This window comes from Numida meleagris, chromosome 2 (assembly GCF_002078875.1).
Source record: "Numida meleagris isolate 19003 breed g44 Domestic line chromosome 2, NumMel1.0, whole genome shotgun sequence".
Taxonomy (NCBI): Eukaryota; Metazoa; Chordata; class Aves; order Galliformes; family Numididae; genus Numida; species Numida meleagris.
The window spans coordinates 44,961,386-45,033,474 of record NC_034410.1 but is presented as its reverse complement, the minus strand read 5'-3'; the positions used below and the strand labels follow the sequence as shown (position 1 = coordinate 45,033,474).

The 72,089-nt window shown below is 40.9% G+C and overlaps 1 long non-coding RNA gene across 1 annotated transcript; it reads right to left on the bottom strand.

The window, feature by feature from the left end:
* LOC110395127 lies at positions 15,621-50,856 on the bottom strand. Its single transcript, XR_002436182.1, has 6 exons — positions 50,830-50,856; positions 37,378-37,630; positions 36,933-37,211; positions 35,663-35,787; positions 17,605-17,693; positions 15,621-17,511 (listed from the first exon to the last, which is right to left on the bottom strand). It is a non-coding gene; the product is annotated as an uncharacterized LOC110395127 (long non-coding RNA).

Genomic DNA, 72,089 nt, shown 5'->3' with positions numbered 1-72,089 from the left:
CTCCTGTGCTCCCTCTGCACCAGAGACACATGAGCTACAGGGCAGTTGGAATAAGATACAGTACACTGAACAAAAGCAGATGGTTGAGAATGCTGTGCTAGAATAACTCGTAAACACAAATACATAGGAGAAAAATCATGTTAGGTTTCAAAAGAGGGAATACTAACCAGGTCCCAAAAAAGTCTGGAAAGCAATATCATATTTCTTAGTATAAAAAACAACAACTCACCAAACTTTCTGGACATAATTTTATGATACTCCTGTCTCAGGTGCAAAGAGAAGAAGAATTTGTTTAAAGTGTGCCAAATAATTCACCACAATATTAAGTTATGCCGTCTGGAAATGGGATATAGAACTCTGAGATTTCTCTCAAGATCAGATTTAGAGAAAGCATCTCATTCTTTGATAGGCCATTTAAAAGCAAACATCTTACAGCTGACCCCAGATGCTTTCTCTATTTGTATCAAGTGCTTATTAAAGCTCCCCATCATAAGTAGGTTTTTGTTTTCCAATCTTTTCTTTTTCCAAGGACAAACACAGATGGTGCAGAGCAGCATAATGCAAGAGAGACCCAGACAAACTGAGAATGAGCAGCAGTGTGGCACAGGGCTGTCCCACGTGGGGTGTAGCTCAGGTCTTGCAAGCAGGAAGATTTCTGGTCACGCAGCATTTGCTAATAAGCAAATATCCTGTAGGCACAGTCCTGTGGCTTCAAGGTACTGCAGTTTTTCCTCAGAGTCCAAGAAAGACCCATCAGGAATAAGCCGTATCAAAGAAAATTCTAGTTAGATATTAGTGAAAAATGTCTTCACAGTGGATCAGAACTGAAACCGGAGCCCAGAAAGGGTGTGGAGTACTCATCCCTGGAGGTTTTTAAAACTTGATTAGACAAGAATTCCAGTAACCGGGTTTAGCTTTGAAGCATTCCCTCCTTTGAGCAAGGCATTGGACCAGAGGACCCAAAGGTCCCTTCCAACCTGAATTATTCAGTAATGCTAAATGGCACTATCTGTATTGATGCAGAGCATTGGGAAAAGACAGGCAGGTAAGACTTGCAAAACCTGTCAACCTCAGGATATCAAACTTACACTTGCAGGCCGAACCAACACATAGCAGTAAGTTTCATCATCCTTCCCCTCCAACAGCAGTATCACAGGTATCCCACTGATTCTGCTTTCCATAAGCACTTTGCCCCCCAGCCTCTGACTCATCCATAGCACACTCTTAATGACAGGGCTGAAACAAGGAAATCCCTTTCCCTATTCTTTCCCCCAGTACCTCCAAGAATTTTACAAACCTTCCCCTCAGCTAAATTTTCACATCCCCACTGAGGTCACCTGAGCTCTAAATGCCTAACGAGAAGTGCAAATGCATCTAGCAATCGTGACCGGTGTTAAAATCCTGCACACTGTTTTTATCTGGTGTAACAAGCAACCTTGAGGCATTATGCAACTGACACAATTTGAGGCATTTAACATACCAGGGTTTAGCAAAGAGTGTCTGCTACAATCTATAGAGGACTGATTCTGTTCCCAGTGAAAATCAGCAACCCTGTTACAGGAGGCAGAGCCAGACCCTATACGTCAGCGCCACCCATCTATATTTCTAAATAAATTGTACAGGAAACATATTAGTTTCTAATCTTGGTGCTTCAGTGCCTAAATGAGCCTCATCACCATAGCAACAGATGGTTTCACAATCTTTAACGCCTTTATTTTCACAAGTCCTCTGAGAAATAGAGGAGGACAGCTGTCCCCATTTCACAACTGTGTAACTGCAAAGTGGAGAGGCAAAGTAATTTGCCCCAAATCCTGCAGGAAATGTATGGAGAGCAGGATGTCAGGGCATCAGGTTTTCCAGCCTTCCTACGAGTGCTCCAACCTACCCCATCCTTACTTCTAAAAGTACTTTCTATATCTCTGGCTACATGAGCATGGCCTTTAAAAATATGGCTTTCATATTTAAAGGCACGGGTCTGCTAAAAGGCTGGCCTATCCCTTCAGAGACTGGGCTTCATTTTTTCCAAGATATATCTCTGCAGGGAGATGACCTATAGAGGAGCTCCAAAGGGCAGTGGAAAATGGACGTGGCCAATTCATTAAGCCAGAAAGCAGTGATGCCATGTGTAAATCTCACAAGTTTCATAATGTTTTAAGAGGCTGCAAAGGGGTCTAATTCTGCAATTCCTTTCTGTTGTATTTAGCAAGCATCTGGCTTTTGCTCTGTCCATAGTGTGCACTCTAGGGAACAACACATTAAGGAAGCCAGCAAAACCAATACTTGCCCAGTTGTTCTGGATGTGTCGGATCACAGTGGATTTTCCCAGGCAGGCATGAGCTCTGCAGAAAGCCATATCTCCTCTTTCAATATAACTTAAACTTGTATTTTGTTTTAATTCAGTCTCTTCTCCTTTCCAGGTGTAAAACTTCAATTTCCAAATGTGGGATATTCTGATCAGATCCTTCTGTGTTAAGCTGTTTCAGCACAATTTGTTGCCAGGACAGGACTGGTTTCTAAATCCATTTTACATTGCTCTGTTTCCCCTCAAAGTTCAGACATTCTCTTCATTCTCTTTTATTTATAAGGGCTTATAGGTAAAACAAATTTAACTCATGCAATTTCTATTTTTATTTTATGAGCAAAAAAAAAAGTAAGACAAGGTTCATTTATCGATATAATCTTTTTAGTTTACAATTAGCATCAGAGTTGTATACAAAACATCTCAACCCTAAAATGTCTCTACTTATCACAGCAGTCTACACTGTTTATATTTATGAGGCAATTTGCACAAATGCCTTCAGATTGATGCAGTGTTCATATTTATTTCATTTTTCTACTTCTGGTATTTTGCGTTCCTCTTCCCTTTATATTGCCTTTTTGAGAAACCTGCTTCATTCATCTCTCAGGAAGAACTGCTTGAAGAGAGGCAGATGGGAGCACCTATAAAGTGAAATATCGAAACTGTCTCTACATGACATAAGTGTCCTCCTGGTACTGCTGAATATTATAGCTTTTAAAAGGCATGTTTTACTTCGGAAATAGAAGCAATTACTTTTAATTGTAGTTCTCAGCGTGAAAAACTTAGAAAAAGAATGTTTTTCTCCTCTTCAAAGTCAGATCCCTATATTAAAAACAGAAACACTCCAACACACACTGAAAAACAGACCATAGTTGTCCAAGGAATATATAGCAGCAGCACTGTTAAGCATGACTGCATAAAAAAGATATGTTAAGTATGAAGTTGCCTTAGGTTTATCTTGGCTGTCTTAACTCTGATGAGATTAGAGTTTCAGAAGCAAATGCAAATTGCACTTCCCTGTTTTATTACAATAAACTTGGTGCTTCTTTAAACTACCAAAACATGTCAATGCTTCACCATATTACCCTGTTTTGAATGTTAGGACTTGATTCTTCAGTTATGCAGAAGTTGTTAAAATCCAGGACAGATGCTTTAAACTAAAGATGGATTGCAGAGCTACACTATTCAAGATAACTGATGTTATGAACAGAGGCCAGCTCAGGCTGAGCAATTGACCTCTTTGGTTCAAACAGGACTCAATGAACCTTATCAGGCAGCCACCAAAAAAAAAAAAGTCAAGACAGCACTGAGAGGTCAGATGACTTTCTATTTGGGCTGTCTAGCTGCCTCCCTTCAGAGGCAAAGATGACTTTCTTTAGAGCTTAAGATTACTTCTTCAGGCTACCCAAGGCATCCCCTGGTAGTGGAAGCAGCATTGCTGGAGCTATCACATGCACATGACCCAGTAGAAGAGAGGACACGGAAGCTCCTCAAGGATGTAAAGCAGTGGAAGGACTTGTGCCTAAACCAGATGTTCAAATGAACAACACAAGGATGCCATGGCAAAAATAGACACGGAAACCAAAAAAGTTAAAGGATTCATGTCTATGGTATGGGACAGTTAAACAAATGGACTTCTTAATGGATGTTCCAAGAACAGGGATTAGTGTTGCTTTTGTATCAAAGGTTGAACGTCCACATGCTCATACAGAGAAAATGTAAAAAAGTCCTGACTCCCTTCAACAGGGGGAAATTACCCAGCATTAACTTGTAACTCCTTACTGCGGCATCACACACCTTCCAAGAGAGAAAATAAAAGCACATTCAAACATATGAGGTGCACAGTGATTTGATGAACAGGCATGTACTCAGCAGCCTTTGCCTGAAGTGGAACAAAACAGGTTTCATGTGCCAGTTTGCATTTATTTTTACTAATAATAGCTACTGGCAAGGATTAGCTCACCACAAGTAATTTACAGGGTAGAGCATGGTTAGAACGGAATACTCCCAATCTTTTTTCATTCTGCATATTAAAACAAACTTCCCTTAGACTTCTACTTGCATTCCTTTGAAATCGTCTCACTACAAGATAGCACAATTAAATTAACAACTGCTTATATCAAAATCCATTTTTCTTGCATGTTCTACCTGCCCAGAGGTATGTCTGAAAGTGGACTAGAGTTTAATGGAGATGAATTTGAAGAGAGCCTAGAGACAAGCAACCACTATTCTCCATTATCTTGAATTTAAAGAGATGTTGGAAAATGGTATCGAAATAAAGTGCTTCTTTGAAAGACCTTGGAATCAGTTTCGTATCTGTATTTTGTACTATTTAATTAAGGAACAATACCGTTAGAGAGTGGGTTGTCACCCTCTGACATCGTGTTCAACAGAAAATTGAAAATCAGAATGCCTGCCTACACTGCCGAAACCCAATGTCAAACACATTAGAGTTTTGTTGATGTATAAAGCAACAGAGAGAAAAACAAAAAATAAAACAATACAGTTGGAAGCCCTGGAAACTGTCCTACTTCATGAAAATAGTAGTGTGCATCTCAGTGAAGAGAAACAGTGGTTGTAAAAAGTGATAGCGTCTCAGGAGGTTGCCCTCAATTATATGAGATTGTCATCACAGATATATTTTATGAATTTATATATATTTTATGAAGGAGGAGACAACAGATTCTCACAAACACACAGAGAAAGGATATACATAGCACTGAGTCTGCCCTCTTGCCTGAATGGGACTGGGAGAAAACAGCTGGTGCAGGTTGAGACTATGAACATGGAACAAACAAAACAGATGGGTCTGTCAATTCCTGACAGTCAAAATGCTGTTGATTGAGGATATCTCACACGTTGGAAGGAGCAGTGCAGAGCATCTCAAAGATAACCCAAACGCTGTGAGCAGAGCTGCCTGCTAAGTTGAGTATAGCGGCTTTGGTTAGAAGATGACAATGAGCAGCACATTGCATCCTCAATGTACTTTCTCAACAGAGAGACATCTCAAAAGATTAACATGTATGGTGGTGTGAACAGTGAGATCAGTTAGGAACAACAGAAATTTAGAGTTAGTACTGTGGAAAAGCCTGAGCAGGTAAAGGTTCAGATGTTGTACTTTAATATAAACTCAGAGTCTCTGTTGTATTCTGTGGCCTGAATTCACATTCATATTGATGAAAGCAATAGAAAACTTGGTGAAAGCAATAGAAAACTTGGTGAACTCCTCACAACAAAAGGCAAACTTGGCAGCTTCTGACTAAAGCAAAATGGAAGTTCTGCAGTTAATATTACCTTCACATTAGTGCACATATGCACACAAAATGCCCCTTGCTCTTCCTATCGTTCACGTAGTCACATTTTGCAGTCTGTTCAGCAGGTGATGCAATAACAACTGAACGCTGATAATATCTTGATGCTGGCTTACCGAGAGGGCTTGGCTGCAAAGCTAAGCAGCAGCGTGTACCTTTACTTTCAGCAGACAGACAGAACTACTTCCAGTGAGCTCCCTGGGGAGCCCTCTGCCAAGAAAAGCTGCAGGATAATTCTAAATGGGCTTTACTGGTTACTCTGCTCTTGCTGTCACAAAGGTCCTTCTCCCAGCTGTTTTCCTCTTTAAGCCAGCAGTAGGGCATTTCAGCAAATGTCCAACCACTTGAGATAGCAAGAATTCTGCAAACATCTATGAAGATTACAGGCATGTCAAAGATATACAGGGGAGGTGCTACAGAGGAGAAACTTCATTACTAGTTTAGTGGTAATAAAATACTCCTAACAAGGTAACCTGTTTTCCTGGTATTCTGTAGGCACAGGCATAACTGACTTCAGAGATGGGCTAAAAGACTGACATAAATGAGCACACTTACAGTAAAATTGATACATATATTTCAGCTTTATTACAGCTGCTGCTTAGCAGTCAGGGAAGTAAAAATCCATGCTTCTGTGGCTCCAGTGTGACTCCACATGCTGAACTGCCTTCAGTCCTGGCTAGTAGATCACAGAGTATGCTTTATGTCAATAAAATGGGCAGAGTTTAAAGACAAGTGAGACACAGGAGATGTAGGAACTCATCTACAAGGAAGAATTAAAAGAGCCAAGTCTCCATAACCTGTTCAAGCCATGAGGAAAGGGAGAAATCAATCACCTGGAAATGTGCAAAAAACTTAGAAATAACAAAAAAGAAAGAACATATTTAATATGCTCCAGAGGAAGAACTAGAATGAACATTACGATGATGTGGTTCCCATGTCAAGTTTTTGGAGCAGTCCAATTTTAACAGCATTGATTAGCTATCACAGAATGACAGGGGTTGGAAGGGACCTCTGGATAACACACCTTTGCTTCATCTGCACTTCCATGTCAGGTACCACTTTGTCAGACTGCCCTTCTGCTGCCATGTGTACCACAACAACAAAGCGTAATGGAATATCGGTGGGAAGATTCAACCTCTACTGCTGTACCACCACCATCTGCCTCGGACACTGGGGGCCAACATAACAAAATAGGAGGCATTACTTTCGGAGGAGGCCTCATATTTTACCAATGAGGATGAATTGTCATAAGTTTTGTTTGAGATTAATTTTAAGTGGAATAAATCCAGCAATGAAGAAGAAATCTTTTCCTCTGATGAGAACCTTCCTGTGAACTCCAGCAGCATAAAGCTCAGACTGAGCTGCTCTGTTTTGATGGATCAGCACAAGCTCAGTACAGAGTGCCTTCATACACTGCTGCATCAGACCTCTTAGAAACAGTACACTTGCTATCTCAGGTATTTCTTGATAGTGATTCATATTAGGCAGTGGAACATCCTCCTGAGAAAAGATAAGGTAGCCTTATTGTTGAGAGCGTATCAAACCAGGAGAGCACAATACGAGAAACTGTAGTCCAGAGAATAAAACCTGTAACGGCCTTGTTGACAACTGAATAAGGCCTTTCCATCTTTAATATCTCCAGTGATGCAAAAGCCCTTAGGAAAGATGAAAGGATTCATATCTAACAAGTCACAATATTAAATTCATATTTGGGGGAAAAAAAGGAAATTCTCCTTGCTATCCTGAAGACAAAATGAGGTCTATCTAACTACTAGCACTACTGTTATGGACTAAATTCTAAACAATCTGCCATTCTAATATAAAATATGAACAAAAGTACCAAATGCTAAATTTCCCTGAACTAATACTTGGCATATTTCTCCTTCCTTTATTCACATTTTTCTTTTCCTTCGTTTCCACTGCAAGTGGACTCAGGTAAATACAGTTACATTACCTAAATTCCCAGTCCAAATTACAGCAGTTATTCCTCTCAGGAATTGCCGAGTTCTGAATAATAAGATCTTAGGGAGCTTTCAGCAAGAAACCAGAGAACAAGGTGTTCCTCTAAAGCAATATCAGAAGAGATTTCTTTACACTTGTCAGAAACAACCAGAAAGAAAAAATTTATGAAGTACAGCACTGTCAGCCACAATCAGTCACTCTCCAGCATGAAAGACTGGGGAAAGAAACTGGTAATCCAGGACCCTCAGAGTCTTCTTGACACTTACCTTTCACAAAAGATACAGCTTTTCTAGAATTCAAGCTGACCAAAGCTTTCAGAAAGAAACAGGCAAAGACTATTAAAAACTGCAGCCAACCCAATATTCAGAAATAAAGAAGAAACAGATGCCCAGAACCCCACCTGCCCTTTTCAGAAAATGTGCCAAATATTGTTCTCTACTTTTCTGAATTCCCTCCTGTATAAACTTGCATTTTTTCTTAAGAAGGATAAAGAAAGTGTTTAACACAAGTGCACAGAAATTGCAAGAAAATGGTTTAATTTAAAGAAAAGTAGTTCTCTAAAAGACCAGGAATATTTCACTTACTCCTGTAGAAAAGCATCATTAACAACTCAAGTAACTCCCAGAACATTTAATTTTAAGTAAAAAGCACAAGAAAAAAGTTGTGAATGATTATCATGATTCCTAGCAGAAACAGCTGGTTTTTACACCAGAGCTAAGCTCTCCATCTCCATCCCCTAGACAGAGTGAAGCGAGACCAAGAAATGCAGATCATGCCCAGAAAACAAGCTCGAAATACAAGCATGAAATAACCAGAGTGTGCCATTCCCTCCTCTTACTTTAATCTTTTACCAACTTCTGATAAAATAAATTAATTTTAAAAAACAAGTACAGTTAAAGCATTGGAATGAGCATACTAGGTTGACCTCTCTCTTCCCAAATGTACTGGTTGCTACCGATGCAGGATATTCCCCAGGAACTTACCTATGTTAGCCAAACTGACACCTGAATAGCAACAGGTTTTCCTAAAGTCACAGAAAAATGAGAGTGCATTGTGCATAAAACTGTCATTAAATGTAGACAGAAGCTCTCAGACACTCCCTAGATAAGTGACTTGTGAGGAAAATAAAGATGATTTAGGACAAAAGCTATGCCTTTTTTTTGTTGTTGTTGTTCCAAAACACCTTCCTTGTGGCCGTTAACAGTTCAACATGAGCTCCTCCTGTTTCAATCCTTAGCTGTTTTATTTCTTCCTTTTGAAGTTCAGCCCATTCACTTACAATAATAATGAATAATTTCGTAAAAGAAAATCAAAGAAAACATAAGTCTGTCTTAATATTGGCATGTCAAATGATGTTAAACAGTTGCTTAGCACCACAGATTTCAATAGAGCATTTCCTCATCCCCATTACTGTAAGTTAGAGAAGCAGCAGCAACACAATGAAACGTTTGCAGAATTTTCTAAGTGGCTTACTTCATCTAAGAGAAACAGTACTTCACCGTAATAGGAATGATTATATGTGGATTTAGCTCAATTAAGCATCACCTTGGTAATGCCCTCTCTTTTGTTATCCAAACATCTTTGCATATGTTCATCAGGATGACTAAAGTTTACCCAGGAAGCCAAGTCAACTTTCTAGCTTTATAGTTAAATGAACCAAGTTTAAAGAAACATTTCAAAGCCTGAAAAATGAACTAATCTCTGTTTGAACTTGTTACTTCAAATGGAAATGCCTCAGTTGTTCCCATTTTGACCAAAAACATGCATTGGCTGTATTCCTTGATGAGCCCCTTCCATCTTTTCTGAACCTTACCCACAAAATTGTATGTATTAGGTTGCATGATCAGAGAAAGGGTGGCAGGTCACGCATCAGTATTAGATCACACAATACACATGTTGATTGATAAAATAAAGAAGAAACTATAGTTCAATACTGCATCTGATGAGGATTTTCATACTAGCAAACAACTCTCTGGATATAGAAAATAGATTATTTCCTTCCTCACGTAGCTGCCTTGAATATTTGAAAAATGTTACTACATCCCATCCTGTCACTTTCCCTCTATGCTGAGGAACTGCTTCATTCAGGTGTGTCTTTGCATCTTTGATTCTTCTCTTCTGTGAGCTCTCTATAGTTGGTTCACATCTTTCTTTCGCGTGGTAATTACTTCACATTTTTGCATCCTAGAATTGTCTTCTTTTGTTTGTTTTGTGTGTGTGTGGGGGGGGGGGGGGGGAGGTGACTCTACAAGTTCCCCCTTCACACATTTTCCATGGGACTTCCCTATCCTAAATTTGTGGTTGTTTAGCTCTATGTACTCTTAGTATCTTGCCTTGTTACTTCTGCAAAACCACTTTTTTTTTCCTCAGATAGGAGCTTCAATTGATGAATTTAGAATTCGTATCTCCCCCTTTAAAGATTTTTGCAGTTCATCCTGACTTAGCGTCATCTACACACTTAACAAGAATGCTCTCTACATTGACTTCTACGTGACTTTCAACAAAGATTCTTGCACACAAAAGGTCATGACCATTTCCCATGTTTCCAGAATTAATGCATGACATTATTTTCTTTTCCTTCAGTGAAGGAAGAGAGTCTGGCACAAACAAGGACAACCACATGCTTTTCAGTCTTACAGAAGCCCTCCTGCATCCAAGCTGGCTCAAAGGAGATAGTATTTGGCTCAATGTGACCCTAATTGAAATATGGCCTCTTTTATTCAGTTAGAAAAGCAGTATACTATTTTTTAATGCATGGGACAGCTTTTTCTCTTTACCCTAAAGCAGTTTCTTGAAAACACAGCATTGTTACTGGTCTTTATTTTCCAAAATGCTCTTCAGTCTGTTTGCACTAGACAGCAACTGCACAGTGTGCAGTTGTAATGAGTATTTTTCCTATGTTCTCTTAAAACTTTGAGACATTAACTATAAAGCTATCTGATCTTTTGATGTATTCACATGCACATTCACTATTTCATAACTCTTTTGTTTTCAATGTGCAATATGGAGATTATTTTACTATTTCACAGATTTCAGCTGACCAATCTCACTTGTAATAAAATAATCTTCTTACATATATGTACATAGATATTTATATCTATGCACACATATATGAATACACACACAAATACAAGTTTTCATGTACACGCATACAGACACACTTACATACTGTGAACGCATCCCTATTCCATGCCTTATCTCCAGAGCTATGTATTTGGTTATTGTATAGATACTGCATTGCTGACAGCTTGAATTGAATATTTTTTCCAAAAATTCGCTCGCAAAGGCAATTACACAAGAAATTATTATTAGGAGTCCAGAAGGAGGAAAGGAGAAGAGTTAAATATGCATGAGAAAACAAGATATACATCCATGAAAATAATCAAGCCTGGATTTTTCAATGACAGCCAAAGCACAGAAGGCACACATAACACAAGGAAGAGTACAGAGGTTAATTGTTGATATAAAGCACCACATAAATTTGTTCCTAAAGGCCACTTTAAACTCCTTGCTCACTTTCAGACTAGGACTCCTGTGGAGGGCAGGTTTCCTCTGGCCCTCTGCACAGAGGGAAGTTTTGCCAGCTAGGATGACCACTGTACCACTGCAATCACATGACGCTGTAGGAGCAGCCCAAAGGAGAAAGTCCAATATATGCATTAGTAGGATTGGCTGGAAAACAGACCTAATTTAATGTCCCTTTGTACACTAATGAAAATAAAAGGCCTTTCCTGTACTTGACGGCAAAAAGAGAATACAGAAGAGCCTTGTACATTTCAGACACTCATCTACAGTATTGGCATGGGGTTTGGGGCTGCTCTTCCTGGTCCAGAGCTGCAGCTCCCTCTCCAGGCATATTTACAGCCAGAGAGAAGAGCTGTAAAGAAACCACCAAGTCATTTCAGTTTTGACAAAAATAAACTACCAAAAACTTTCAAATAGCTCCGTTGTATCTGTTCCTTCAAGTGCTGCATGCGTCAACAGGAAGACTTATCTCCTCAACTGGGTATTGGATTAAGCTCATATAAGCAGAAATAAAAGAGGAAATCATAATCATGTGAGACCTAAAATACTTGGCCTTCTAGTCTCTGGAAGGACAGGTCCCATTTATCAACAGAAGGCACTTTTATTACCCAGAACAAACTTAGGTCAGTGGTAATATTTGTAGGCACGTACCCACACAGCAATAAAGAGGTTAAAATACTTCAGTGGTGTGGCTATAAGAACTCCAACAATTTTTATTTCCCTGGCCTTTTCTTAGAAAGATTCTGGGAGATGTACTCTCTGGAGTATAAATTAAGGAATGAAATCTCTAGGTTTGTACAAGCACTCTCTGGATATTATCAGTACAAGATAGAAAAGGAAACAAGTAATTTTTAAGAGTAAAAACAATATTGTGGTTAAGCAAACAGGGAAAAAAAAATCCTTCCTGTCTTCAATAGAACCATGGCATTTAATTTTATTTTAATGTGAAATAGGCCTTCCCCACAAGAGACTTAGGACTGACAATTATAAAGGGAAAAAGAATGTTTTAACGTTTTATATTCTTATAAATCAGTAAGTTTGTCTGTGGTGTCAAACCCCTCCTGCCTTATGAATCACCAGGCTTTCAGGCTGAGCAGAGCATTCCAGAAGAGCCCCAGACTTATCTTAAATTGGACCATAAACCCATTCATGCATCAACCGTATGGAAAATTTCCTCACATAAACCAGATGAATGGAATAACCGTCATTCAGCCATCACAGCGAGGAACTTGATGCATTTAAGATGACAAGCTAACAGAGCCATCAGCAGCCAAAACTAAGAAGCATGGTTTCTCAAAAGTTCTGATCCAAAGCACAGCTGTGTGCTCTGTGTGCATTTTCCAAGTATTTTTTGCTTCATGGGAGCATGCATAAGACCCATCTTCTTCAACAAGTCACCTCCACTCAAGGAACTAATGGGAACTCGTTATTTTTTATTATTCTACCTCTTCATCAATTGGGTCATGAGGTAGTTGGGAGGGAGAGAGGAAGAAAAAGGCATAGTACAAATGCAGCACAAGCACACAATTTTCAATTAGTTTTCAGTGGTCGTCTATGGGGGAAAAAAAATCACAGTCACTGTCCTTATTTACCAAACCACAGACAACTGAGGGACTATGGCCTGAGCTAACATCATACACTCAATTCACCAGGTTCACTTAAGAAGACCAGAAAAAGTTTCCTGTACACTGCAAATAGTAAATAGCTGAGCCCACATGATTACTTTCCCTTCTTTCTTGCCTTTCATTCATTCACAGAATATCATTTCCATTCCTGTGCAACCAGCTGAGCTTTGTGCAGCATCAGCAGCAGCTCTAACAGAGGAAAATCAACCTTGTTAACAACACAGGACCAAGGCAAATCTTGGATTTCATTTGCTCATAAAACACCTGAGATCCACTCTGCAAAGAGGGGGGTTGGAAGTCTCAGGGAGCAAGCTTTTGGGGCTTATCACCAAAGGAAAACGGAGCGTTTTACAATTCACAGGATCTGAACAGATGCCCAGAAAATTAATTTACTAATATTGTTGGTCCCATAGCTGGTTCTTTCACCCTTTCGCCTCTCTACAGTCCTACTTTTCCTGTGCCTCTGTGCTTGCCTGGGTATGGAGCTTTTCTTTCCACCTCCAAAGCATCAGTCCCACACAGTCCTTGCCAGGCTGAATCCCTTGCTGTTGTTTCTCACCACGCAAAAAAGAGTGGCTCAATCCTCAAGACAGAACATGGAGTAAAACCACCTGTGTGCGGTGTGTGCTAAACCCAACTGCAATAGTACTTAAAAAGTTTTCAGCCCGAAATGTAATTCATATGTCAAGAAACATTTTTTTTTTCAGGAGTAGGACCATAGTCACAGCACCAGGCACATGGCTCAGTAAAACAACTTTCCCCATTGGATTTTGCTGCTTCCCTTGCTTTTTTTTTTTAACCACATTTATGTTTAATGTGTCTATTCTAAAGGGCAGTGATTTGAAACAGTTGGTGCTATGTCCTACTTATTAGTGTCCTTTATGTTACGCAGTATGCTCAGTGAGCTTAATTATGAGACAATGACAGGAAATTAAATTTTTCCAAAAAGCAGTAAATGTTAAAAATGAAAATGTGATGTTTAACTTGCAAATTGAATAAAAATGTGAATTGTTAACTGAAGAAGTAACTTAGCTTATAATAGTCTCAAAGATAATGGCTCTATTATTTTTTAAAATCCATATAACTATTAGTCTTGCATCAGCTAATAAATAAACATAAACAGCAAGGCTATCATAACTATTAACAACCTTCCTTTACAGGAAGGAATGCTGCAAAAATAAAACATATAGTCAAAGGAGACTAGCACAAGTGTAAGGGAATGTGCATTTTGAGCAGACCAGCATGCTTGGAAGAAACTCTGAACTGTACAGACCTCTCTGATATTCTCACCTCAGAGAATCAGTCAGACCAAAGTACCTCAAGAGAAAAAATGACCAGATGTGAAGGGGACTGGAACACCAGCCAAGGCTGAGAGATTCTACATACCCAGCAGCAGTGTTGGTACTTAGTGGGTCACAATCTTGCTAAAAGCTGGAGTGCAAAAGACCCTCTGATACTAACAAAGTAAGTTTGTTTTATAGTAGAAATGAATGGGTAGTCTTTGTTTCCAGAGTTGAACATCCTGGCCTCCTTCTCTGAGCTCCACAAGAAAATAGATCACTTACTATCAGGATGCCTTTACAAGGAGAGTCAGAAATTCATTACAAGAATGCAAGAAGTATCTCTATCACGTTGCTGTCCGTAAGCTAATTGCACAAGGTCCCATTCACGTTAAACAGAAAGAAGACAAACCAAGAAAACACTAAAATAGCTTCAAAAAAGAAAGAGAAATCCAGTCATGCCTCTATGCAGTAGAAATTCTTTCAAGTCTGATAAGGCACTACAAATCTCTTTAGTAAAAACAGTAATGGCCAGAAGCGTGAGAATATTTCTGATGCATCTCATCCATTGTCACAGAGCACTGAGAGATGGACAAATTACAGTCCTGCTCAAGTCGAGACACTTGGTGAGCAGATCACGGATAGAAATTCAAGTACATAATCTGTATTTGGTTACCGTTGTCAGACTGCATCTTTAACAAAAAGTACATGCAGCTGGTCACAGCACAATAATATCCTATTTTATTAAAATAAAGAGAATAGAAAATGCTCCTCAGAATAACATTATCTATAAGCTCTTCAAATAGTAATAACATAATTCAAGAAAATACAACTCTTACTATCTTCCCCTCAGAGAAAACCAATGTAGATCTTACCACTTACTTTGTCCTTAATAAAGAAAATCATAGAATGGCTTGGGCATGAAGGGACATTAAGGATCACCAAGTTCCAACCCCCTGCTGCATGCAGGGTTGCCAACTGCTAGAAGTTGGTAAACATCTCTGCATCATCAAATAGGTTTCATACACGCAATTCTTTCCAAAAATTTCCTAGAATTTCCCAGAGGAAAGCACTGAAAGTGTCTGCACCAATACTGGCAGAGTTTGATTTTAGTAAATTAAATGTTTCTCCTCCGTGTGTGCTCACACTTTAATAAAACACATATGGAAAACAGTGAAAATATTCAGAGAAACAACATTTTCTTTGATGATGATGATTCATTGAAAGCAAAATCAAATCTGTTATTAGCCATTAGAGTCTAAATGCTATGATGAGTGCCTGGGATTTACATGGCACTTTACATCTTCAGAGTACTGTAATTAATTACTCTTATGTGGCATTGTTCTCACACAAGGCTCTCTCCACGTCCGACTAGATGTTAATTCTAAGAGCTCCTCTCCTCAGCTGGCATAATACAGTACAACTCTGCTCATGTATCTAACGCAGATACAGAACAATGTTGTACTGAACCCTGCAATGACATAAACAGTACTTTTATTTCTTTTGTTTGATACATTTTATTAAAACCTCTCTAAAAGTATTTTAAGAGGTTTTTGTATGTTTCCTCTTTTTTTTTTTTTTAAATAAGAGAATGCTCCAGAGGGAGCCCATGCACAAAGAATATGTATAAAAATAGCTTCCAGACTAATAGTAAAACTGTGTGCAAAAATTTCTTCAAATCTATTGTTGAGGTTTCAAAGCAATCTATATAGGGAACTATAAATTTCAATATATGGAATAATACTCCAAAGAATTTTTACATAACAGGGCTTAACATTGTTTTCTTTAGTGCACATGTCAATAAATACAAAGAGAAAACATTACAGAGTTGTAATGGAAAGAATCTCCAATATCAAAGATATTAAAACTTTGCCTCAGATACAGAAGAGTTCAGAATAGCCTGCGGTTAGTTACTCATAGGAGGTGAGAGACATCCAAAGGAAATATTAAAATAACAGTAAGACACAGGAGACTGAAGAAGAATGGCATATCGCGGAACGCCAGGACAAGAAAGTCCAGAAAGTCATCCAACAACAGCCTGCTACGGAACACATCACGGTAAATCAGGTGCATGATGGTATTGCTTTTCCACCTATCCTCTGTAGAGAATCGTTTCATGAAATATATCTTACATTCTATTCCTACTTATACATGATTCAAAAGTTTTCTCTGGAGCTCCTCTTTTTCCTCTAGCCCTTTCTGACACTGCAGATCAGGCCCTCTCCTAGAACATCTTCCACTCTGTTTCAGCTCCTATGGAATTAAAGGATCAGACCCTCTACTGGCATCTCACTTTAAGTCTATGGAGAATTTAAGCCAGTTTGGAGACTTAATAAAAAGGTTAACTCAATGGAGAAAGGGCAAGAAAAGTGAAACAGCGGAGATTGGAAGAGATTTCAGATAATGCCAGAATTACATTCCTCTAAGGACTGGTGTTGAGAAGGAGCATCTCACTCCCTTCTTCCCCAGCATTCGCATAATGTTCCTTATCTTAATCACTGTGAACACCTTCATTTTACAAACAGGAAAACCAAAGCTAGAGGTTCAGTAGATTACTTGTCCCAGACTAGAACATACATCAGGGAGCAAATCAGGAGAACTCCACAGTTACTGCCTCCAGACCCCAACCTAAGCATTGCTGATCCTAGTGAAATTTCGGGCACCTTCTCTTCAAAGTTACCCACTATTGCTTTGCTTTGGTTAGAAATTGCAAATCCCCCAGCAACTAGACTTAAATACAATTTACCATACAGGTTTCTTTCCCCTTTTAAGTGTTCTTCCAGCCCTAAACACTCCAGTGGACTTCCGTTTACAGGTATTGTGGAGTATCAGGTAGCTAGAGCAATAGCAACAGGTCCCCAAAAGACATAGATTTGTGTGCTCTGTGCTAAGAGCAGAGATGCACAAACATACAGATGAACTGAAATAATCCTATTGCTCTGTTTCGTTTTGAAGAGCTACAGGGAAAAACTACCTGCGTGAAGAATGGAAATATTTGCTATGTTTGACAGGGGAGGCATGATTAAAAAGCACTGAAGCTGAAATAATGACTAAACTCTATCAAGACTAACACTCACCAGCTCATACCACAAGTACGTACCACAGTTTGTAATGTGGATAAGAGTATATAAAAGCCCTCTTGTCTCAAGGCACACCTTATAACTTGTGGCTATTACCATTAAAAAGATATTCCACAGAATGTCTCACAAGACTCAGAGAGGTAGAGTTGCATATCAGTGCATCTCTGGTAACCATCAGGAATTTAGTCCTGCCTGCAGATGCTCCTATGTAACCATCACTTCTCTGCTTGCTTGCACAGTACTCCCTACACAATTTTTTCCAGCAAAATAGTTTTCCATGGGAAGGTACCAAAAAGTGAGCTGTTAACACAAGTGTGGCAGATAATTCCAGAATTCCTTCTTGACTTCCTCTGAGGGTTTCCTGAGTTCCCTGGACTTCTGGCTGGGCAGCAGAGGATTGCTATGAAGTCAAGCAGCCAGATCTGCGTGCTTGCATGAAAAAAAAAAAAAAAAGAATTCCTCAGGTTCCATGGGATCCAAGGAAGGAAGTTAGTACACCAGTGAGGAAACAATTCTGCGCACCAAAGGAGGGAGCACCATCACATATCCGAATTAGGGGACGCATCAGCCAGAGAAGAGGATGCTTCCCTTGCTGAAAGAGTAGCAGTCACCTAAAAAAAAAAAGTAACAAGCAGAGAAAAAGAATTGAAACAGAAAATGGATTAAAAATAGGCTACATTATTTAAAATAATGTCAAATTTGAAATATTTTAAGAGCTTCTTCTCTTAACTCCTAATTTCACAAGAATTTTTTTTTTCTACTTCAGTGCTTTGCTTCGATCTAGAATAAAATGTTGCCTTTTGCTGGAGTTTCCCACAGGACAAGCATACACCCAGCTGCATTTTTCTGAGTCAGAGGGAATCCTACAACACCAGCTTAGTGCAGAACTCACTACATTGTTCTACAAATGAACATGGCAATGGTAATTAGCACTGGTAATTGCAAAATGGCAGTAGTAATTAAACCAGAAAAAGAGAAGGCTGCATGTCAGGAAATATTTTCCAACATGGAAGTTCACTGCGTTTTGAAATACATCTCCTGAAACAAGCAGAGATCACTGCTTGAATCAATTAAGTGAGACAAAGCCCTTGAAAACACACTGTGGGGAACAGTCACCACCAGCCAAGCAGATGGACAGGATGATCCAGTGGATTCCTCATATCTCTCAGATCTGGGGACCAACATCACAAGCATGCAGAGCACCATTACTAATAAGCAAGGCAATGAAGTCAGCAGTGGATTGTCTACAGACAGTGCAGAAGCATTCATTAAGAGTCCTTCAACCAGGCATAGCTTGGGTCAGAACATGTTGGGAGCCTCTCTTGTGCCTAATTCAATGGTGGATGAGAGGATTGCCCCTGTATTTCAGGCCTGAAAGGGTCTTGTGGTCTTTCTGCCAAGTCTCAAAAACACGTTGCAGATCATGAGCTGCAGCCAAACACTTGAGGTCCCAGGCAGATTGGCAGCAGCGAGGTGAGTCTGGGCCTCCTGAGATTGTTTCCATGCCCTGCACCTCAAGGCAGCACCTACTGCATTATCCACGAGCCTCTCAAGGTGCCAGCACAAACATCAGATGGATCTGACACAACTTTTTGAAGAAACTTTCAGGCTGGAATCAGTTAACCTCCTCTCGGAGACAAGTTCCTTCTCCCAGGTTTGCATACAAGAGAAGAAATGCTCTGCAATTTGATATTTCCCCAATCAATGACATTTACATCCCTTTATTCACAGACTCCTTCTGATTGTGTTTTTGTAGCCCGCACTAGTACCCATAAAACCCCCAGCTGAATGCTGATCATCATTTATCTTCCCTTCCGCTCTTCCAAACACCAGAGGAAATTTTTCAATCAAAAGATAACCTGGTTCTCTTTTTTTTTTTAATTTTTTTCCCTTCATTTCTATGTGGTTTCTGAACACCTGCTCTTTATGTTGTACTGCAAAACACTAGGCAATTAAAAACTTAGAGAACAAGTGAAAACAAAGCTTGTCTATGTACAGGGAATTATATATTAGACAGTAATAGCTACACTGCAGCCATGAGTAAGCCATTAATTTACATGTGTATTCAGTGCTAAAAATTGTTGGGATTTTTATGTTTAGACTTTAAATTTGAAAGTAAAGAAATTCAAAATGAGGTACCCATGGCAACCTTAATTTTTTTCATCTTGCCCTCTGATGCAGCATTTGTTCAGCTATTACATACTCCTGAGTAAAGCTGTACCTCTCAGATGATGTAAAGCAAGGTTAAAGAATTCTCAAAATTAATAAAGTCCTCCAGTACTCTTGTAAGATTTACAGCTAGAGGCATTCAAAACACATTTTGAAAAAATGAACTTTCTTAGTTTTTTTATAGGAAAAAAATGTTAATTGCCATCAAAGAATGTTCAGCTCCTCTATTATACTTCTACTCTTAACATTCCTTTTCACATTGCTCTCAGTCTCTCAATGTGGAAAGGAGTAGCATATTAGTCACCATAGCTCTGGATGCTGAGTTTCTGCTTCTCAGCATATGCTCTAGTGAGAGCTGAAAAATAGCCTTTACCATGATTATTTGGGGTTTTTCCCCACTGAATGTTTTTATAATGATTCCTGTAGATGAGTATAGTATCATATGAGGATGTTTAAGATAAGGAGAACCACATCATAAATTTCCAGTAATTTTACTATTTCTAGCCTAGTTTTCTAATAGTAGTGTGCTGATATATTTATGCTGTCTGTCCAGTAAATGTGTAAATTTGCAAGTCTCCCCCTACCTTTTGAGTTCAATTGCTAATTTCACCCAAGCTTAAAGGGGAGGGTATAGTCGCTAACATAACTGAGTTCTTACAAGTTTAGTGGACAAGTAGGCAGAGTAGAAGACAGAAATCAGCACAGCCAGCAACACTCCGAGAGAGAGACAAGCAGAGCAGAGCTGTCTCCGATTCTGCTTTACAGCAGCCAGGTGGCATTAACATACTGACAACACAAGCTGCAGGTCAGCCACGGGGTTGCTGCAGTAGCATGGATAGGAGGGACAAATCACGTGTTTTCCCATTGGTAGCGCTCTCCAGCACTACCAATAAGCAAGGCTTGCCAGCCAGACCTCCATACTGTTTCCTCAGAAAACTCTGACGCCTCAGTGGATTGAGGTGGAAAGATTCCAGCTAAGGGGCACCATGCTCGATGGGAACCTTCATGTAGCCATGTGACAAAGGGCAGCAGAATATTCGAGCAGACAGCTAATATACTTTGCAAAGAAGCTGCAGATCACAGAGCTACAGCAACATTCAGCCTGGCTGACATGCATGGCAGTGGGAGGAGACCCACTGCTCCAAGTATGTTCTGCTAAGGCTGAACAACAAGCTGTATTACTCAAAGAAAAAGTGCATTACCTATTGCAGTGAGTCACTTCTTTACACTGTAAATTTGATACAACAGGATGTTCTGAACCCAAGAGAGTCCACCAGCTGGTTCTGCTTAACTATATAGAGCACTGGCAAGCTTCTCAGCTCTGCCCAAACAGCCCCAGCCAGAAGGTGAGCTCTGAACTGCAGAGTACAGGCCATCTCCTACAGATGTATGCCAGCAACCTTCACAGGGGGACCTGAGATATTTCTTTAGCTTTGTACTGTCACAGAAAGAGCATTAGTAGTTTCAGAAGCAAGAAGGACCAGTCACCTTGATTCAAGCCCAGAGAAAATGAAAATAACTTGCTCAAAAGCACATCTAGAATTCTGGAATCACAGCAGGTTGTGTGTGGTTGCTCTGCATAGGCAATGCACAAGCACTAATACCACATTCAAATTAGACCGGATAAAAACAGAATAACAAGATTTCCACATATCCCTACTGAAAAAAATATTACAGCATTAACTTTGGCAATGGCAAAATATATTGATAGTAATTAACATACTCCTCTGTAACTTTAGTGAGGATCTGGGAAGTTGCAACTAAAAATACTCCTCAGCAACCTGATATTCCACAGGACTCTGATCACAGTTCAGGGCACATGGCACATTGCTCTAGAGTCTGAAGAAGCACTTAGATGGCCCAGTTCCTTGAGAAAGACCATGTGATACTGGAAAGTATTTTGTGGGGGAGCTTAGGTAAAGAAATTTCAGTTCTGCTCAGTATCTAGATAGGTCGTATCTGCTTCTGTCTTGTACAGTCAAAGCTACAAGCTCTTTCTGTGCTGCAAGATGCTATTGGCACCCCTTACCATACACCATAGAGAAAATGAGACCAAGGAGAAAACAAAGAGAAACCCACCTCCCTTACTTCAGCTCAGTGCCACTCAGCAATTCTGAGCCAAGGTATCTTCCAAGAGGGCTACAGGTAGGAAGCAAAGCAAACGAAGTTCTGTATACTTAGACACATTTCTCTCTTAACTAGAAGCCAAGAACGCTCATCTCTTCCCCATCTTTTTCTCAGAGCTCTAGATGATGCATAAGGAACAGTCAACTGCTCACTATCCACCAGAGGTTCAATCCAGCAGTCCTAGGTATAAATAAACAAATAGGCTCACAGCTGTAACTTTCACATACACTACTTTGCTGATCAACTTTAATTTCCCTCCCTGGAAGATTTACCTGTTCCCCAACTTCTCCAGCATTTCACAGGTGTACAGATGAACAAGTTTCCAAGCAGTGCTCCACAGAGGCATTTTATTCACCCAGAAATATATATATATATATATATGCAAATCCTGTAACAGCTTCATTTTGTGCTGTTCAGAGAGCCAAGAAACCATCCCCCAAGGAGGAGGTGAAAAGCAGAACCATAAACAGCCCTAATCCTAATGCTGGGCTCCCACCTAGTGGGACCAGGCTGCACTACTTTAAGTTGTGCTGCAGCCCCCCAGCCCCAAGAGTGTCCCTCAGAGATGAGAGGGACATTTTTTCCCTCCTGAGCTTTCCCCACCCAGCCTCCCCTCAGCAGCAGCCAGACCCTACTGTTGGTCCAAGGTCAGAAAGGACCTGCCGGGGGTCTGCTGTGGGAACTGGAGCATTATCCCTGTGATGTGGGGGACTTTCTTGCCTTTAAAAGCCACACAGCACCTGGAGACTGCTCACAGCCTCCAGAAGATGGAGAGCTGTGTGGGCTGTTTCACTGGAGCAACCAAGGAGAGCACCAGGAACCCGGTGCAGGACAGTAAACCAAAAAGCATAGAGATCCTACTAAAGGTAGACAGGTCAGCTGGGAAGGGCATGCAGCAGAGGAGGGTGGAAGGCAGCAGCAGGGAGAAATTCAGAGGGCCAAAGCCAGGATAGGATGCAGAGTGTCAAGCTCAATAGAGTTTCAGTTTGAAACCCTCACCTCCTGTTGTAGTTTCCTCAGCCATGCCCAGAGGTTGTCCATCAGTTGCCCCTCAGGACAGGGAACATAAGCACACTCCGGGCACACAAGAAAATGTGTTTCTCCCACAAAATGCAGAGTCTATAATTCTCCAGCAAATGCATAACACTCAGCAAATGCCAGCTTGGCTCTGTTAGCAAGTTTATCAGTTTCAGCTCTCACAGAAGCAGCACCATTCACACAAGCAGCAGTGCCATTCCGAGACATTTTGTTCTCATTTGGAAAGGGCGATGCTACAGGCAGCTCTGCCTGGCGAAAGGTGCCAAGCTCTGCATGCATCGTGCCTGTGTTCTGAAAGCATCAGCACTTTCCCCAAACAGGTGGAGAGGGAAGCTCACACATCTTCTCTGCTAGCCATCTAGCTGTTAGTGTAGCTGCAGCCCATTCCTCTAAAGTTCCAGTGAAGAAAGCTTTGCATGTTGAGAGAGATGTCCTGCAGATGAGGCAGCACCAAAGGGGGCCGCCTTGATTAAACCAGGTTGTTCTGCTGAGAGTCCTCAACGCACGCTGTTGGTTATGGCTGTTAGAGCTGCAGCAGGGTGACATGAATTGCCTTTTATCTAATTGGAAAACTCCCACAGAGTTTAGAAGTACTCATTTAGACAGGCAAATCAATAAAGGAAATGGTAAGTGTGAGAATATAGCAAGACTATAGAGTCTATGTGGGTCCTGTATGCTTCTGCTTAAAAAAGGTTAACTCTTACCTGCAAGAGTTTACTGCAATGCCTGCACTTGGAAAATGGCAGTATGGGTAGATTCTACCCAAAATTTCAATGAGTAAGTAGTTGGCTATATAAGGGCAAGACAGTAAGCCTTCTGTTAGAGACCAGAAATTCAAGAAGAGTCATAGAAATTCAGAAGACATTGCAGAGAAGGAAGGAGAGAGGGAAAACTAATCTTAAATGTAACAGCTCTAAGACTGGCAACCAGATCAGAAGTTTTATTAAAAGGAAAGGGGAGCAAAACCTGATTTGCAAAATAGTAAGGGCTAGAGCTGCATTTCTATGAAGTTCTGCTGTCACAAGGAACATTGGGATGAGGGAAATGAGCAGAGAAATGATTCCTGCTTTCTCATTTAAGAGCTTTCGTTGTCCTTTTACATCCACCCTCATCAGGGGCTCTGCAAATCCCCACCCACAGGGCCACTCCAAGACTTCAAAACCATTAAGAACAGTTATTCAGTTGCTTAAAAAAAAAATCTAGGTTTCAAGAAAAGAAAAAAAAAAGCCCACAATTCTTACAGTTGCTTGGTTTAGGATTAGTTTTGTTTTTCTTATTTCTCTCTGGCATTCCTTCTCCTAAATCTCCAGTCACTTTCACAACAGGCTTATGCTGAGTAGCTTCAGGCAGCAGAGGAAAAAAAAATCCTGTTCAGCAATGTAAGTTATCTCTTCTCCCACCAATGCTAATAGGAGTTTTGTGCATAAATCAGGCACACACCGATGGGAGAAAAGATCCTGAAATCTATGTTTGTTTTTTTATCCACTGCAGTGAGGGTCTTTTTCTCCTCTAATTTACACCAAAATATTGACCTCAGAAGGAATACTTCTGACACGCATCAGTGCAAGTCAGAGGAGAATCAGGCCCATGGGGTGAGAGCAGAGAATTCAACACCTTAGCCTAGTGACAAAAGGCAAGCATTTCAGAGTAACACAGACTGACTCATTGACTTCTCAGAAACTGATAGTATGGGATAGGCTGGGATTCATGGTTCAGCCTCATCCATCCTTGCCTCACCACCCCTCTTCTCCACCACAGGCTGGCAACCACACCTTCAGCCCTTCCACACATACATCACAGACATACAGATAGCCTGGTACTTCTTCACTGAGGGGACAACTGGTTAGAAACAAGGTCTTGGAGGGAGTAGGCAGGACTGACAAAAGCTTCAGACTGACTATTAAGCCTCTCCTAATAACCGCTGGTGTGATTCCACAAAGCTCATTGCATATTCTGCGGTATAGGACTACTAAAACAGGACATCCTTTGCTTCTTTCTTGCTTCTAGTTAGAAACATCTAGAAAGTGCTCATGCAGTGACCTCTACCAAGCCAGCCCTATTTCTAGGGAAAAGGAGCGCACAGAACAAAGGTAATCCTGACAGGTTTTATTTGGGAAGGTTGTTTTGATGCCTCTGGACTGCCAATCGCATCTGGACATCTTTTAACATTGTCTTTCATGATGTCCTCCAAAATACCTGGTGGGTTCAGGATATTCCCAAGTAGGTCAGAAGGTAGTCACCTCTACCAAACACATATCAGGGTTTGCAGCACAGGTCACAGAAACCGTGGCCCCATTCTCCCTAGTGTGGGTAACCGGAGGCAGAACAAATGTCTTAAGAGAGAAATATCATGACTAAGAGAGCCTAATGGAATACAGCTGGTGTGATCAGGAGCTTCCTAATGGGCATATAAAAGCACAAAGGTAATCTTTCCAGGGGAAGGTCTATTTTCATTATCTTCAGTAGGTCTATTGTTATGAGAAAACACTCCTTGGTTTAAAAAAAAATACAATCAGGATTTTACATAAGGTTTTATATGTATACAATATATGATAGCTAGAATTCCTTAGCTCATATTTTCTTTAAAGCCAAGGTTTTATTGATCAACATTAACAAGTAAAAATAAACAGCCTCTTAAAAAGTACTTTTCATTTGTACTTACGTTCAGTTGGAGAAGGAAGTGCATAATAAAATTAATGGATTTTTCATGAGTTCCTTTTCTTATTGACGAAGTGCATATTTTAATAAGGACTTTATTTCCCCTTCCTTGATCCCACACTGAAGTCATGATCCCATACTTTGGACATCAGTCTGTTGCCATGGAAATGATCATAATATCACTCAAAAAAATGCAGTCCTATGATTTCACTGCAGGATCAAGGAGAGATAAAATGATAGGCTGCAAGGGATCAAGTCTTTAAGCAGCAAAAGCCTTAGTTACTACAAAAACAGAAAAAGAACAATTACGAAAAATACATCCAACGTAAATTCACTTACATCTTGCAATGTTCAAAGAATTTTTTTCCCTAGAAGGTAAATATTTTTCTAATTTCACTATTTTCAGAGATCAAAAATGCTCCGTTTCTCTTCTTTTGATCTGAAGTCCCACCCTCAATTTGAAATGCATCTTTTCTATGAATGTATCCTGGTCATTTTTCCTCCATTCCTCTTCACTGCCCACTGAGGACCTTCCCAACCAGTTTGTTGGCCCACATTATTAGTCAAAGGAGTGATATTTAATTCAGAGAAATCATTGCAATTGAAACAGTCATTTATTTCAGGTGATGTGTGTCAGGGAAGGGGTAGTATGTGCCAGGTCTTACCTTGAAATGGAAATAGTACGTGCCTAGCATAACATGCACATCTGATTAAGTTCTCTCTAAAGCTCAAAGTACATACTTTTAGACACTGAGTATCCCCAGTACTGTAATTTACCTCTAAAGAGGTAAAATGAACCCTCCTGTTCATTTTCACCATCTGCCACAGCACTTCCTCATACTTGTTAAGAATAACTTTAGTTTTTTCTGAGAAGATCGGGGAGCCTGCCAGAGAACACATTCTTCAGAGATGGCCAGGCCACTTCCAAACGTCACGCAAATCCAAAGGTCCAGACTTTGAGGCCTTCTCTTGCACCAAACACTTAGTAAAACCTGAAGCTTCATCAAGGCCGCTACACAGATTAATTAAAACCCGGGAATAAGTTTTCAAAGTCTCAAATTTTAATAGCTCACAACAGGACCTACAGTACCTACTGTACCTTGCTGATGTAATTCCTGACAGTAGCAACAACATTGCAAGGGCAACAAGCACACTGAAACTCTCCAGAAGAGAGTTGTGACCTTAATAATTTGCTTTCAGGCCTTATCTGTTTTCATGAGCTCTGTTCCAGTGACCACTTTGAAGGGTTGCCAAGAGCCAGAAAAGAGAACAGGTGCTGCTAACAGAATTCAGCTTTAGACTTCGAGCTTTAACAAGCATGACTTTCTCCCAAAATCTGTCAGCCTTGGCAGCTCTTTAAGAGCTCCTTTCCACATATCCCACATCAAATAGTTTCCCCTACAACCTTGTCACAGGAAGAAAATAGGATTTGTAGTGGTAACAGACAATACAAAAGGTGCTGGAAGAAAGATTAGGGAGAAAGGAAAGAAAGAAATTGTTGAGATAAGAGTGCTCTCCTTCATGGGTTCTCTCATTTTCTTCAGGATTGAAAAAAAAAAATCTTTCTTCTTAAGCCCAACATAAGCACCATAAACTTGTGACTGCTTCTGAATTCACATGTATACAGCTCGAGTTTCTCAACATTACTAAATCTTCCAAGAGAGAAAGCCTAGAGCATCTGTACTACATACCAAAAGACTATTCACTCCCATTAAGAATTCACTGATTTTTCTGCCTCCAGATGTGTTTTAAGCTGCTGGGAAGCCTCAGAATTGAGCAGATTAATGCATTCTAAATGTCATTCGACAAAGGGCACTGCTGCCAATGGTTCATTCACACTGCATGGATTTAATTACCTAAATGAAGTACACTTCAAGAAGTGCATGTTGGGCTTTTTTTTTCCTTTGCAGTTGTGTTTTATTGTTGGTTTTTCTGTTATCTTAAAAAAAAACCAAAAACACTCCAGTTTGTATTTTTTCCTTTCTAATTGAAATTAATTTCCCTAGCTGTTTTATTTTTGAAAACACCTGGAACAGGGCTATTATTTCAAAGAGGCAATTATGAAATTAGATAACTACGATACTTACTTCTTTAATTACGGATATAAATAGGGACTAAAACGCAGAAATTGCTTACAGGCATCTTCCTGAATTGTGCTGGAAGAAAAGTGCAGAATCTGCTACTCATCTAATTCCAAGGAGATATGAACCAACATGAAATGAAGAGGTTGCTGAATCTAGTAGAGTTCTGTCTGAAACTTTGACAAGGCCCTTGCATCTCATAGTTCTGCTTGCGCAACCAGAGCAAAAAATGCTGGTTTTGGTTTCAGAAATCTTCCTCTGTTTTTAGTACATAGTTCAAACCAGGCTGTTCCTGCAGATCTTACTGCAGGAAGCTGGACTTCCTCAACTCTGTCAGAAGCACAGCAGGATAAAGGCACAACAGCAGCCCATTTCTTTTTACTGGAAGTCTTAGAGACTTGGTTTTTTGAATCAGAAGAGTTAACTCAACCTTGAAATGCCTACAGACAAAACTGCAGCAGCTCAAATTGTCACACAGAAGTGAGTATGCTAAAGGAAAGTGACACTAGAGATGTTTAAGAGCAGGCATGATAAGCCCACCCCAGGCACAACATGGCTGCAGTTGCTGTGAGGCTGCCCAAGGCCTCTGGGACTTCTCCCAGGCCTACAGCACTGTGCATTAGGGGGCCCAGGCCAGCAGTGCCCAGCACAAACCTGAGAGACAGCAGCAACACACCCAACAATCAGAGCAAAGTGCAGTTATTCACCAGTCCTATTCAAAGCCCTCCGTTATTTTAGCTGGCCGTAGCAACAGCTATAATTAGGCACTCCTAACACAGCACAGTGCTTTTCAGAAATCAAGGCCCTTTCCTCCTCTGCAAGAGTCATGTCAAGGGGCAGCTTCCACAAGTGCTGGCTGCTGACCCCTCTCTGACATGACTTGATCGTTTGCAGTTATTGATCTCAGCTCTTTTTTCCCCAACCACAGCTCCCAAGCCACCTGCCAGGTAATAAAAATCTGCATCAAAATGCAGGGCACACAGGGTGTTGCAAGCCAGCAGCGACATTTGTCTTACAGACCTGGAAACCTGGCAGTGTCGATAGGGGCCAGTTATCACAGCGCTGTGTGATCTTTCTGCTGAGGTTGTAAATAACTTCCATCAGCATCCGAATGGAGACAGAGAGCATCTGTCGCATTAACTACAAAAGCAAAGTGCTGCTATGTCAGTGGCAGAAGACACTGTTAAGCAACATAAACAGCATTCGCCATCTACAAGATATCCAAAGATTCCCTGAGTTTAAAAGGGAAGGTTTAGGACGCTGAACTTCTGTTGCACCATCATTAACTGAATCTTTTCTTTCTTTTGAATGTGTTTGTATGCATGCCCAAGGCAAGCATTTCAAAATGTTTTAATTGAGTCCTATAACATATGTGACATTTCACTCCTAGTCTCACTCAGATGGGAAAATTCTGGATCCCTTTGCTCTCCAAAGCACCTCCATCTGACAGTGGAAGCAAACAGACCTACTGTTTGAGGTAAAAGTATTTGGGTGCTACGGGGATCTGCCTCTTTTCCTAATCACTCTTTCCTCCACAGTGTGCAACCCCAGAGTGTGCTTTACGTGGCTACATACCTGCATTACACCCCGCTTTCCAGAAGCCCTCAGTGTGCCAGTTTTACACTGAAAAGTCAGTGTAGTAAGCCAGCATAATAATGTAATAAGCGGTGAACTAGAGTTAGTGCCCTGTGCTTTTGCCAGAGGTAAAGCTTACAGATCTAACTGCTTTTCCTATTCCCATTCCAGATCTCTAGTCCTGAATGAGTTAAAGAAAGCCACAAGAGAAGATAGATTCACTAGAAGTTAGGCAGAAAATTGGAAAAGAAGAGAAGTAAAGGCAAACTGACAACAGCTGTTCACCAGTGTGGCACACAGACTTATGCAGGTCTCAAGAGTGGAAACCAAAGCAAAGAGCCATGCTTCCAGAAGAAACTAATTATTCTGGGTCCATGAGGGACAAACTGGACCACACAGTTTACAATCAAAACCCAAACTCCAAATGCATTATGCTAATCCTCAGACCTTTAAAGATCTTACCTGCAGTTGTGCCTGTCTCATCACTTGGAGTTTGTTAAACATTGTTCATTAAAGAAACTATTTGGTATGAGGATTAAATTTGCTGAATTTACTAATGTTTTCTGAATTTACAAGAACCACAAACTAGAAGACGCATCAGGACATTTTTTATCCCATTTTGCTACCTTACATAAATCTGTACATTCAAAAGTAGAATGATTTTTGTATAGTCTTTCAATTTTCAGCAAGATGCATTGAAAGTAAGCCTAGAATATGATCACATTTTTATGCCAAGTACATTGGCTGGCTTTGGGAACTGATAACGCACATACCAAGCTTTCATTTCATCTCAATTTCTTGTATAGATAGCGATTAAAGTCTGTCATGGTTAAACAGGGTTTTGAAGGCACACATGGAATGATTCAGTGGTTTCACTTGAGTATTTGGATGACAGTGGTCCATTCTAATACCACTAAACTGAGGAGGGATGGGGCTCGGGAGGAGGGAAGTAAACTCTTATTTCATCTCCGTGAGGGACAATCACTCAATAATTGTCACTGAAGTATCCCTAATGGTGCAGCCAGGGAAGTTGCCAAGGCACTGGGCTTTTTCCTTATTAATAAATTCAGATCTAGAGGATTTTTTTCTTGCTGTCACAATCTAGTCCCTTTCATAAACACTAAAAATATTTGTTTAAAAGTAATCTTTGTTTCAATCTAGTTGTTTAAAGCTTTACATCAGGAGACATTGTATTCATCCTCTTCAGATACATCTGTGATACAAACATAAATGGATGGTTATATATTTAAGGAAGATTTTAAATGCATTTTTCATTTTTCTTTTTAAATAGGTGTCAGAATGGATAGCATTTTATAATCAAAAAAAGTGAACATTAAAAAAAACAGAAGCAGACACACTGAGAAAAATCCAGCCTGCTGTTTTAGTAGATCACAGAATAATTTGACATAGGTTAGGAAATTCTTATAACTGCTTGTCTGTGCCACCCTTCCATCTTAATGGAGTACAAAGATTACCTTCCAAAATTTATGACCCCATACTACTTAAGCTTTTCTGGCTAAGTTTTTGCCCTTTCCTTCAACAGGAAGGTACTCTACAGGTATAAAAAGATTTGAACCACTGGAGCTAAGGACCTAGTTCTCCTTTATTCAAAAGGAAAATGAGGAATAACTCCAATTATAACTCCAAACTCATATATCCAAAATTGACTAAATTGTACCAAACATTCCTTGTCTCGAGGCAATGTTTTTCTATTGAAAAACAATGAAAAACCTCAAACTTATCTAACAATTTAAAATGGATAGCTTGAGATCTGGCACTTTCAGGGCCATAGAAAATATTATTTTAATGAATTGAATTTAAAGTACTTAGATTGCATCATACTCTCAGAGCTAAAACCCTTAACTTGGAATATCTTGCTCCTAAAAGCAAGATTTTCTGTGGAATGTAGTTGTCTCCCTGGAAAGTTACAACTCAGAAAACTCCACTCAATTGCAATGTTTACCTGGAAGAAATCAAGCTCCTTATTCACTTTCCTATTTGACTGAAGATTGTCACATCTCAAATTCTTATTCTGAGCCTGTCCAGGAAGGCCACAGTGGCACTGGTGCAAAGCCACACTGGAATGAGCACAGTTAAGGCTGCACCCCCAATTCTCCTTTCCAGTGCCTCTCTTTAGGGAGAAGAGATTCAAAACTGCTTTTCCCAAATAAGCATAGCAGCCACCTGCTTAAGAGGAGGGCACTTACAGCTCTGCCTGTTGAAGCTGCAATGCCATGCAGGAAGGAGCCCTCAAGACACCAAGGGCTCAGGTTCCTGCCCTGTCCTCCACAGAAGCTAAGAGGAGCATCTTTTCCATATTCTGTTACAGTGGCACACAATACTACACTTTTGTTTGTCAAGCATCCTCCCACTATCCTCCCTGCAGAAAAAAAAAATCACATATAGCATGAGTGGAGGCCTCTCCACCTAGTACCCCATCCAGCATCAGTAGAGGCATAAAAGCACCTTCTCTTCTAGACTTTTCACTCAGGTGTAGCAAAGGAGCTTCCTATAGTCCATCATCTAATGCAGCACTCAGCAATGCAGTAAGCCTCCACAGGAGTAAAATCCTAGGGATAAGTAAGGATGGACTAAAATACTATGCAAATGAACTAAACCTATTTAGGATTTTAATTCAATTTTTTCCTCACATCTGGCCAATGCAACAAATTACCTGGATCTTCTGATATATGTAGTTTGATGAAGCAGCACAAACCAGTGTCACCCAAGAATTCTAACTTGTCTATCATATAATGTCTACAAATTCTACAAATCTAGACTGATTTCAGTAATTGCATCTTCAAAAGCCAAGATGATGTACATACTACGCTCTGTCACATGACTGTTGTATGACCTCTAGCACCCACTGTATTTGAAATTATTTTCTAGCATTGCTAATGCTGAAGAGCACACATTTTCAAGCTCTCATTCCCGTTTTCTTTTGAGATGCTTTGATGACTCATATTACAAAGATTTATTACAACACAAATATGATTTTACACTATCAACGCTTGCATTCAGACTGGATCCCCAATGAATCAAAAGTTACCACTTCACATACAGCTGCAGAGACTGATACAGCTCCTTGACTGCAGCCACTCCACAAGAACTGAGTCACTTCCAGATGAGCCTTGAAGCCAAGACAATGTTAGAAAACAGCTCGCTTGCAATCATTCAATACACACACATGCACCCATACACAAAGCTCTGCCAGTTTTGTTAAAAAACTATTCTTTTTATGGGCATTTTATAAAACCATCGCTTGCAATCATTCAATACACACACATGCACCCATACACAAAGCTCTGCCAGTTTTGTTAAAAAACTATTCTTTTTATGGGCATTTTATAAAACCATTAAGCCCTGTTCTTTAAAGTGACATTTCTGACACCAGCAGCCAAGAAAAAAAATAAAACTGAAGTTAAAGCTGTTGTTCTACACTTAATCTGCTGCATTGTGAGGCAACATGGGTCACATAGCTGCATCTGTCAGTTTGAAATGCGTCTGGCAGGTTTTGACAAAAAACAAAGACCAATAAGGTAAAAAGTATAGCTAGACATTACCAGAAGTGCTGACCATCACTGCCTGGCTCCCAGGCTGATGGAACTCATGCACTCTAAGAAATGTCCTAGTTTGCAACAAAGCCTCCCACTTAATTATGCAAGTATAGTTTTTGTTTTGGTTTGGTTTTTTGTCTTTGTTCACTTTTCAAAGCTCATTCTAACACTGTTTCACAACAAAAAAACAAAAGGGATAAAGTTTTCTGTGTTTTGTATAATTTAGCTTCCTTAGATTTGCTAATTCTGCTGAATTCTTCCAGTAGCTGCCTTGCTGTGTACCATGCAGCAGAGGTCTGATACCTCCCCTACTGAGACAAGTAGCTTTGCCTTCTCCTTTGGGCTCTCTATGCTATTCCAAATTATTCTGATTGATATAGACCTCGATCCATGCTAATTATGCAGAGCTTCCCTTATAAAGTGTAGTTGCCATGGCAACAGCATCGGGTGAACAGGTGCATGGAAAGCTGTGATATATTAAATGACAGCTACCCTCTGCCTCTGCGATGCAGATTGCCATTCTCAGGGTTTATTTATAGCAAGTAGTAATTAATCTGTGTGAATCTCATTTCATTGAGAAGGAAAAAAGAATGCACAGAATCATTAGCAAGATTCCTAATTACCTCCATACCTTTGATTCTGAGAATTTTGTTGCTATCAGACAACCCTAACACAGAACTACTGAATTATTATTTGCATGGAGCTGTCATTATGAGAAACTCTAAGCTGTCGCCTGTAACAAATACCTTGTATTCTTGCCACTACCACACTGAAACTTGCATTAAAGTTGCTGCAGTGGAGCCACAAAATATAGCCTTCACCCTTTAAAAAAATAAAAGGAATAAAAAGTAAATATAAGCTTTAGTTTGCCTTTAAATGGAGGCCTATGATTCTGGAATGGGAATCAAGGGTGCAGAAACTCGATTTTAGCCCATATACCAACTCTTCCCATGGCCTGAGGCAAGCCCCTTAACCTCCCTTTCTCAGCGAGTCTCGGGGGCTTTAGGTAGACTAAGAGTGAACAGTCTGAAAGCATTTTGAAGATGAAAAATGACTCATTATGCTATGAAGAGGGATAGGCACTGTATTTAAAATAACTGCATGAAGTAGACTCATCAAGAGGTATAGCTCAGTTTTGTGTTTTAGAGCTGCTTGCATAAAGTAGATAAGCTTGAGAAGTCAAAACTAAATTACAACATTTTCTTTGGCTGGTAAGAATTATGATTCACATGGTGATGCAATACTAGTACCAGACAGAACGCTTGGATCTTGCCTGTGTCTCAGTTTTCATTCTTTTTCTTTCTTATGACTGTGTGAATGATCATGTTTGGCAGAAAACACTTCCAAAAAAAATAGAAGTGATAGAAAATGATCACACAGTCAAAATAGTCTTCTAAAAATCTTTCAATACACATCTCAGATGAAAATGTACAATTTGGAGCGGAAGGCTCAGAAAGTAAAGAGATGATTCCCAGTTGCTGTTATGGATTCCACTGGAAATATTCTTACAAGTGTTAGAGTCATAAACACTGCAAAAACTACATATTTTTACTCTGCTGTGGTGGTTTGTTTCTTGGTTGGTTTTTTTTATTGCTTGTTTTGTCACCACAAATGGGAAAAGTTGACTAGCCAGCAGATTTGGTCCAGATCACTCACAGGCATGGCTATACTAGCCATACCATTCTCAGTCTCAAGGCCTCCTGAAACATTGAGACAAACGAGGTTACAGATGACAACAGTCAGTATTGAAAGGCACTGAAAGGGCTTCTCTCAGCTTACCAGCCCTAAATGAAAACTTTGTGATAACAGCTTGGAAGTGTTGGAGCCTGGAGACTGTTCCCCTTGTAGACAAGTGCTGCAGAAAGCTGGTAGCCCTGGGGCTGTGGCTGCACATCCCTTGCAGCAGGACTTCGCAGAGCCACCTCATTCTTATCTTTAAGCAGCCTTAGTTTGACCAAACAGCATAGAGTTACTTGGGCTGTGAGATCTGATTTTGACAGGCTTTGAAGGACCTTTTGTCAACTTGGAAGAAGTCAGCAGCTCCTCTCCTTTGAGGTTAAGCAGCTGTGGTGTGGGAAACCCTGCAGAACATTATTCTAGAAATCATGCAAAGGACCCATGTCAAAATTTAACTGCAGGTACGTTCCAAGACAGCACCTTGTTCCTAATTCACCAGGTTCTAATATAACCTTGTAGAACTGCAAGTTTACCTGTTGCCTAAGAGAAAGCAAGAAATTACAATGGTGTAGCAATTACTCATTTCTTGAATAGACCCAGTTAAATCACAGCATGAGAAATGAAAGCTGCATTGGTATGTGCCTAACCTGCTGGGAAATCCTCCCATGATAAAATCCTTCTTGAGAATATAAATATTTCACAAAAATGGGTTACACATGGTCTGAACCCTGATATAAATCACTGCCTACTCAGACCCTGACCTAGTTTTTAAGCTAAGCACAATCCACCTTTGCAATAGGCTCTACCAAGCTTAGTTCAGGTGCTGGATAATACAGGGCAGTAGAGAGAACATAACTCCTGCTACTGAGAAACTAAGTCTCTTTTTACTGAGTCTTGTACCTGCCTATATTTGATCAAATTCAAGCAGATCTGATGTACAATTAATTGAAATTCATTAGCAGTGTTTCCACTTCATTCTAGAAAATGAGGCCTCAGAACAACGCAGGTGAATTATTCTTGCGGACGAGACTTGTTTCCACACCCAGACCTGCATGCTAAGGTTTTTCTACTGGCCAGCAAGACCTGCACCGTTCTTAGTCTCAAGCAGATATTGCCCTGCAGACTAGAGATGGCTGGAGAACAGGATGCTGTAACTACAGCTGCTGTTTGCACCCAGCATGAGTCAGGGATACACAGAGCATGGTGCAGATGCAGTTAATACATGCTCTGTGCCAGTTAAAATTCTGCTAAACTGGACAAATCCAAGCAGATTTCAGTCCTGCTTCACTGAGTAAGAGAGAGAGGCTCAAGTATCTTGCCAGCTAAAGTTCTGCATTAATATCAAACCTGAACCTCTCAGATCGCCTAATTGCTCAAAACCCCAGTTCAGACCAATTTTTCTAAATGATCTCTGCCTCTTTAAAGAACCTAGCCTAGGTCTGAGGTCAGAATTCCCCATGTTTTCCTAAATCTTTTATTTTTGAGGTTTGTGGCAGAACACAGAGGCCAGCTTGGCAACTGGGAGCCCACACCTACCGGATGTTAACATGTAACCTCACAAGTTTCACCAGTTCCTTCAGAATTACTTATTTTTATTCCCAATTCCTTAACTGTCAGCAAGGAGAAGCTGCTGGCAGCTTCTGAAGTTCACTCCATCACATACCTACCTTTAAAACCAAAACGATATGGAGAACTGACCTTTTTTAACATACTTTTTCCACGGTCTCTTCCTGATGCTTCTTCCTCTTCACTTACTGCACTTCACCATGGAGTCTGGTCCCCGTCAGACTGCAGCTTCCCCCAGTAGGACCTCTCTCTCATTTCTATTGCACAACCACAATAGAAACAAGAGTTTGTAATATGGTATGTAATGGAGTTGTGGTGAATCAAGGACACAGGCAAGAAAAGGTTTGAATGGAGAGAGAAAATCCTTCCTCATCCCTACCCCCCATTGACTAGGAAAGGTGGAAAAATCAGACAAATCCTTTTACACTCAGGAGCTTGTCTGCTTTTTCCAGCTCTACCCATTAGTTTAATAAAAGACAGTACTTGCTTTGCCTAATAATTATTAGGTCTAATGTCAAGAGAGTTAAGGTCTTAGTTAAACTCTATTTAAGCAGGATTTTAAATTTAAGCATGCAAACTTAGCACTCTTTACTGTGAGAGTTCCCTTGTGTGTGTAAAAGAAGGTGGACTGCATAGGTCACCGTTACAAGTCATTTAGAAATAGCAATCTGGATTTTTTTTTCTTCCCTCTCCCCTAGCAAAACCAGAAATATTAAAACGCCATGCATGGTTTCCACTAAGTCACTGGTTTTTACATGAAACATATCAAGTTCTCCATTTTGAATGCCTCTTCAGGGTCTCCCCTCTAAGGATCATGTAATTCTAAGCTAAGGAGCACATAACAATCCTCTTCAGCAAATTCACATTCAGCTTATGATTGCTGTGTTGCTTCTTCTAGGTGACATCATGTTTCTGTATCCAGAGGATGCGAGAAAAACTTTCTCTTTTCTGCTAATGCAGGTTCCAAAGGTCTGATTGCCCATAGAAACAATCTCTCAAAAGTAATGCAGAATCGAAAATTATCACAGACTGATTATAATGTTAGGAAAATTGTCAATAAAGGAAAAATGGACCGACTGTAATAACCCACATTCTAAATGCCAGTGCATGGCTATGAAAAAAATCAGCTAAAATTACATCCAAACTGAACTTCGATCTACGCAGTCTGTGGAAAATGTATAATAACCATCAAGGGATGGGTCCAGCAAACTTCTGGAGAATTAAGGAAACACTGGATTTTTCTTTTAAATCAACAGCATTAACAACACACAGGAAATGGTCTTAGGAAGAAATTCAAAGCCTGCCTATACAACTGTCTATACAATTAATTCATTGTCTAGCTTACTTCATGCTAACTTCTTATTTCAGCCAAGCCTACAAAGAGTTTCTCTGTAATACTTACAAGAAGGCTTCATTTCATTTCTGTCCTTTCCCCCAATCCCAGAAGGAAACTTCTCTTTTCTTCAGTGAACACACTCCCCTTTTATGTTGCTTTGATAATTCCCACTTCATTGGCCTTTGTCAGAACTGTCATCTTTTCACTTCTGGAAAACCTTACTGGGATGCATCTTGGGACATGGCATCAGTGACACTATGGTGACTGCAGATTTTGCTGTTGAATGAGCCCAACCTGTTGACCTTCAGATTAAAAGTCAGGAACCACAGCAGGACTCTGCTAGAGCTTCAGAGCAAGCAGCAAAACAACAAAACATTTGGTGGGGAAAGGAGAGGCATTGCCGAATAACACAGATGTTCAATATATGCAGAGACAGCAAGAAAGCTGTCCATTTCAAGTATTGAATCAGTTAGGTTTATTTCCCAACCAGCCTCATCTTTCTCTTGCTTACCAGATTAGTGAAAGGCACAGCTGCAGTTGTTCCAGGGCTCCCAGGGTCTGGAGGCAGCTCTTGCTGAAGAAAATGGATTTTCCTCATAAGGATCCTCACGCTGCCTGGACATTCTCAGCCAAGCACTCTGTGTGCCATGCACCCTGAACCAACTAGTTTTAGACCATGCTAGTTTAAACAAAGAAAAGATCGATTCAAATTCCAACAGGATGCTTGAAGCCACTAAGGACTGCTAGTCCCACAGATGGCAAGCCTAAAAGAAACAACCAGCAGAAAAATAAAGGGCACAAGTATCTCAGAAGATACATACAATTATTACAAGGCAGAAGAGTAAAGTATCCTAAAAATTTATGAAGTATGAAACATTAATTTTAAAAAAAGATACAACAGATACTCAAAGAGAAGAGATGAGAATTCTTGTATGATTTAGGCACATCACATTACTTATAATTGATCTGTCAAAGATTTTAAAATGCCGAAGTGATAGGTTTTAAAATGACGTCAATGGTAGGGTGCTGAGTTTAGTTCTGCAAAATTGAGGAAATAAATTCTAATACACGGAAGCCTGTTTTCTCTATAAAATCTGTTTCAGTTCTGGAGCTTTCACTTGAACTTGTGTGCAAGAGTGGGAGGCAATAGGACTGACAAAACAATATTTCCAGTTTATCCACTATTTTCCCCATCAGTTGTCATAAAACAGTGGCACCTTCTCTCTGTTATTCAAACAGTTTTACCAAACAGGAGGCTTCTTTAAATATGCACACAGTTTTAAACGCACTCTAACTCCAGCACCAGCTCTCCTCCAACCAAAGCCACATTAATCTGGCATCACAGCAGTATAGCAAAGGCAAAAACATTATAGGAATATTGTAATAATCCCTTAAACAAGAATCATAAAACAAAAGAAATTTCAATTTAAGTTTAAATTGAAAAGAAATCCAAGTGAAAAGTGATGCTTGGAAATGCATTAGTAAGTCACACAATACAATTTCTTCTCTTTGAAAAGTGTAATAATGATACCGTTCAGAATGCTGTATAAGAATATTTATGGTCCCACTAATTTTCAAGAACACCTGAGACCTGAAGGGGTTGTCTGCTTTGGAAGATTTTAGGTGAGACAAGGAATGTTTGGTTTCCTTTTTTTTTTTATTGCTCACACTACCGGTTGAAGATAAAGCTTCAGAAATTTCTTTGCCATTTCCATGCATTTGACTATTTGGGTCTGTTTTGCATTTGCCTACTTCTGGACTTTCTGCATTTAAGTGCTCAGTTCTGGACATTACAGCATCCTAAATTCTGTTATAGGCATGCAGCCTCCACACTAGCAGCTGGCTAACTTCTTTTATAAAGTAAAGCTCTCTTGTACAATTTCCCTTCCCTTCCTTGCCCCAAATGAGAGCAGCCTGCGTTTTCCCTCCCGTTCCAGAAGAGCACAAGATGGCATCTTTGCGTACAAGGGCCATGCTTCCCACAGTCCAGAGCAGCAAAGCATCGTTAGCTGGCCTCCAGCAGCAACCTCACAGGGGACAGAGACTCCTTATTCCCCTGCCATAACAGCATTTTATGAAGTACACATATGAATGAAAGAGGAAACAGGAACATTGCACAATATCAAGCTTACATTAATAAAGAAGAAAATAACTCCAAATGCCCTGCTTGCCTTCCTCCTCTGTTGCCATTGACACCCACCACGCAGCAGAGAGCTATGATGGAGCAGAGCCATCAGCTGCCATGGGGCACCAACTGTCCACCCACAGCAACTTTCCACTTGTTTTAGCTCATAAACCAATCGATTGATTTACCCCTGCCCTCCTTGAAAACCCAGTTCTGTGCTCAGCTGGCATTTTGGGGTGGATGTTGCATCTTCTCAGTAGCTCAAAATCCAACCTCAGCAGAGGCACAATGGGCAGCTGCCTCTCTGTAGTGCAGAGGAAATCCACTGGAGCGCCTTTCAAATCTGACCTTCTCGAGCTTGTGCCTGTGACCTGCTCCCCTCTCCATTTTGACCTCACCCAGAATAGCTCACCTTGCCCACAGCACATTCACTTTGTCCCTTTTGCCTGGATTGTACAGGCTGCTGCATCATCTCTTCCATCCACCTCCCCACCCTTCCCCCCCCCCCTTTCTTTTTTATAAGGCATGGGCAAGCTGCCAGCATTAATGAAACATTTTGGGTATGGAATAAATTCGTTCACTGGCCTGTTTCAAGACAAATCCCTGAGCTGCTCTCCTGGGGGAAAATCAGGTTCCTCGCTCCCCACTCCTCACTTTTCCCTCAGGTAACACTCCTTCAGGGAGCAGGCAGGGCTAGGCACCATACTCCAGGGAGGACAAGGGAATAACTGGCTCAGATACTGCCCTCAGACCCAGGGCACTTTTGCTCAGTGAGAAATAAGGTAAGTAAGTAAATAAATCAGCACGGGAGAAGTCTGTCATCACTTGCCCTACACTGCTTTTGGGACATGCATCCAAATAGCCCAGAACTATATATGCAAACTCTTTATGGCATGCACATCTCTATTAAATCAACATAGAAGCTTTTCCAGATAAATCTTCTGTGGAGAACAAACTTGGAGAACATGCATTTCTATTTATTTCCTCACCTCATTAATTAATGTGGGAGCGTTGGCTGACTCCCACATTCAGATCTGCTGCTGAGCCTGTCTCTCTGGGTCACTCTGCACATCAAGGCTCTTCTCACACATTACCACATGCCTCCTGCTTGTCAAGATTCAAGTGCAAAGCTCACACTTTTTTTTTTTTGCCTGTTTACTGATCAAGAGGAAGGTATCCTAAACTGACCTTTTCAATAATCGCTGTCTTTGATACAGTTACTCCTCTAAGAAGCCCAGCCCTATACAGCCCAAGAAGATGCACCCCTATCAGAATAGGGAAAAAAAGGGAGCGTGGTGTCAAAGGTTCACATTCTCCTCCCCCCGCATACAAACCATTCTCACTGGATTCTGTCCTTGAATCAGCTGTTACCCCAGCCTGCTGCCTGCAGTCTGTAGGGCAGACTGCTCACACTTCCAAACACGAACACTTTCCAGGAGGAAAGCAACTCTTACCAGTTTTTCCTCTACTCTAGTTGTTTCAAGCATAGCAACCTTGTTTATCCAATGGCTGAATATTATGACAGCCTTAAAAACATGCTCTCCTTATCATCCTCCTTGCCCTACAATTGCTCCTAACTCACGTCTTCACTGATGTAGCTGACAGAAGATTACAAGCAAGTATTAAGTTCTAAAAAGGTGATTTGGCTTACCACAGCATTTTTTCTGAATTTAAAACTTTACATTTACATGTAATTACATTTAAATGTAATTTAAATTTAAATGTTTATTTTTGTGGTGCCAGTTCATTGCCTCCAATAGTCAAGGCAAGCAACCAAGGTGCAAGTCATCCCCTGACCTTGGGACTTCTAATCCATACCTTTTCACAACCCCCAGGTCAAACCTGCCACAGTGCCGGTACACTCTATAAACGGGGATCGCATCACCAGGAGGAAGATTCCTCAGCTCTGAGGCAGCCACAGAACATACTCAAGACAAGTTTCATGCAGAAACTTGTTTGTAGTCACAATGTCCAGAAAGGTCACAGAATTAGTCCAAGAAATAAATTGGTGTGGGGTAGAGGGAGTGATGTCTTCTTTTTTCACCTGGGTCATCTCAAGAGCCAATTTTCCAGCACACACCTGCAAACTGCAGCACAAGGCACCTGAACCCCCATGCCAGCTTTCCCCCTGAAGAAAACAGATGGTGGAGCAAACCTGAATCCTTTTTCAGAGAAGAGCAGCTAGATGGATAGAAGGAGAGAAGAGACTACCTAAAAGCTGAGCCAACCCAACACTAGAAGTCAAATCTGTAAAAATATGCCCTTGGTTTTGGGTTTTCTGGTTTGTTTTGGTTTTGTTTTGGGGATTTTTTTGGTGGGGTTCATGTTTGGTGAGTTTGTTTTTTTTTTTTTTTTTAAACAAAAGATACTTAGTGCTCTTGAAGAGTTAAAATCATTTAAGCTCACGTTACAATGAAATTGGAATGTTTTAGATGGAAACAATCCCTTATTAATAAATGTAATCTTGTATTTCTGATAAGTGGAATTAACAGATTCAGGACCATTGTTCTCTCTCACACTGTAATGGAGAGCATTATACCAGCAATGGACCATCTGGAACAATAGGCAGTCAGAGCCCTGGAGGACCAGAATGGGTAACTGTTTGCAGACTACATAGTTTTGAGGGAGTGAGATTTTAATAGCAGAGTACAAGCATTTGTCTTCCCAGGTATGTGATCTGATTTGAACCATGACTCTATGATACTGGTACCTACTGTTTTACTATAGCCAAGTGGGCCTAAACAACGCCTATTCAGTTCTAAAAAGAAATAAGCAAATTAACAAGCCTATTTTCAATAAAGTTTAGAACTGGAAAAAGAATCAGCTTATGTTGTGTAAATCTCCAGCTAGAAATTAAAATATCTGGACTTGGTTTAATTACATTTTGAATGTGGTCCCCAGTAGGACTCTGTAACCTTTAGGGTTTAATAACCTCAGCTCATTTAATGTCCTTTCATTACATTACTGTAGCAGTCCAAGAACAAGGTTTGAAAACTGAAACTGTATGCTTCCTCCTGGGCTTTCCCATATGTTCACCATCTTTAGCTCAGACTCCCAGGATACTCGTGCCAAGTCTTACAAAATTTTCTTAGCAGAACAGAAAAATATCTTCTTTTGCCCTATTCTATATATTTATTCTTTGTAGAGGAAGGAAAGGGGAAAAAAAACCAGGATCTTAGTGCTGCAAAGCAATACTCTGCTGGGTATCTACAGACAATCCTGCCTCACATCAGGGAGAAAAGCCAGCCAGCCCTCCTCATCCAGCCCCAGCAGTAGGTCATGCAGAAGGTATGGGCTGTATCCAGAACTTGCTGTTATTTTATGATCTGGACAGTTTGGTTTTTTTTTTGTTTTTTTTTTTTTTGAAGACAGACTGCCCAACTTCAAGCCTGCCACTAATAATCATGAATTAGAAAAACTGTCTGGCTGAAGAGTCATAGAATTAAACAGACTAGAAGAGGCCTTTGGAGGTTGCATAATCCAACCCTGCTCAAAACAGGGCTAACTTGCTCTAGTTGTAACAGCAAAAGACCCATTTGACAAAAATCTCCTGCAGCACACCTCCACTTTTCTCCTATACATTATGTCAATTTGAGTGCTTTAATTTTGCATGTCAGCACAAGAACCACATTCTAAAACACCTGGAGACTACGTTTTCGTATCTATGAACTCTAATGTCAAGGCAAAAACATACTGGTGTGCAGGAAAGCACAACCCTAGAAATGCAGAGCTGGAGGCCAGCAGGTGGGAGGGACCTCGCTGCAGGAACCACTCTGCACTGACACCACAGGTGGGATGCACATCACTGAGCTTCAGAGCTGATGAGTGTGTACTCTCCTCTTAGGCACAATTAATCTGACCTACTTAAATGTTGCTCTAAGATAGCAGGAGTGGCACTCCAGAATCTATTGACTGTCCTGATTTGATCTCCATTGACTATAAAGGAAACTCAGTTGTAAGGAGATGAATCCTACCCAGTGATTGCTTTTACTCACAGCACACCTTAAAATAGAAATAATGTGCATATGTGAACAAAGCAGGGTGGATCGTACCTTTCAAAGCCAGTACCATAGAGTGGAGGTGGTAACAGGATTGGAATAGCATTTTTCTTATAGAGAATAGATACAGGTCTGTACAAAAGACTATCTAAAAATATACAGATATAAATATACACGTTTCTCAGAGCTTCTTTCAACCACAATTTCTGCATCTCCAAGCATCTGCCCCCTTTTATTTACAAGTATAGAAACATACTGGGATGCCCCTGATCCCATGAATGAACTAAATTCATGTTTTTACTTCACAAGGTGCTTTGAGTAAAAAAAAAAAAAAATGCATCAAGGGTCATGATATTTCCTTTTTTTTTTTTCCTTTTCTAAATTTTATAATAATAAACTGACTTCTCATGGCCCAAGAATAGCATGGATGGGAGGATGTTCCCTCCATGGATTAACATCAGGGCTCTAAACCCCAGTGCCACAATTTGGTCATGCTCACACAGACGAGTACTCCTTTATTTGACACTAGGGAAAGATCAGGATGTGATTTAATTTCTAGACTGCTCTAAACGCACAACTGTTAGAAACAGAAAGGACCAAGATTCTTTTGATTCATATCTACTAAATACTGGAAAACACTGAAATTCGTGCAACAGCCCTGAAAATGAATGCAATACATGGAGTGCTAATGTACAGATACCAGGGTCTGCTAGCATTTTTTCCTTTCTGATAGTGTTTTATTTTTTCCTCTAAAAGCAGCCATAAGGAAGTGAAGCTCTTCAAAGCTCAAAGCCTGAGAGGACGCTGCAGTTGTAATGCTCCACTATGAAATGAGAAATGCATGCAGGATATTTCAGTCCCGCTGGGAACCTCTTTGCTGAGAGAAGGTCAACTAAGAGAGGCACAGAGGGTATTCACAAGGCAGAAGCTTTTGACTCGCAGGAGCTGTTGCTATGCCTGATATGGCCTCCGAACAAAGACAACTGTTAAGCCCAGGTATTACACGCATATAGAGCACTTACACTTGAGTGTATAAAATAGCCACTAGTGCAATTACCATTTAAAACCATAGAGGCAAGGTTACAACAGAAGTCTAGTGCTGAACATCCCCTAAACATTAGGGATACAAGTTAAGGTTTTAAGCCTGATACCTACTCCATAATGAAACAAAAGTGAAACCTGCAGCCCCAGACTATAATCTGATGTAGGTTTAATCAAGACTGAAATTCGATACTGCAGACCTATATTTAATTTAACAAACACACAGGTGAAACACATCTGTGAATCTACCAAGGGAAGTTTCAACTTACATGCCCCATGCCTAACACAGGCCAAAAAAAAGACAAAGCTCTGATGATGGAAAGCCTCAGATCATGAACAAATGGTTCCGGATTTGTATGGCTTTGTACTGCTGCCATAGCACCCATATAAGTCATTTAGGTATACAAATCCACTCAAACACTGCTGAGCTATTACCAAACCTTGAAAGGAATTTCCCAGCTGTGCAAAAAATGTACTACCACTTGGGCTAGCAAATGAATTTGTATATGCAGCAATGACATCTGATTGATGTCACTGTCATGTTCTCTTTAATTTAGGAGAATCTGATAACCTCATCAGATACTGCTGCTGTGAGGAGAATCCTTATTTGTTAATCCAAATGGCATCTGTTACTGGAAAAAAAAAGCAGAGACATAATTCCTCAAAGATGCAGTTCATATATTGTCGTTCATATATTCCCTACTAGACATGATTTCAAGTAGTCTGAAGATTAAAGAGAAGCTGTTTTGTGTTTCAATTAGGAAACAATTTGAGTCAAACAATCAGTTTGCTTGCTCCTAAGGAATTATATTCTCAGTGCATATTTTTATGCCTCTACAAATTACATTTTGTGCATTCTGTTAAGCTCATGTGTGTGTAGCATGTAGCTGCACGCCGAGCTGCCCTGTGGGCACTGGCAGACACCATGCCTGTGTACTCATACTCAGGAAGAGTACATACCAGCAGATGCCCCTACCAAGTGTATTGATGCCTATATGCAAGTATGCCATAATGACTCATTACATCACTTCAGTTGTTCATTCTGATCTCTTTCCCTCCCCTGCAAATCTCTACTGAAGGCATAACAGTCCTTGCAGTATAGTTTTAGAGCAGATAAATGATTTCATTTAGGACTCTCCATAGATTCTTTTTTGTACCCAAAAAAGAATCTCTTCAACTCTAAAAGAGCAAAATGATGCAAGTGTAAGAATGGGTAAAAGTTGAGTATGACAAGATCCATGTGATAGCCAGATATCAATTACATTACAATAGCATTTCCATTATGCCTCTCTGACAGCTCTGGAAATAAACAAGGGAAGGCAAATATGATTTAAAAGTTACATCAGATTTTTAAAGTCTGTTTAAAAAGTTCTAGTTTCTATAACATACATAATAGTATTTAAAATGGGAGAAGCATATGACTTTAAATGAGTATACAAAGATTTAATACAATATAGGGCAGGCAATGTAACTGCTATTAGCGAAGCCGCAAGAGCAATTGACCTTATAGGACAATGACATTTTAAGTGTCTATAAACTGGTAGTAAAGATGTTTCCACATCAGGTGCCCATATAAGACTTCAATAATGTTTGTGGGGTTTTTTTTAGGGCACTTCATGTTTTACTACACAGCATTTCTGATAATAACAGAGTGAGTAAAACACAGTTTAAGATGTATCGCTTAAGACGGTCAAGAAATAAAGTCAAAGTTTTAATGAAAAGTAAATAAATTCTGTTCTCAAAAAGTCACTTTAGATATCTGTTGTTTACAGTGCTCCTACTAAGACAAAGTCTATAACGAGCCACTAAAATTTGCTTGTGGAGATTTTTATTGTAACACTGAGTACAAGTCTTCTATTCTAGTGTCACGTACAACCATAGTGTTTCCTTTAACTTACCATCTTGCATTACATTTTTAAAATAAAAGATGACCAGGTTATCTTTACCTCTAACTAGCTAGTCACCACATGCAACTCCGCAGCTGATGTGCTGAGGAACCCACAACTTCAGGTTTCTCACTTGTATGGTGAGAATGACTCTTCTTTACAGTTTCAAACACTTAAGGCTCCTAAATGAATGAAAAACTAACATGATGTACTCTGCCACAGCTACTGAATGAAATCTTGGGTGCATAAAGTATTTGACCCAAAGCCCAGGAGTAGACACAAGAGGCATCCAAAAGGTTTCCATACACAAGTGAGCATAACAAGGCAATTTCAGTTTCATGCAAATCTGATATCCAGGATGATCAGAAGGGGGAATGACTGCAGTGACCTTCATCCCGAGATCCACCCAAATATAACAGTAGTCCAGAGAGCACAAATGGTCAGAAGAAAAAAGGACACAGAACATCCTAGCTTAGTACAGAAGAACACCTAATCTAGCCAGGGATGGAGTGCTGCTGATACACGCTATCTTCCAGGTGGCCTCTATAACTACCAATCTCACTGAACTGAGCTTTTAATAAAAGCTTTTCTTCCACAGTGAAACTTCCAAGAAAGTGCAATCATGACAATATCTTCCCATTGGGCACAAACAGACTTTTCCCACCTTGCTCTTCAAGGAGCATGTCCTGAACCTGATGTCAGAGCATGGGTCACCTACTAGCCTTTGAGATTCTCTACAATATCAGAGACAGTCACATGGCAAACCTGGAGGAGCAGCTGGAGGTCAGATTGGATATCCCAAGTCATTTGTGGCCACTGAGGACAATGAAAAGGCTGACGTTCTCAATGCCCTTGTTACATCTGTCTTTAAAAGCCAGACCAGTTGTTCTCAGAGCACTCTACTCTCTGACCTGGAAGTCTCAGATGGGGAGTGAAATAAATCCCCCATGATTCAGGAGGAAACAGTCAGAGACCTACTACTCCACCTGGACTGCCACAAGTCCATGGGGCCGGACGAGATCCATCCAAGAGTACTGAGGGAGCTGGCAGAGGAGATAGCCAAGCCACTTTCCATCATCTATCGGCATTCCTGGTCAACTGGAGAGGTCCCAGAAGACTAGAGACTTGCCAATGTGACCCCCATCTACAATAAGGGTCATAAGGAGGATCCGGGGAACTACAGGCCTGTCAGCCTGACCTCGATGCCAGGGAAGGTTATGGAACAGATTGTCCTGAGGGAGATCACACGGCATTTGCAGGACAACCAGGGGATCAGGCCCAGCCAGCATGGGTTTGTGAAGGGCAGGTCCTGCTTGACCAACCTGGTCTCCTTCTATGATCGAGTGACCCCTCTGGTGGATGAGGGAAAGGCTGTTGATGTGGTCTACCTAGACTTCAGCAAAGCCACAGTATTCTCCTGGAGAAACTGGCAGCCCGTGGCTTGGACAGGTACACTCTTTGCTGGATAAGGAGCTGGCTGGAGGACCAGGCCCAGAGAGTGATGGTGAATGGAGTTAAATCCAGCTGGCGACCGGTCACAAGTGGTGTTCCCCAGGGGTCAGTGCTGGGGCCTGTCCTCTTCAATATTTTTATTGATGACCTGGATGAGGGCATTGAGAGCACCCTCAGTAAGTTTGCAGACAACACCAAGCTGGCAGGAAGTGTCAATCTGCCTGGGGGTAGAGAGGCCCTACGGAGAGATCTGGACAGGCTGGATCTCTGGGCTGAAGCCAGCGGGATGAGGTTCAACAAGACCAAGTGCCAGGTCCTGCACTTCGGCCACAACAACCCCAGGCAACGCTACAGGCTTGGGGCAGAGTGGCTGGATGGTTGTGTGGAGGAAACAGACCTGGGGGTATTGGTCGATGCTCGGCTGAGCATGAGCCAGCAGTGTGCCCAGGTGGCCAAGAAGGCCAATGGCATCCTGGCTTGTGTCAGGAACAGTGGTGCCAGTAGGAGTAGGAAGTCACTGTCCCTCTGTACTCAGCCCTGGTGAGGCCCCACCTCGAGTACTGTGTCCAGTTTTGGGCCCCTCACTGCAAGAAAGACATTGAGGCCCTGGAGCGTGTTCAGAGGAGGGTGACGAAGCTGGTGAGGGGTCTGGAGCACAGGCCTTATGAGGAGCGGCTGAGGGAGCTGGGATTGTTCAGTCTGGAGAAGAGGAGGCTCAGGGGAGACCTCATCGCTCTCTATAACTACCTGAAGGGAGGTTGTAGTGAGCTGGGGGTCAGCCTCTTCTCTCTTGTAACTAGACAGGACAAGGGGGAATGGCCTCAAGTTGCGCCAGGGGAGATTTAGGCTGGACGTTAGGAAATACTACTTTTCTGAAAGAGTGGTCAGGCGCTGGAATGTGCTGCCCAGGGAGGTGGTTGAGTCACTGTCCCTGGAGGTGTTCAAGAAACATTTAGATACATGGTTTAGTGGGGTTATTGGTGGTAGGTGGATGGATGGACTGGATGATCTTGTAGGTCTTTTCCAACCTAGCTAATTCTATGATTCTATGATTTAAAATAAGGTCATTTGTGGATGTATAGGCAAGTGAATCAAGCTGTAGATCTCCATAATACCTAGTTTCCAGAAACTTTCCTTCCAGTGTTTAGGGCAGGTCACAAGTGTGGTTTTCATTACTAGAAACATATGAGGATCCTTACAAATATATCAAACCTTTCAGTCTCAAACGAATCCCTCAATCAAATGAGGATGGTTCAATATAAAGTTTCTGTGGCTTTTCATCTCCAACCAAGAGCATCTTGCTCCAGCACATTCAGAAACAGAAGTGCTAGTATGAAGTGCAAGTCTGTACACATATAATTTGAAGCCACAACACCATTATTAAGCAGCCTTCTCCTTAGTTGTCCATCACCCAGAAACACTTTGTCAGTTGGTCCAAGTCCTGCCATTAACTAGATGCTCTGTGGGGTTCTTAAGGGCACTGTGAATTCTGCAGGCTTCATTAAATTGCAGCAACTGACCAAAACATTCATAAGACCGCTCACAAGTGTGGAGTTTTAAAAGGCACAAGTTGCCCAGCAAATCAAACTAGTTTTATATCTTCTGAGCATTAAGTACCAGTATTTCCCATTTCCCTCTGACCTTTTTATAATGGAAATTTATTACAAGAATTTAAATTGGCATCAACAAAATTACTTAAGAGGTTTGTGACTTCACTAGTTCCTAAAGCATCCCCCTCAAGTGTCCAAGCACGTGGCAGAAATTGGTTAAATTAAACCCATGAAAGAGGGCTTGCATGACATATTTTGTTCTCCTGCTTCTATGCAGATTCACAAATTCTTTTTGCTTATGAAAGAGCCTGAACTTAAATTGGATTTTATGTCATTTTCTTTAGGTTCTGCCCATAGGTTAGTACAGTGAGATTACCAGAGCATTTATGAAGAGCTAAACTGCTTTCCAGCAATGATTCAGTGGTCTTGGGCTCTTCCTACCTCCTCCCTTCACAGCAGCACTGTGAAGTTTAATTGAATCCATTTCAGAACTACAAAGACAAGTACTTCTTTTAGCAAAACATAACAGGGTTGTCACTTTGAAGAACCACACTAGGCATTATAGTTCAGTCTTCAATGAGAAATTAAAAGACACATGCTGTAGATTAACCAGAATAAAGCTTTTCATTATGAGTGGCCAAATGTAATTGAGTAGTTTCGGAAGCAAATTATTGACTTGTCTAGAAATACATATGCAATAATTGCAAGTTTATTATTACTGCTTGGTCAAATGAAAGAGCCCTATTAAAAACATTTATTCTGATTCTACATGAACCTCCTCTTACCTGCAGAATGCCCACATTACACTAAAACTAATCAGAGGCTACTCCACAGTCACAGTAATAAGCTGTCAAGCACAAACAGCATTCTCCTCCCAACAGCTGTGCTTGAAGAATTGTATTTTTCTAGCTGTAAAGGCTGCATCTCTTCGTATACATCCAGTTGACGATACACTATGTTCAACAAAGATAAGTTTGGTGAAGAGAAAGAAAAGAAATGGAAGTAGAAAAATAAACCACAATTCTCCTTCTGCAGTATAACCTCGTAACAAATAGTGCAGCAAAGAATGTAGAGATCCTGAACTTCTGTCACCTATCGAGGAATCCAAAGTAGGCAACACCTGTTATTGACACTGCAGAGTCCAAACTTTTTTCTTTTGCTTTGACACAACTTTACTTCATGTTACTTCCTCTATTCTGCAGTGGGGCTTTGTATACCAATGTAATCATTATCAGCTGAAAATGAAACAGATTTAAGTAAGATGTGCACACACGCCTGAAAAAACGGGGCTCTGATCCAGGAAGAAAGCCTCATGAGTTTGGCCACCAAATTTCAAATCTACGACCACAGTTGAGCACATAGTTTGCCAGAGCAGTGCAATGGCTGGGGGCTACACCAGGGAGATCCTCAGGGCGAGCACACTAAGAAGGGAAAGGATACCTACATCAGGCAATAGAAAACCCCTAGAAGGAGGCATATCTGAAATTTCTTAAATTCAAGTACCTAAGAAATCTAAGCATTTAAGAAATCCACAGCCCCAAAACTCTCCTGAAAATTCCTTCTGCCATCATCATCCTTTAGTATATGAACAACAAACCCAATCCCTCCTGAAGAGGAGATTATGCTAGAGAAAAAACAATCAATGTCTTTGTATCGCGCATCAATCCAGGAAGCTGGATGTAATGACCTTAGCTTACGGGCTCTCACACACACTTCTCCCATTTTCCATTTGTTTTTGATTAAGATCTGGAAGGAGCCCATAGAACTAGCACAGACTAAGAGCACAATTTAGGGCTGTAATGCAATGGAAAGCACAGCAACGACAGCAGAGCAGCAAGATCCCAGGCTGCAGCAAGTGAGGATTTGCTTAAACACAATAGCCATAGGCAAATAAATAAAGAAGCTGCTTACCTTCAGAAGGCCACAAGTACAGAGGGATCTCCAGAGAAACCCCCTTGCCTCCACTGCCAACCCTTAAATGAGGTCTGGGAAGGGGTGGATCCTGGCTCCACCCCTTCCGGTCACTCAGGCACACTGCATGCACCTGAGCTCCCGTGGGTTGGCCCTGCATTCCCACCAGGTGCTAAAGCACTGGTGCAAGCTGTGATTCAGCATTTCTGCTACAAGGGTATACTCTGTCCACGGAGACTGAAATAGAGAAAAACTTATTGACTGCTGCACTGTGACATTCCACAACATGAATTTGAAGAGTATTTTCCAGAGTGCCACACCACAAAAGACTAACTTTTTTACACATGTCCCATTTTTCATAGGCTATTAGTTTCATTACATACTTCACCCACCAGAAGGCAAGTTCTACTTCAAATTCCTTTTGATTCAAGTTTAATTAGCATTCTTTTCCTGGAAAATTATCCTGTGTAACTGCTGAGATATCAATGTGTCACATACTTGTTGATCATCCTTTGGAAAAGGAGAAAATATATTTTCATAGTATTTCAAAAGAAGAACAGTACATCCGCATGGGAAAAAAAAACACACTCAACTATAAAACACACAAGAACTTCACATTTGGCAAAGCAGCAGCATCTGCACATTCAGCTCAGCATTTAGTGGCAAATAATGTTTCTTTTCTGCATAAGTGCAAGCTTCTAGCACAAGTATACTTGCTGCAATTTTGATTTGGAAAAATGTTAAAATTGTCTGGATACACAGTGAAGTCAGATGAAATGCATCTTTATTTTTAAAGGAATAACAATTGCACCCAAATTTCATATTCAGCCTTTGAAACTATTCACCAGAAGAAGCAAAGGTGTGCTGTGAAGGCTTTTTCGGCATGACTCATATTGCTGTCATATAGAGTAAAACCTGTTCCAGTTCCTCTTTGCCACTCAAGTTTGCATAGCAACCTGAAGTGCTAGCCAATCCTCTGAATGCAATTCTCCCATCTTGCCCCTTACATGACTGTTTACACTTGCTGCTGACTAGATGCTGTTCATCAGTCACAGTGTATTCTATCTACTCTGGCCTGGTGCTGATGTGCTAATCTCAGACTACATGCATCAGGATTCATCTTTCCAATGACTTGAGATTTAAAGGCTGTTTTAGGTTTGAGTTGGTTTTGGTTGTTTTGGCTTTTTTTATTATGTAGAGCAGCTGTCTGTCCTCTACTATCTGGCCACCTACTACTTGTGTCCATCAAAAGCAATGACTAAGTTATGAAGAGATCATCTAGTAAGTGTCCCCTGACTTTGATTAGGACACTGATTGCACTGTTATCTGATTGTATATTTGGATTTGATGTAAAAAAGTTTTAATGACAAAAAGAAAGTATCTAAGCTCAATTTTGAATGAAAAATATTTTTGCTTGGTTTTACAATAGATTCACCTCTCCTAGCACCTATGTCACACCATCTTCTAGAAGTAAACAAGTTTAAGCATTAAGCAAGATCTGATTTTGTCACTTATCAACTGGACACAAATGGACACAAGTACAGTCTTGTAAATAAACTTACAAATAGGCAAAGGGCAAAGACCAAAGATTTAAAGACAAGGTTTATATGAAGAGTACATCCTTTCTATGAACTCTGTTCGACAGTGGATTGGGCACATATGGGTTTTCCAGGACACGGAACAGGATATGTCAGTAAGAATGAGGTCATGAGCCCAAACACTGACAACCACATTGCACGTAGAGCACAGAGCTCAAATGCCAAGACTGGGACTCACCCTCTGGCATAAACCACACAGGAATCCTAGCACCAGCAACTACCGACAGCTTGTCAAAAATGAAGTTTGCCACCATGGGTACAACCTGGAAAGAAAATCAAGCATTGACATCTTTGTTCAGCACACTGTCCAGAAATTTATTCTCACGTAAGGAGTACGTCACCTGATTTCCGTGCCATCACTCCCCTTTTCAGAGGAGAAGCTGGGTTATTCAATCTCAATTTCTCTTTGTTTTTCTTCAGTTCATTACTTAACGAAAGCTTTGTCACGCTAAATATTAGTTAAATTCAGCCACCATCCATCTACCTGTTCCAGAGTTCACAACAGGTGCTCTCTGGGGCTTCACAAAGCCCAGAATCTGCCTCTAAACAGGAATAATATATCTTATTAAAAAAGGAGATGCTACTGTTTGTATGCTGCACCTCTGAACTATTTCCTCTGCACTCACAAGGCTGACCTGTCCCCTCTAATTCTATATTGACTAAAGCAAGAAAAGGCTGAAGTTCATTGCAATGTTCTGTCAGTCCCTGCTTAGCCAGAAAGGAGGAGACTGCATTCAATCAGTATGGGTTATTACTGAATAGGGAGGAGGTCTCTACTCATCGAAAAGCTGCAGCTTCCTCTTCCTCACTAGCAAGCACTGATAGTCAGCTCCCCTCCAAAGGTCTTTTAATCACTATTCTGCTATTACACACACCAGCTTCTTTTATACCCTTACAGGTCACCTTCACCTCTTCTCCTGCAGTCTTGATTAAAGGAAGTGGGTGCTGCCTATCTGTAAATCATTCCCAGACTCAAAGCTTCTACTTCTTTTCTTATTTTAGAGATGCTGATGCACACATTTTCATACTCCCAAACTGACTACGCTTGCCGGCAATCCTAACTCGTTGTTTAACAGTTTGTACAGAGCAAACTCTGAATAACTCAGCAATGTGTCAATTATGTGAGGTGGCCACGAACTGCTTGCTGAAGTTCCCTGTGTTGCCAACACACTATCTGCCTCTTAGCTAACTTAAGTGCTGCTGATTGTTATAAATTCCACATCAACACCACATGATCTGGGAAAAGGTATGGAGCTGTAGACACCACCTCACTGTGAGAGAGCAAAAAGGAGTCCTGCTGGCAGACTCTCACTGAGATTTCATCCCCATGAAAAACAAGGTTAGTTCCTACTCAGACTGTCACTAATCTGAGGCTTTGCAAACTCCTACTTAATGATGGGAGACTCCCTGACCCTAGCATGGGCCATCCCAGCTGTCTCAGTGCATAATTGTGCTGATTACGGATCAAAGTCTGGTAACTCAGCTTTTCCATCAGCAAACCCACACAGGGCTGCTTTAGGGGAACTGTTTTTCAGTCACCTTTCTGACCAAGGTGTAGGATTAAGAACCAGAAATTTATCACATCTCTCACGTTCTTTGCTTGAATGTGAACAGCAGGATTCTACTTTAAATATCTCTAGCTTAGGTATAACCCACTGCTGACTTGTTTTGAGCGCTTATCTCCAGATTTGCTCCACACAGCAGACATAGTTATTTCCTAATTGCAGTCAAGCTCCAGATGTAGGTCAGGATGTATTTAGCTAGGGAAGGCTCCAAATAAAACAAGTCCTCAAGTAACGGGCTTGTCTTTGTTCCCCTGACATTGCTTGCTTTCTGAACATGAGAGACCATGAGATTGTTTTGGTACAGGTAGTATATTATGGCTGAAGTAGCATAACAAATACTAGCTCTACATCCCTCTATTTAGGCTTCAGTAATGTCACAGAGCAGAAGTGACGATCAGTGTGTTTTGTATTCAGCAGAGATCAGAGCCTCGGGACAAGCAGCTAGGAGCATTGGACAGACATGACATGGCAGAACGGAAAGTACTTGCCTGGGATAAATCTCGTCTTTGCTCCAGGCCTCCAAGAAAGAACATTTCCAGTCTAAATTAATTTGTAAAGCACAATCCGTGATTACAGACCTTGCATTTCTACACAGACCTAGCCTTAAATATTGTTTTAACTGGTGTTGTCAGTCCTTTCTTGATCATTAAATTTATTTCCTAAAACTTAAGAAGTGTAAATGAAAGGCAGCTTCTGAAAAACAGTATTCAACATTTTTATGGAAAGTAGGTTTCTGGCTCTGCTCTTACTAATGCACCCCTCAATCATAAATAATAAAACTAGTGAGTTCTATCTCTTTTTCAAAAGAGTTAGACAGAACCATCATCCAGCGTATACAAAATAGGGCTTCAAAGACATCCGCTCTGCAAAATAATAGAAGTGGTGCTGAATGATGGATGGGAATCAGTTAAACTGATTTCTGGGACACATTATGCATTAATAAATCAGAGACTGTGTGTTCATTGAAACAAGCGTAGGAGGTACATTAGGAACTTTTATGGGAGTAAAGAAAAAAAGTTAACATTGTATTTCAAAGGAACCTACAGGACGATTAGCACTAAAATCTTTTTATGAACACTGAGGACTTAGACGAAGATCAAGAAAATAGTCAGCTCCACAGGAAATCCTGGAAGTTAATTTTTTTAGAAGACACTGCTGCTTTTCACTGCACTTAATGACAACCACGTGCTATTTCTGAAGCTCTCTTGCCCAGCTCACAGCAAAGGTATTAGTTCCAACACTGATCACTCATTCTAACACTACAAAAATATCTTCCTGCTTAGCAAGAACGCAGCCCCAGAAGCCAAGAGAAAAGCACTGAAACTAGAATCAAATACATGCCTTCACCATGGATCCCAAGAGGTGCAAACTTCAACGTTTCAATGTGAGTAGAGAGAGAGGCCTACAAGTCCTCGTGACTTGAGTTTGTAGACAACCTCAGCGCTATCTTATCTTCACCTTCCAAGTGGCTGGCTGAACTACATTTAAAAAGGAGGGGAAAAAAAAAGGAAAAAAAGTCCTCCCAACATGATCCAAAGGTTGATTCCTTGCAGCTCCCAGGGACAGGGAACTTGTGTAGGCAGAGAAACTTCACTGCTGCTCTTCCTCATTGTCCCGAATATAGGTGTAGGGATCTAGGAAAAGACTCCTGTATTTCAAAACTCAACATCCCTTGGGGTTTGTTCCATCCAAGCAAATGCTACTTGTGCTGCAGAAGTGTTTTTTTCTACCCTCTCAAACAAGGAGGGAAAAAAAAAGGAAAAAAACAGACGTTTCTTCAGATTCATTTACAGAATGACCCTGCTGCTACTAGCACATTGAAGGCACTGTTAGAGGTTACAAAGCAAAATTATTAAGACAGCCATAGAACAGCTATATGCTGGGGAAGCAACATTTCAGTTAATAATACCAGAAGGTGCTGAAGTCTGTGAACACAGAACGACTGTTTTGTCAACAAACTCTTACCCTGTTTTCCTACTTCATTCAATTACAAACTCTCAGAATAGATGCATCACCATACAGTGGGCTTATATATCATTAAGTTAAGGTAACTAGGCTCAGGTTCAGCCATAAATACTTCTATGATTTCAGTAAATTGGAAAAAAAACCGTAAGTGAAGACAAAACACGTCTTTCATTTTCTGCCATTGTAATATAGTTGAGCTACAACACAGTCTTCATTTAGGCAGCTCTAGATACTAGATCACTTCCAGCAGTGGAGGGGTTATAGCACAAAGAAACACACATTACTTGAAAGCACTCCTGCTTCAAAAGCATACCATTATTATGGTCTGCGCATTTTAATGGAGCGGTTTGTGTTGTGCATTCATCCTACAGCTCATAGGAGACACATTTTCTAGAAAGCTAGAGGTTAGGCAGCATTCTTAAGATGAAGAGCATGCTATTATAATCAAACATAGTCGCATAAAAACATGATTTGAGACAACTAAACTAGAAATTAAGAAATATCTTGTAAGGCTTATAAATAATTGAAAAGAGAATGTTCCAAAGTTTTGATGTGTCATAAAAGCTTAGTTTAGAAGGTGATGAAATTATTTCAATTAAACAGAACAAATGTCAGCAGTGAATGCCTAAGCATTTTAATGGATTCATCTGTAAAACTATGGTGCATGCTGAGGCACAGAGCTGGTAGGGGCTTGCATACAGGAAAGTTATTTGTGAATATAATTTGAACTGTATAAGAAATACCTTCCCAGACTGAGGAAAAGTTCCTCAAAACAAAATCTGTAAGAGCTCCAGAAATTTCTGCAGTACCAAAACTGACAGCAGAATGACAATAAACAAAGACAGGGTTGCAAATGGGTCCAAAAAATACTGAACCAGTGTGGTCCAAGCAACAGAAAAAAACTCCTTTAACTTGATCCTGATGCATATAAATCAGATTTGGAACAGAGTGGTTCCATCATCTCAAACGGCAGCACGCCCCACCCTGTAAAAGATAGAATATTTTGTCTGACATATGAGAAAAATCTAAGTTCCTAGTCAGTCCAAAAACAACATTCCCCTCAAGCAAAAACAGGAACAAGGCAAAGGTGCTATACACACAACAAATGCAATGGCTAAAGTTGGTACTCAAATTATTTCCCCCTAAGAAAAAGTGACTAGAGAAAGAAAAAAATCAAAAGGCAACAAGCTTTAAACTAAACAAAAACAACCTGCTGCTTGTGCACTTAAGAGACTATCAACAGTAGGATCCCAAAACCACCGTCAGAACTTCAGAATACAACTGGTTTTGATGCCATTTCTTATCCCCTCTCTTTCAGTGGGCCTGATTCCCTATCATTAAAGTCAATACTGGATTTATCATATTTACTAAGTAGCAAGCATACATTACATACTGGTGACTAAACAATTCGTGGTGGTGCCCAATGTTCCAACTCGTGGAAGCCAGACATCCCAAGCTATAGACTGTATCATATGCATGTTATCAGTATGCTGATGTACACTGTACATTATTAGTTATGATGCATTTTCTATTTGGCTGCATTCAACAGCAGCACCACAGACTCAGCTGATGTTATGAGCTGTTACCTGTAGATGTTACACTTGGAAGTTTGCCAACCATATGCTCTCCATGTACAGAACCACACAGATCTTCCACGGCCCACATGGAGTCATTTAATGGATTACTGACATCCTACTCCTTAATCCTCCATTTCACTATGAGGCCCTCTATAGAGCTCCCCATTACCTCAGTTGCACAGCTACAATAATTAGAGTTCACATTTTTCAAACCTTCAATTATAATCTACAAATAAAGCATAAATCAGCACAGAACTAATCCGGAAGAGCATTGCTATGCTATTTCAGGTCAAGATTAACAAGAAAGATGATGGATGTGTTCACATACTAACCATTTAAAAGTCTTAGGAATGCGGTCTTGTCACGTCTCAGAGCCTAAACCAAAATCAGTACTTCAGGAAAGGTCTCTTCCAGGCAACTTTGTATTCTTACACTTCCTCCTGCAAGAGAGCAAATAAATGGATCCTACTCCTGGCTGTTTATGGCAGTTCCTAAACACCTAAAAGCAAATGAATTTGAGTTATGACAAACTGACAAACACAAAAAAAATTATATAAGATTGAAGCATTAAAGAAGAGTGCTTATTACTGGTATTTAGCTTCTCCCAGTATCTTCCAGGCATTCAGTCCAACCAAAAATCAAAGCTTCCAGATCATAAAGATAAAACCTGATTCTTTTGCTCCACAGTAATAACAATGCACTGGACTGTATTTCATAGAACTTATTTCTGTCCTAAAAAAACAGACTTTTGCATGACTACCTGCTGTTAACAAGCTTTCATGGGTTCATGAGAAAGCTCAGTTGTCGTCTTCTGTCCTTATGGCACAGCAGGAGAAATGCCTCCACATAACAGCTTCCTGTTAAGCTGTTAACTGAACAATCCAGTCAGGTACACCAACCTCACTAAGGAACAGAGTTCCATCTAGGAGACTGTCAGATGAGTGGTAACTCATGAAGCCATGGAAATGGGTATTTGGTAGGTAAAATAGGCCTGCTGGAGACTTCACATGGGACAACTGGAAATATCAAAGGCTTGTTGAAGTGTGAAGACCGAGCTCAGCAAACAGAGAACAGACTACAGCAACAACAGTTATGGAATGGTGGAAGCTGTTACATAATCATTACAACAGAAAGAAGGCAAAACACTGCAGGTATTCAGCAATTTGTAAGAAACAGCAGCCTCTGACAGACTGTGAGCTATGTGGACAAAGAATGATCATGGATCTTCAGGCTACAAATCAAATTCATTTCTATGATTCAAGTGGAGAACAAGTCAAACTTTTGAGAAGCAAACTAGGAGGAGGTCTCTTCATCACACGAGGAACAAATTATGATACTTACAAACAAAAAGCCATGAGAAGCATAGAAAAGGAAAAAAAAAAGACCTTTCAGTAATAACAGATGAATCCAGAAGAATTGAATGAAACACTCGGAAAACTTAGATATATGCAGCCAGCATAAAACTGCTTAATTCTTCTTTTAATTTGTATAGTAATTTTTACCTATGCAAAATGGCTATTAGAGTCTACTGAACAGCACAGTCATTCCTTGATATGTTGATACATGATTACACAAGGCACAATGTCACATTTGACAATACAAATCCTAATTAATGAATAGTGCTTGAAATAATACTAACTCGAATGAGCAAAATTTTAAGTGATGAGCTAGTGAAAGAGCACCCCATGATTTCTTTTCCACCAAACCAAGAGATCTATGGGAATAAAATGGAAAATGGGAAATAAGGTTTTCTGCAATCAAATTAAAGACTAAAGCAGAGAAGGAAAAAAAAAACAGTTTCTTTATCATCCTGAGCACTGGTAGTAAGAGCAATTTGTTCCACATAGCCTGGAATGTCACAGCTCAAGCTGAAATCAAGAGATCAACAAGTCATAATCAGTGCCTGGTTGATGACCAGAAGAACTCACAGCAAGTATTCCAGCATTAAAGATAATCTACTAGCAGAAAATAACATTGCAGCTAGCCTGCAAAGGAAAAAAAATACACCACACAACTTTAATAATCATAGAAAATACAGATTGCAAGGGAGATATGCAGGTCATCTAGGCCCATCTCCTGCTCCTACTCAGAGTAGGGCCACCTTCAAAGTCAGATTGAGTTGTGTGGAGCTTCGTCGCATTCAGATCTGAAAGTCTCAAAAGCTGGAGAGTTCAGTCTATTTGGGCACTGTCCCCAGTGCTTGAGGATCTTCTGTTTTAAGGATTTTCCATTCATCCCAAAGGAAATTCCACTGCAGCTATTTCTGCCCACTGAGTCTTGTCCTTTCAGTGTGTATCTCTGAGAGAAGTTTAGCTCCACCTTCTCCATAGGCACCATATAGGAAATGGAAAGGCTGAAGAACAGAGCTCTCTCTTGCCGTCTCAAGGCTAAACAAATCCAGCTCCTTCAGCATCTCCAGTACATCTCAAGGCCTGTCCCCTAACCATTTTAACAGTCCTCCAATGATCCACTGGTCCACCTAGTGGTGTCTAGTAAATCCATATTTGACGTCCCAGCCACACTTCTTGCACAGTCATCCTTTACATGAGGATTTCATACATAACAGAGGCAACCAGTCGATCTGATACCAGCAGAAAGCACCTCCAGACCAACCACAGATGCAGCAGCCTATAGCAGAACAAGTTGTGTTCAACTCGTAAAACTGAAACCAAGTACCTCCTTGTTCTAGGAATACACTATATAGGGAGGTATGGAATAAATGAACAATAACTTGCATCTTTTCCTATATATCATGGGTTTAAGTTTTAATAAGAGAGGGAAAAGAAACACTTTTATAGGATTTTACTAAGATGAGTGACACTGTTCTAATTACATAGGATAATCTTGTACCAAATAATTTTTTCCATTTCATGCCTTTAATGTAAATAAATAAAAAAAAAAAAGAAAGCCACAAATTACCTTAAGAAGTGAATAGCTCTGACAATTAACAATATTTAACCAGAAAAAACTTCAAAGACATAAAGCATCTTTCCAAAATCCTATTCACCCAGCTGACAGGAACAAGCAGGTTGGTTCTGGAGAACAACTAGCAAGAAGGATATGGATTGCCTTCCTTATGGCAGTCAAAGAAGAAGCTGAAGCCAGGTGATTTACACAGCGAGGCTGACTTATCTCAAGGTATACAGTGAACTAGCATCTGAACTCCCTATGGAAATGTGAAGGGGAGCTCTAAGGATGATTTTAAGGAACTCATCTGAGTTCAAACTCCTTCCACAGCATCCTGCTGAAGACCAAGGAGATTTTTTTTGCCTAAGGTTGATCACAAGGAGGCTCTTCAACACTGGCCCAAGGAGCCAGCTGCTGTGACAGCCCATGCAGTGGGGCTGAGACATACCTGGCTGCTCTGGATCTTCTGGAGGGTCAGCTCAGGATGTTGGGTTTCACAAAATCTGCTCAGTTTCCTTTTTCAAGGGTGAGAAAACCCCTGGGAATGGTACTGGAGCTTTGGTAGTTGTCAGTTACCCTGATGATGAAACGACGGCATCGGTGGATGGGAGGAGGGCGATGGATGCCATCTACCTGGACTTCTCCAAAGCCTTTGACATGGTCCCTCACCACATCCTTCTCTCCAAACTGGAGAGGTATGGATTTGAAGGATGGACTGTTCAGTGGATTAAGAATTGGTTGGCTGGTCGCAGCCAAAGGGTTGTGATCAATGGTTCTATGTCAGCGTGGAGGCCAGTCACAAGTGGTGCCCCCAAGGCTCAGTCTTCGGACTGGTGCTCTTCAACATCTTAATCAATGACATAGACGATGGCATTGAGTGCACCCTCAGCAAGTTTGTAGATGACACCAAGCTGAGTGGTGCAGTCAATACATTGGAGGGAAGGGAAGCCATCCAGAGGGACAGGCTGGAGAAGCGAGCCCATGTGAACCTAACGAAGTTCAACAAGGCCAAATGCAAGGTGCTGCACTTGGGCCGGGGCAATCCCAGGTATTTATACAAACCAAGGGAAGATCTCCTTGAGAGCAGCCCTGCAGAGAGGGACTTGGGGGTCCTGGTGGATGAGAAGCTGAACATGAGCCAGCAGTGTGTGCTTGCAGCCCAGAGGGCCAACTATGTTCTGGGCTGCATTAAAAGAGGAGTGGCCAGCAGGGAGAGGGAGGTGATTGTCCCCCTCTACTGGGCTCTTGTGAGGCCCCATCTGGAGTACTGCGTCCAGGCCTGGGGCCTCCAGCACATGAAAGACATGGAGCTCTTGGAATGAGTTCAGAGGAGGGCCACCAAGATGATCAGAGGGCTGGAGCACCTCTCCTATTGAGGAAAGGTTGAAGGAATTGGGCTTGTTTAGTCTGGAGAAGAGAAGGCTCCTGGGAGACCTCACTGTGGCCTTCCAATACTTGAAGGGAGCATATAAACAGGAGGGGGAACGATTGTTCACGAGGGTGGACAGCAATAGGACAAGGGAGAATGGTTTTAAACTGAGACAGGGGAGATTTAGATTAGATACTAGGAGGAAGTTTTTCACTCAAAGGGTGGTGACACACTGGAACAGGTTGCCCAAGGAGGTTGTGGATGCCCCGTCCCTGGAGGTGTTCAAGGCCAGACTGGACGTGGCTCTGGGCAGCCTGGTCTAGTGGTTGGCGACTGCACACAGCAGGGGGGTTGAAACTTGATGATCTTTGAGGTCCTTTTCAACCCAGGCCATTCTATGATTCTATGACACTACGCATAATACAAGCCAAGTAAAAAAATAAATAATTGACTTTCAGAAATCTAAACAACATCTGCCCTGTTTCTAATGTTGAAGGATGAATGAACAGAAACAGAAGAGTGATTTTCTCTTTTATCTCCTCATTCCAGGATCAGATCTAAACGGCTTCTCATTCTATTATGCAGTTTTAGATGAGACAACCTTGTGATGAAGGCTCTGCTTTTTCAACAAGCTTTCATTCCTCACGTTCTCCTCACAGAGGAGAATATAGGCAGAGGGACATGTTTGCTACAAAATCCTCCCCCTTCTGGGTGGCCTCCAGCTAGATTCAAATCTTGGTCCTTCTCTCATCCCTTGGGAAGACCCTACTTAGCTTTACTGAGGATGCAATTTGGATAGTATTTCCCCACCACCATCTTCTCCCCTCTTCTACTGAGTGCCCCAGTTTCTCTGGACATGCTTGAAGTACAGATGTCTCTGTAAGAAAGCTATAAGAAAAAAAAAAGTCACATTGTATCCACAGACAGGTCACAGATTGAAGAAGTAAAATCTGGATTAGAAGACTTCTGACTTCCTAAATCAGTTTCACCAACCACACCAAGCATCCCACTGCTCTGAGCCAGCCACCCAAAAGAAAAACTGAGGAGGGAAAGAAGAAATAAAGATAAAGCGTAATCACCACAAGGAGGAAAACTGTACACTCAGCCATAGAGCGCCTCTCCAGGTTCATGCAGATAAATGCATTTCCTCAGCACTACAGTAGAGATCAATAGCAATCCCTTGGGATAAATACTGCAAACAATATGCCACTGTGGGAATAAATCAGAAGATTAGAAGCAGAAAGGATTATTTATGTAAAAGAGCTGCATTGCTTTTATTCCTTGGTTTGTACAGCAGGTTTCTGAAGGCCTCTGAGGAATTCTAAACTGTTCACTTAAGGACTGCTCATTACTTATACCACTGAAAGGCAGCAACCCCAGGCCTGCTCTCTAGCCTCCACTAGCAATAGTCCCAGGCATTGCTACTGTACATTGTGCTTTCCTTAAAGTTGTAGCCATAGTTCTCAGATCATTGAAGAAAAGTCTCTATCCTTTATTGCATAAGGAGAAACAAGGATGCACATTTATTCCAAAAAAACTTGACAGCTGCAGGACTGATAGTCGGTGTGAGAGCATGGGGACACCACTCACCACCTCCTCTCCAGTTGTTTCACCAAATACGATGCTCTTAGCAGGCACAGGCTTGTAGCCTTGGTAGAGGCAGGCATGTCCAGAACAGGTTTATGCAAGATCAGGTATTTCCACAGGACAGAAGACACCTTCAAACTGGAGTGTAAGAAATGCATCTGATGGAGGGAGTGCTTCATCAGGGTCCCTATAGCAGTTTTCCAGTGATGGAAAACCAGTTCCTTAAAAGATAAATAAATACAATAGAAAGAAATCACACACACAGCACAAGTATTCCTCATGAAAGGTGCTAAGGCTTTGCAAAACTGCAAGGAATGCTGTTTTATAGAGTCCTGCTTTTAATTCAATCATCTCGGGCTCTGCTGGAGGTAAGGAAATGCTGTTTTGACACAAAGGCTTTGCCTTCATATAGTACACAAGACCAGAGATGGTAATGTTGGGCCTTTAGAGAGCTTCTACTGAAGTCACAAAATTCAATGAAAAATAGTATGGATTTTCCTTTTTGATAGGCGCAAGGATTATCTTCCATCACTAGAAAAAGCTATAAAGCGATATTCTGTGAGAATACCTTGAATTGATATTTCAAAGGGCTTCTTTTGAAAGAATGATTTATAGATCACAAAGATCAATGGGTCTTTTATCAAAGAAAATGGATTCCTTTTCTGAACCACAAAGAAAAGAATAATGACATCCTAGACCATATCTCCATTTTTGAAAGTTGTGTACCGCCAAGAAGACAATAGTTACAGCAGATTAGCACTTTACAGCACTGCATACAGCTCGCTAATTACAGATGAAGTTCTTAAGGTGTTTTATGGAAGCCAGAAAGCAAAAGTTACAGCACAGGAAAATTCACGTTGTGAGTTATCCTACTCGCTCAGCATGAATTAAGGATTACAAGGAGGTTTTCACTAATAAGTGAAAAATAGCAATAGTGACAAAATAGCAAAATGAATACAAGTGTGCCAGTGTGCACACTTCGTTTCTTAACAGAACTCAGAACATGCATGTATGTTAAAGCATGCTCCCTGTATGAATTTTAAGTTACTTACTGCTTGACCACATGCCTTCCTCAGCTCAGTGATGAAATTCTTATCAACTCTTCATTTGGAGCACAGCCTGGAAAGACAGGCTTTCCAAAATTATTTTCAGTTTTCAACGTGGTGGTAGAATTGATCTGTTTTAATCATTTCATGTGCATCTGCTAAAGCCTTACACATCACAGCAGGCGTGAGATTCCCCCATTAGTTTCCTACAGAAAGTTCCTCCAACCCACCAAGCGCCAACCTTTTTCTTCAGCTTGTGAGTTCACAGAACAGTCTATATCATAACCCTTGGCACTGGATAACTGAGCTAGGTCAGGTTTGGCAAGCAAGAAGAGAAAGCATATTAAAATAATGCAACCTGCAGCACGGGTTTTTTATTAGCTTAATCAAGTAGACATCATAATAAAGAAGATAAAATTAAGAGTAAATCCTTACACAAATTTGTCCCTTAGCTTCACAAAATATTCAAGGGCAACATTATTTCTCCAACATTTTTATCAGTGCCTATTCTTCTAGTGCTGTGTCACATTGTGCAAGGGGTAGAGCCACAGGTAACAAGAATCCTGCTTCTCTACTGCTTCCCTTTGTCTTTTTACTCTTCTTGTCGTCATTTGTGAGCTTTGTTCTTTTGGGTTAATGTGGCATGTCTCCAACACTGCCTTGGAAAATGACTATAATGTGATTTGGGTTTAGTATCATTAAACCTGATTACCAGGGAGTGCTCATGAAAATCCATAATTACCTCACAAAACAAAAGAGACTTTTTTTTTTTTTTTTTTTCCTGGGGAACAACAAAGAGCTTTACTTCAATTTAACTATTTGGAGTACTCAAGAAAAGTTAGTCCTATTTTCCTCCCTCTGCACTTCGTAAATATCATAAAATACCAAAATCTGCTGAAAACATCAATCTTCTCTCAAAACTGATTTCTTATATAATGCCAAATATACAGTCTTTATTTAAAAAAAATAAAAATAAAAAGCCCTAGAGAGCATAATGCATCTTGATGGATGTGCTAGTGCTTTGGGTACAAGCTGGACTTTATGATTAGATCTATAATAAAAGGAGGAAAAAAAGAAAAGCTGGCCAATATCAGGCAAGCATCCACATAACTGAACTGCCTTACCTCCTAGGACAGCAGTGTTGCAGGAGACATTAACCAGTAGTTTGGTGTTCCTCCCCAGTTCCAGGGCCATTCTACTACCACGCTTCATGGACAAGCGACGTCCACAAACCTGGAAAAACTGGTTTAAGTGGTTTCCAGTCTCTGCAGTTGTGTTAGATTAGAAGTTTATGTGGCCATGTGGTTTTAAGCTATTGGGTATTCTTGAGCTACAAATGCCATAGACTCCTTCCCAAGCAGTTGTTATGTCTGTATCCAGGGCTGTTCGCCACAGGGTAGATACTGCCCCATCTTTGACGCTGAGACACACCAGGAATACCTGTGCAAAGCTTGCTGAACTCCGTTCAGAGACTTGATTAACTGTCCTCTACCTGAACAGCAGGGTCTGTAGGCTGGGAAGCTGCCCTTGAAGTGCTCCAACATGCAAATTCAGCACTGTAGGTGGAAACACGTGCTGTAAAATAATATTTGAGGAACTATCCAGCCCTAGGCAGTGAAGCTAAAAAACACTGACAATCTCAGTGGTAAAGTGAGAAATGTAAGAGGTGGATGAAAGTCACCTTCACGGTGTATGAGAGAAGTAAGCAAACTCTCTGTTGATTATATTAGAAGTAGGTAAAATTCCACTCATCATGTTATCTAAATATGTGAAAAATAACAAGTCTGCTTCAGAAGTTCTTGGCTTGCCTCTCATGCACAGATTTGTAGGTACATGCAAGTACAGCTGATAGATTAGCTAGCTAAATCCTGTGCTACCCCCTCCTGTTCCAGTTTCGATTAATTCATTAGAAACAAAAACCTGCACATCCCCCATCTGGCCAGTTTCTTTTCAGCCCCACTGTATCAGAGACTTAAACAGCCAGGTGAGAGCTTCCTAGAGCAGGAAACTGTCAGCAACTCAAACTGAAGAAGCCAGACAAAGCGATCCTGCATTTTCTAACCACTGAGAAGCTGGGGCTACAGGAAAGGTGTTTGAAGCACCCAAAAAGCTGTATGGAGAGTTATGCACTAAAGCACCAAATAATCCAGAGCTTCCATCTGCTTTCCAGTGAAAAAGACTGCAAAGACAAATCATTATCTAGTTTACAGCATGAAGGTGTATATTACAAACCTGGAGAGCTTTATCACACAAACTGAGTTGATGGAAACCTCCCTTACACTTGCCACTTCCCTGTCATCTAAGAGTATTAAATGAAAAACCCACCTGCTGGATTAACGTTGGACACGGACAAGGGACAATCACTTAATTTAGTAGAAAGTCTGAAACAACCTTCAAGTGTCATCAGCACAGGCAGTGCAGAAATTCTCCTTTTTGCATGACACAGTTCTGCCAATTAGCTGAAAACAGCAATTACCAGTTCTCTTCTTTACTATTTGTGAAGAACCAAAACTTTCTGAGGATGATAAATGGCCTCATGGAAAATGCAATGCTCAGTTCTGCTAAATTTGCACTTTTCTGGGTGTTTTTTTTTCTCTTTTCTTTTAACTATTCTTCCACATAATCTGTGAAGAGAAAGAAGTAGGAGCTGCTGGGGGAAACAGGGCAACAGGACGCACATCAAGGCAGAAAATGCCAGAGAATGGTTTGAAGAAGAACACAGATCCGTTCTCATTTAGCTCACTGACCAGGGCCAAGACATGTTCCTACACCTTCATTAATTAAACAGAAAAGTTAACATTGTTAGCAGCATTAAGAACAAAACCTCATTTAAATTGTTCTGAAACAAAATAAAAAAAAAAAAAAGCCGATATATTCAGAGGATGACCTTTGAGAATTCTGGATTCATTAACATTTCAAACAGCAAAGCACAAAATTAAGACAGGAAATAGAATTACAGTGCTATTTGACTGCAGAAGTATATATCATTAGCATGGCCATAATTAACAGGATACCCGTGTTTGTCCCATTGTCTCTGCTAATAATGGTGTAACATGCAAATGGGATTTCTTCTAAGAAAGTTAGGGGATATTTAAGTTCACTCCATGTTTCAAGCATACAAGTACAGTCAGACAAACCCCCTTCTGCTCTGTGAAAGGGATGCCTCCACACCCGCCTGCCCTCCCAGACTCCCACAAAACAGCTGCAGAAGGAGGGCACCAGCTGCTGTGCTTAAGGCACAAAGGCCAGCTATCCAAGGCCAGCCATCCTTTTCCATCTCACCATAGCAGCTAATTCCTTGGAGAAGTACCACTGACTCAGGTGTCATAAAAAGCAGTTCAGAGGCTAACATCATCCAACCACATGGTGCTGCACAGGACAGTAGATCCCATTCCTCTTAAGGGGATCATTTTCTTTAGACATGAGATCACAACTCTGGCTGTGTCTTGTTCAAAATGCTGAGCTCCCATGACATCTATCCATGTCAGTTTTAAGTAGCCACACACCTCCACCACCACCCCCATTACTGTGCTGCTAACTGAGCCTGCTCTTTAAAATGCTTCAGGATTCGGGATCCTGAAGCAGAAGGAAAAGAAGGCTCTGGCAATTGAGGCATGGACTCCATTGCTAGCACAGTAGGAAGACCCTTTATTGCACGTGCTCACAACCTTTTATACCCGCATAACAACCCCTTGGTCATGTGTCCTAAGGGCTTTTGTTAGTCAAAGTGTGGGGGTTAGTCTTTGTTTTCCCACATCTCCCCCTTCTTTATTACTTTGAACAACAAGCACTTGGTTGATCGCCTTATTAATCATGGCTCTAAGGCACGATATAATACAAGGAATACATACCAACAAGTATGCAAAAACCTGAAGAAATAATATTAACTCAAAACAGCAATCTCAGTAAACTGAAAACACCTCTTGCTGTGACTAAACTACCACACTAAAACTCAAACTCACTGTTGTTACAATCACACTCAAAGGACACTGTCATGATAGCCTCCAAACCTTACAAAACTTCTATACAGTCATAATGAAATCACTTAAATACAAATGACTTAAGATACATTTGTTTAGCTCCACTTCGCCCTCAAGAATTACATGGTCTCCCCTCATTTTGACTAAGTTGTATAAACCTTGAAACCACCCATCAAACCAATCCCATGAGGTTTCGACACGTAGCTTATTTTGTGCTCAGAAGCAGATCTACTTCTAAAATAAGGGATCACACATTTTGAACAGCAAGTCAGTTTCCCATTGTATACTCTTGATAACATGGCAAAAACTTAAAAATATTGTTATACATGAAGAATAATAAACCTGTGCTTTGGACACTTACACCAATTCCATTAAACTGCAGTTACTCTAAACAAGCTGCTCAACAAAGTTATTTGTGAAGAATAATTTTACTATCACCATTTGTTTAAACAGTCATAAAGCAAATCATACAAAAATCCTAATAGCCAAAAACAGTAAAATTCTTGTAACAAATTTAACATCTTCTGTTACTGAGCTGCTAAGGGAAAAGAACAAGTTGACTGGGTGTAAGATTCCCTGAGGTAGTTGTTGCATTGCTTGACGCTGGTTATTGGCTGCAGTATAATCGCACCAAGTGGATCCACAGCCCAGTTGCCTCGGTAAGCCTTCTCTGTAGAAGAGACTCGGCTGTTGTTGCTAACGCCACCGGTTCCTACAGCTCCTGTTCGAGGGGGATGGTGCCTTGGCCTGTGGCGAGTGTATTCTCTATCGCCTTTTATTGTTTGGATTCTCTCCAAAAGCCCATCCACATCGTGTACTGGGTGCTTGTCAAAGTCAGTTGTGCCAAGGTCTTGCAATCACGAGGACAAAGAGTGTAAGTTTTCATAACAGAGCCCACCAGATTATTGGTATAGTGGGAGCTGAGCCCAAATCCCCCTCCCGCTCTGCCTCTTTGCGGATTGCACGCCAAACGTCACCCAGATCAGGGAAGTACAAGTCTGGTTCCTTCTTCAGACTCACGGCTCCGAGGTCTAAAGGGTCACTGTCCTTGTAATAGAGTCCAACAAATCCATCGCAGCTGTTTGCAGCAGCCCCCTCTACAGGAGGAGTGGTGGGCTCTATCAGCATGGTGGATTCCACATGTTTTTTCAGTGACTCAAAAACCAAACTGCAGGGCCCCAAAAGGTTTTAGCCACAGGGTCAGAGCGCGCAGCTGCGTGCCACAGCTGCACTGCTTCCTTTCAGCAGTTTTTGGGTCCCACTTCCTTTCAGCAGCCCTGATTCCTGCTTCCTTTCAGCAGTTTCTGGGTCCCGCTTCCTTTCAGTGGCCCTGGGTTCTGCTTCCTTTCAGCAGTCCCGATTGCCACCGCTGACAGCCGATTCTCTCCCGAGGCTGACCCTGATACAGGGTCTCTGTTTGGGCGCCACTGGAGGCAATTGAGGCACAGACTCCGTTGCTAGTGCAGGACAAATACCCTTTATTACAACCTTTTATACCCACGTTAACAACCCCTTGATCACGTGTCCCAAGGTCTTTTGTTAGTCAAAGTGGGGGGGTTAGTCTTTTTTTCCCCACAGAAGGCATTAAAAATAAAGCTTCATGGGTGTAACTGATCACCCTTTGTTAGTAAAGGTCCCCACTCTGGCCTCCTTCACTAGAAGAAGACGTGAGTGCAACGTACTGAAATCAGTCTGAACCGAAGTGCTACCAGCAGTGCTTCCTCTGGGATAAATTAGCGAAAATGCCCATCTTTGGGAAGCACACTTGGATCCTTCCTTAGACTGCAATCAACGAATTAAGGTACAGTTTCCCTCCCAGGCAGGTTAGCAAGCTCCTCCTCCTTTACAGAGCAGTGTGCATGTGTTGGTCCATTGTTGTTTTGGGGTGTTTGAACACCCCACTTGTAAGAGCATTTCTGCTGTTTCACTAGTCACATTCTCTAATCCTGGCTGCTGTGAAACATTGCTCTGAAATTGAGACTGGGCAGAATATCATTCTCTTTTCCTCTGTTAGATCTTCTCAAACAAATCTGCGCCCTCCGCGGTGTTTGTATTCCCAAGCTGTGGCACCTGGAGACTGCCTGATTGTAAACTGACAGGCTGTAGGATTTTTCCATTTCTCTTTCATCAGATCAGCCTGGAAATCTGGTAAGACCTATCTCTGCCTTATGATAGAGAGGCAAGACACAGCTAGGAGTTTCTGAAAGGGTCTGCTTCTTCCCAAGGCACAAGAAAAGGCTGGGTGTGAGGGATTCTTGAAGTATCACTGCCAGCCCTATAATTCTGTGATTAAACAAGTTACATATTTTCAATCTAGATCCCTTTTCCATGCAAACAGTCTGCAGTAGCAGGGAATGCAGCATATTCTCTTGTAAGGAATGGGATGGAGATGGAGAGAGGATTATCTATCACCTCCCTTTCTTTACATTAGGACATCATTTAGATTATGAGTTTGCTTACAAACTCCTTGAAAAAAATCAGACAGATACTTATCTGGCCAGCTGCTTTGGTCGCATAATAAACATGGACAAAACAGTCTTATCCTCAAGCCATTATACAACTACTGCTGTGCCATAGATTAACAGCACAAACCAACTAAGGGTTAAGGAAATAATTACTGTGGGGCTGAGAGACTCAGTAAACAGCAGAAGTTGTGGGATGAACCAGATTTGTTGATCCCAGCAGAGAACTACAATTAAGATGTAATATTTCCTTAAGTTTTTGTTTACCCCTTTACTGTTTATCAGTATTAAAAAGGCAATTTATACTTTGCAGTTCTCTAGATCGGCCAGTGTATTTCACAGCAGGCAGGTGAGATTAAACTGTCCATCACCACAAGCTGTCCTTTCCCTGTTCTTATATTATCAAAGCCTATTGAGATTAGAGCCATAGGAAACTGGAGAAAATGTGTTCATTTGCTTCAAGTTCATAAGCTTGTGAAGTTTGATTCCTACACACCTGGAGTCTTCTTTAATATAACAGCAAAATCCCAGAAGCTCCTTCAATGGTAATGAAAGAGTTTAAGACTGAGAAACGTTGTATGCATTTTCTGAACTTTTCCAAGACATCACAGAACGTCTTCCCAAAGTGCCCTAACACAGCAGCCAATTGGAAGAGAAACCAAATCTTCCTAGAAACATGAGGCTGACCTGCTTAAATAGGGAAGCCAGTTATCCCACTTGGCAAGAGAACAAGTAAAGCTTCAAGCTGCTTTACTTTTCATAGATCACTTATCCAGCATCTCCCTCACAAAGCAGTCAGAAGGGTGGTCTGCAGGTGAGGGACACTTCGAAACACCTCACTGGCCCCACATATAAGCACCCAAAATAGTCTTTCCATGACACATCAGAAAGCTGAACTGATTTTTGTATGGAGAAAACTCTCTGAGCTTTCCTTGGTGTTTGAACCAAAACTTTGAAGCTAGGGATAACCACACTAGAATTTAAAACAAAAGAAAAACAAAACCAACAAACAAACTAATAAAAAAACCTCAGTGTAGCTGTAATGTTCTCATGGGCAAGACTGAGCACTCTGTGCAGAAACAAACTCCTGACTTGGCTTCAGGTACTGCTGAATAACAGAGGTAAATCACAAATACCTGTACTGTGGAGCAAGCCAGATAGCTATCATACAATCACAGAACACCCTGCGTTGGAAGGGGCTCAC